General features: G+C 34.1%; 4 protein-coding genes across 4 annotated transcripts in view; 3 read left to right on the top strand and 1 right to left on the bottom strand.

Annotated features, from left to right (window-relative positions):
* Positions 1-3,323, top strand: part of LOC143177806 (protein obstructor-E) — a 5,026-nt gene extending 1,703 nt beyond the window's left edge. Inside the window, exons 2-3 of the mRNA XM_076375998.1 lie at positions 1,716-2,133; positions 3,296-3,323. Coding sequence (XP_076232113.1) covers positions 1,716-2,133; positions 3,296-3,323 — 446 coding nt within the window. The remainder of the gene's footprint in view (positions 1-1,715; positions 2,134-3,295) is intronic.
* A 4,663-nt stretch (positions 3,324-7,986) lies between these two features.
* Cpap3-d (cuticular protein analogous to peritrophins 3-D) lies at positions 7,987-16,371 on the top strand. Its single transcript, XM_076375995.1, has 5 exons — positions 7,987-8,118; positions 11,879-12,097; positions 13,872-14,139; positions 15,393-15,527; positions 15,610-16,371. Exons 1-5 carry the CDS (start codon positions 8,064-8,066, stop codon positions 15,623-15,625), a joined length of 693 nt encoding a protein of 230 aa, XP_076232110.1. The 5' UTR covers positions 7,987-8,063; the 3' UTR covers positions 15,626-16,371.
* An 886-nt stretch (positions 16,372-17,257) lies between these two features.
* LOC143177803 (protein obstructor-E) lies at positions 17,258-34,152 on the bottom strand. The gene is made up of 3 exons (XM_076375994.1): positions 34,068-34,152; positions 20,785-21,195; positions 17,258-18,660 (listed from the first exon to the last, which is right to left on the bottom strand). The coding sequence occupies exons 1-3, from the start codon at positions 34,117-34,119 to the stop codon at positions 18,350-18,352; spliced, it is 774 nt and encodes a 257-aa protein (XP_076232109.1). The 5' UTR covers positions 34,120-34,152; the 3' UTR covers positions 17,258-18,349.
* Positions 34,153-55,426: 21,274 nt separating this feature from the next.
* On the top strand, positions 55,427-59,667 carry LOC143178510 (uncharacterized). Its single transcript, XM_076377235.1, has 5 exons — positions 55,427-55,556; positions 57,180-57,578; positions 58,187-58,329; positions 59,010-59,548; positions 59,601-59,667. Exons 1-5 carry the CDS (start codon positions 55,427-55,429, stop codon positions 59,665-59,667), a joined length of 1,278 nt encoding a protein of 425 aa, XP_076233350.1.
* The last annotated feature ends 7,642 nt before the right edge of the window (positions 59,668-67,309 follow it).

Here is a 67,309-nt window from a genome sequence, read left to right as displayed (position 1 = left end):
CATACACTAATATCTTTGTTTAAGAAAAGAATTACAATCACTTCTTTAAATAAAAAATTAACTTAAAGTTTACTTGTCTAGTTGCAAGTAAACAATTAACTTTTTCATAGGTATTACATATAGCTACGTTAATTAAGCTCGATAGAGACCCAATTATCAATTAATACCGAATACTTCTCTTATCTAAAATAAGGTCACGCGTACCTAATCCTGCGCAGAAGATTAAACCTCCACATGGGTTGAAATCGTATATCAACATCTTGTTATGCAAATTATTAATTAACCACAGTTCCGATAATATCAATATCAATTACACTCGATTTCGGGAATGAACGCGCCAGATCTAATTTATAGGCACACTTTGCCTGAGGAAACGAGTCGAATTGCGACATGTGACGGTGGAAAGATCGCGCGATACCGAGAACTTTCTGAGGCGAATTTACGAGGCACCAAAGGTGAAAGTGACGTGTACCGATCGCGCACCTAAGAATATTCTGGTCACACAATATTCTATTTTTGAGGAATTCCGATCACGGACGTGAATCCCATTCCAAATGGTCAACACGATAGACTCGTTAACCGCTGGAACGTATCTTTTTTCCCCTACAATTGGGATTCCAGTATCCCTTTGACAGCGCAGCCGCGTCCCTGGATACAAATTCGCGATAAAAAATAACGATTAGATCGGGTTGCGCTGCCGACGATGTGATAAATTGGGGTAAACCGGTTTCTTTGTGGATTCTTGGCTAAATTCGTCCCCAGCCTCTCCTCGATTTTTGTTCACCGCTTTAACTGTTTCATTCGTTGCCATTTTTTTACTGTACGAATAAATCTGCATGATTATCTCTCTTATTTTTGCATAGTCGAAGATTCGGACAAAGGAAATGATTCAAGTTTGATGCTGCTTCGTTGCTGGTTCGTTTATCAGTGAAAGCTAGCGTTCAGGTTCCTTTAAAGCGTTTTGTATCCTTTTTAATTTCAGATGGATTGATTGTTTTTTATAGAATGGACTTGCTAGTAACTTAACTAATAAAAATTGTTAGGAAAAATGGAAATATCTGTGTTATTTAGTTTGTTTGTTTCAATGTTTGTCCTTTTGAGGGGATACGTAGAAGGAAACTCAAATACTGTTGAAGTGATTGTTTTGGTGCTTGTATGCAAAGGAATGCAATGGAATTTTTACTGTTTGAAAAAATTGATGAGCGTGTCTATTGGCGTAATAAAATTGTTTCAAGTGAAATGAGATAAAAATGGATCCTAAGTTATATTTTTTATAATAAATTTCAAATAATAGGAACTTGTAAATTTAAAAACTGATGACTTGCTGTAACTATTAGTCTCTTTAGAAGAATTTTGCACTATCTAATTACTATAGAAATTATAAAATCTTCTTCCATAATTATTACCAAGAAAAAATGATATTTCAACTATCAGAAAATCGAATTTTTATTTTTAACACCTTCTGTACTTATATTCAAAATACTTACATTTTTATCAGCGTTCTATGAATTAATTAAACAAGAAGACTTACTTTGGAGACATGTCTCCCATTATAAGCTCATAATCAATGAACTGTGGTATTCTATATTAATAAGAGAATTATGTTTTTTGTTACGACCCTACAACTCAAAAAAGTAGTCTTAAGATTCTTAACACCAAGTCACGAATTAACAAATTCTAAGTGTCACTAAAATCATCATCTACTCTTTCTTCAGAGGAACCACAGCCCTCCAAAGGATGTCCACGTGCCAATGGCTACTTCAAGCACGAGGACCCAAACGCCTGCGATCGTTTCGTCAACTGCATCGATGGGGTGGCCCAAACACTGCCCTGTCCACCTAGTCTGATTTACGAGGACAAAATGTCTAGCTGCGTGTGGCCAGCAGACGCCAGCAGGTTATGCGAACACGTGAAAAGGGATGTTCTGGATGATGGCTTCGTCTGTCCTGACGGCGACGTGGCTGGACCACTTGGCAGGATCCTGCCGCACCCCACGTACCCTCATCCTGAAGACTGCGCCAAGTTTTACATTTGCAAAAATGGCGTGGTGCCACAAAAGGGACAATGCGAACCTGGCACTGTGTACAGCGAGGACAGCTTCAAGTGTATGGAGCCTGAAAGTGTGCCTGGATGGTGAGTTTGAATGTAAACTACTGTACTATCTAATCATGGAGAAAAGTAATGTCTACTGAAAATATTTTACTGCTGTTTTGTACTACAGCAAAATTCAAATTCAAAATTCAAATTGTTCAAAATTATCCAAAGATGCATGAAACTTAATTTCACATTTTTCTGTTGTTACTGTCTTTCTCCATAGTTGAGCATTATAGACGACTTAGGTTTATACAGGGTGTTTGACAACAGGTGTGAGAAATTTTAAGAAGTGATTCTACATGTTGAAATAGAATGAAATTGCGTTTGAGGCTTCGTTATAGAGTTACTAATTACTGCAAAAATGTCTAAATTAGGGTTTCTCAACGAGGACCATATGATTCCTTAGGGGTCTTGGTACCGAATATCTTTCTTCCAAGATCTTCCAAGAAAAGGAAGATGCGAACAAGAAGAAGAATGGGGATAGCAAAAAAGAAAAGGGAAGAGGGGACTATAGGGGCGATTAATGTTTGGAAGAGAACCACAAGCCAGAAAAGATCGAGGAACCCAGTTCTAAAATTTATGTGAAACGTGTCTGGCTCGAGACTTATTCTACTGCCAATGTGGTCTAGCCTGGCCAGATTCAGCGAAGTCAGAATATGTCCTAAGTTAGACACATTTCAGTTGCTTCCTCAACAATTAATAACTTGGAAATGAATTCTAAAACAGAGTTTCATTTTACTTTAGCACGTAACATCATTTCTTAAAATTTCTAACACCTATCGTCGAACACCCTGGATACTAGCCCATAATTTCTTCACACAGTTCTGGGATTCATGACCAACATTAACATTTTCATAATATCATCAAGTTAGGGTGAACCTAGATTACAACATTGTTGGTAGTACTGATATATTTTTAATTATTCTATTGACTCAAAATGAGTTACAACTTCTTAATTATACTTTTAGTTCAGCATTGATGCAATATTTTCCTAAGATTTTGAAAAACTTATTCATTTGTCAATTTCTGTCACACATTTGATAAAGATTGTACACTTTTTACAGAGAACAGTTCAGCTATATAATACTGTCCAATTTCGTAAGAATAATTAAATTTATAAAGACACACACTAACTAATTCACGTTCTAACAAATAGAATCTTAGGATGAACACTGACTGTTTTGTTTTTTTCTTGTTACAGTGAAGATTACTACAAGAACAAGAACTAAATAAAGACAAGGTGCCAGTTACTCAGCGATACATCTCTGTAACGCTTAATCTCTTCTTTTTTACACTTAGGAACAATAAACTCGTGATAGACTTACATAAATGAGTGGCCTTTGCATAAACTTCCCATGATAATTATACCTTTCTCCTTATGTAAACGGATTACGCTCTGAAAATTTATAGCGTCGATAACTTTGTTGTGGCTTGCTGCGCTGAATGGAAAAATCTGAATTAGTAACCACAGTTCAGTACACTGGAAAGAAATTTGCAGCAGCGGTAGCTGAGGAATTCCATGGAAATTCTTTCCTCGTAGGTACATAAATTTATCAATGACACTCGACACTCTACTTCTTAATCAAAATTTACGAAATTTATTTTTTTGAAAATCTACAAAATTGTTTTTTCTTGATTCTCTTCTTTTTTCTTTTACTCACTGTACTTCAAGTTTTCACTTTGTATGCTACTTGTATTTCATTTTTCGTGTATCATTGACATCTATCTTGGTAACTCAAAATAATTTATGCAATGTAAACGATAACTTAATAAACAGTATCTATTAATAATGCATTTACTGTTTTGGAAAGTTAGATATTGTAAAATATGTAAATATGAGATCTATTTGAATTGTGAATGAGTCATCATGAATCACTTCGAACGAAGGTGTCGTTGAATGGAGAACAATAACGATTCATAATGACAATTTTTGTAAATTGATCTCGTTTGAATACAATAACCAGCGTACAATGATTCGTCGAGCTAGCAGACAATTTCACTCAATTCGCCTGATTGCAACCTTTCTCTTTACGTAATTTACGATGTGCTCGCTGAAACGTGCTCTCGCGACCCTGTCAGATTATTTGTGCTGCTGTTGGATTCATCTGACTGTTCTTTGATTTATTGTCTTACAATTTTTGTCACTTATCTGATATTTTTTATTACCAGTGAAAATTTTGTATTGTTTAAAACCTTGAGTCTCTTCATTTTAGAGTATTTGTAATATAATTTTTTAAAGGATAAACAATAATGTTTTAAAGTGAAAATACAGGAGATAAATTAAAAAGTATTATAAAGGAATTTTTTAAACTAACAGGAATGACAGAAAGGTAGATTCCTCCATGGTTTTCTTGTAAACAATTCTCTTTGGTTTCTACTCACGTCACTCAAATCCGGTTTTGTATCGTATTAATGACTTCATTAATTAGAGATCCTCTTACCTCTAACAACTCTTTCAGTGGTAAGTATCAACTCAAGGGTAAAATGAATTTTAAGGGAATTCAAAGTAGGAAATAAATAAATTAATTATGTATCTATCTACTTTACACTATTATAGTAGTTAGAAAGCAACATTGATCAGCATTAATAGTTATATATACTTTTAGTGAAGATTAAAAAAGACTTCAACACATAATACAAAAAGCTACAAATTACAAATTAACTAATTGAAAGTTCATTTAAAAGTTAACGTTTCCGTAAAATTAAAAATTCTTGATTAATAAAATTCCTGAGATGATCAAAAAAAGAATTTCTGTTTGCAAAAGTATTTAATTACAACATTATGAAGCATACTTCAGCTAGAATTTACTCAAAAATGTGTTGGTCAAAATGGCTCGAGGGTAAATTTATAAACTGGATTGTACACTATACAATTAAACGAAAATTGAAGATTTTTTACTTAGTACTATGGTCTCTATATTGAGAGATAAACGTAATTTTATTTTATGCAAATTTCTGATTATTTCTGGCTTTTGAGAGTTATAAAGCTCAAAGAAAGATTAAGCATTCGAAGACCCAAACTTTTTAACATTCTATCAAGAGAACGAAATGATCAAATCCATCGATCAAGGAGAGACATGACCGTGACGTATTTATTTTGTTCATCGACAATGCTGATATCGCGAGTACTGAGATCGCGGATTGGTATTCGCCTGCTTTCACTATCCATGTTGGGAGATCTGGTTCCCCCTTCGGCCACGAAGTAGCAATGAGTATTGCGTAAGGACAGTTAAGGTCCTGGACAGGCAACCTGTGCCTCATACATGTACCATATCGAAATGTATTCAGGTGAACACTTGTCCTGATATGTTTTTAGCATGTGACCTGGTGACATTAATTCAATTAAAAGGGACACTCACTTCAAAATTACTGAAACATCGATTTCTTCTTATTACTTTTAATTTTTTAGGAATGCTATAATTTGAGAAATAGTTCGATCAAAATTTAGATTGAAATTCAATGAACTTATGATTTTGGAAATGTTTGGAGCGACCTGGAGTCATTAAAAATTGCTTATGTAGACATTTTAAACAAGTGCATACCTTTTAATTGATCGACTTGAAATCAACTGACTCGATTGTCTGATCCAAAGTTAGTAGATATAAATGCGATTTTATCTTTTTATCATAATATAAAAACGATAAAAATGAATCCTGTCTCCCTTTAAAGTCCAACTTAGGTTTATTTTTAAATTAAATTTCATTAACTTTGTACAGACAGAAAGCCTTTTAAGTCAAGTTTAGGTCAGTAACATTAATCATTTTAAATCTTACACGTCATTCAGGACTCCAGAGTTCCTTTAACGTAACAAAAAAGAGTTGAAAAATGTTCAACATAAAAGATGTAAGATTGCTTTCATATAACAGTTACATATCTCTAGAACTCGCTTCAATAATGATTTGAGTAGGCATGTAATTATGTAAATGACGATTATCTAAGTAATTGTGGTCTGAAGAATTTACCTGAACACATCAGCTAGCCAATAAGTTCGAAAGGCGCATGAAAATGTTAACAAGAAGGAAACGCTTACCCACATTATAAAACATCATTTACCGGTTTTGCACGTAATGAAGAAGCATCATCGGGAATCTCATTTTCACGGACTTTAATCAGTTACGTCTACGAAGTGGTTTTGATGAACTATGATGAGAAAAATATTTTTTTTTGTCTCGTTATGTAATTCCCCTGCTACCATTCTAGAGAAGGCAACGAATCGTAAACTTTTCCAGTTTCCAAAATGTCAAGAAAGTTGCGCGACGAGAGGATTCTTCTCGTGATTGTGTTTACCAAGTTGCGCAAGTATTTTACAAGAAGTTACTTTTATAAATGTCAACGTATAAATCATTATCATTACGCATAAGTTAATTCATAAAGCATTAAGAAGTATTAAATAGTAATTTATGTCACTGAAAGTCGAAAAATCAATGTTTAAATTATGTTTTGACTTAAATAAATTTATTATTATTCGATAAAGTTTTGTATTTTACTGAATATAATTAGTTTCCTTGTTATTTTTCAGATTTCTTGAAATAAATAATATACACTATTGTATTTTGAAAATGAAATAGCAATAAGATAAAATATTGTCTTTTTTCGCAATAATGTACTAAATAATGTGATTTTAAGTAAGTTTAAGTTAGTTTATGAAGAAATTAATATTTCACGAACTTCCTAACTACTTTTCAAGCACTTTATGTAATATTACTACGTAATATGAAAAAGATGCTTCTCAATAAAGTGTTACTGTAAGACATTCTATTTTTAATACTCTAAATAAAAAATACATATTTAGGGATATTACAGATGATTTTTCTTTCCAGAGTATTTAAATTTAAAAATATATTTTTATGGAAGTAAGAGTGTTAATGTCTGTACTAAAAAGATTTTTGGTCTGTTCGTGACTGACACTTTCTACTTATTACGCTTTAAGAAAGCGTTGTTCTTTATAATTTATGGAACTGTAAATTTGATTATATGGATTATTGTTCACATTTACGTAATTAGTAGAATATTTATTAGTACGATGTTAAATTGATATTCAATAGTCAAATGTTCAATCAACAAAAGTTAATTGATATTCTATTACGTTGAGTCAGTATATTTCATCCACTATTAATTTATTGAACATTAAAGATTTTAGACTTCATATTTGTATTGTAAAGTTAAACAAAGTAAGATGTATTGTTATTCTTTATACAATAAATTTTTTGTTATATTTCTTCATAGTGCAATTTTATTTAATAAATCATCATTACCATTATTTAGTTATCGTCTATTCTAACTATCTTCTTTCTTTATCTGTCTAAAATAAAGTTCAAAACCACTTTGAAATGATTAGTATAAAGAATAATTCTAAACTCCATGTTCTATAAAACGACGCGACGGAGTATACTCCAGTTGCAAATCCCATTCCAAATATTGAAGTAGCTTTCTTACATTTTATTTTGCGTTCACCTAAGAACCACCTCAATTTTCTTACAGAATTTAAGTAAAAAGAAGAAATAGTTGACGATTCATTTGACTACCTTAGAATAATCATACACCTAAAATAACTCAAGGGACAAAATTTCAAGAAAACCCAAGTTCAAAGCCCACCCTCCCGTTTCTCCCAGAAAGCAAAATCCTCTCCCCTTTATTCTCGACCTTCAGCCCACTACCTCTCCCCCAACAACTCTCTCGCCCTCAGCCTCTAACCCCCCAACCATCGTCCCGCGATTCGATGTCCCTGATCCAGCGCGAGCAATCTTCATCCAAACATTGCGAGCCCTCGAAAGCGATGCACCGCTCGGCTCTATTCGCCGTTGAACCGAGGCCATACGATCGCGATGAGAAATCGCTGGGACCGATCTGGTGGGGTACCACGAGACCAAGTATCGAGCAAGTGAAGGGAGAAGCTCTCTGTCCCGAGGTCGATAACGAAGTGTCAGTAGTCAGAGTCGACCCGCGGAGGATCAGACCAAGCGAGCACTATGAGCCACCCGAGGAGCGTGACCCTATTGGCCCTGGCGGCTTTTCTGGCCAGCGGTAAGTTTTTTGCGCCAATCAGCACCCACCGTACGTACCCTCGCCATCGCCGATCGGTTCCGCGGGGGCACGATGCATCCAGCCTCCAGGACATGCAGCCCAGGGCCCCCACGATGCGTCTCCAAGGCGCATCGCCGTTCTCCGGGCTGCATCCTGGCAGGCGTGTTCCCTCGCACCTGGAGAGGTCCTTGTTCCCTCTGTTACGACACCTACGTGCCAGAATTTCAATAGCTTTCACCGTCCCGCCAACCGCCTCCTCACGCCATATGGTTACGTCGAAAGCGACCTATGATATAATGGCGGAGCCCGCTGTCTAGCGATTTGCGCCTTCCTCGTCTATTACTTAGAAATGCATCGAGTGTGTCGACGGTTACCATCTACCCGAGACGCATTATTCATGCAGGCGTGCTTCAAAAGCGGGACTCGATTCGTTTCACTGCTTCGACTTTGGGCTGTTCTTCGATTCTTCTGGAGTGCCTTCTGGAATTTGGCTTTGTTCTTTGTCGGTTGTTTCTGGTGTACTTGGTCTGTGGTGAGGGTTATGAGCTTTCTGGATTGAATTTGAGATCATGTGTCTGTCTTCGTTGTTTGTAACTGGGAAATAAAGGAAAACATATGATTGTAGGGGGATCGTATGTCAAAATATCGCTCATGTGCATTGACCTTAAAGAGTGGGTATTTATGGTCGCAGGTGATAATATTCTCGGTTATTATAAGAGGGCTCCACTGAATGTCGATATTTATGGCTTTCTTTACTCTGGTAGTTGTTATACTACCATTGATACAGACTTCGTGAGATTGGTACGTTGTTTTGGATGATTGAACATTGAATTGATTCTTCTTTTCTTTTTGTTGATAGTAATATAAGATACTAATGTAGATTGTAGGTCTATGTTTACGATTGCAATGTAAAACAACGTAAATTATATAGTTTCATTGGAAAACCATTAGTATTTCAATTTTCAAGAATTTACTGTATTTTGACTTTACTAGGATGACGAATAAGTTTTTATTCAGTTTACGCAGTAAATTTATTTATCCCGAAAAATATTGTTCGCTATACTTCAATTTTGAACCAATAAAATAGGAGAAATGTTATCTACTGATAAATATAAATAATAAATATATATTACTAGTGTAAAGAAATTATTTAATTAAACAAGATGATGTAAACTAAGCAACAGTTTACAATTCATTCTACCACGTCTTATCATATCGTATTCTAATCTTGAAAGAGGAAGAACATTTTCTTACTGTACTCTCTTTCTGTTAAAAATACAAATTCCGTGTCTTGAACCGCAATCAAGTCATAAATTAAAACTAGAAGCAAATATAAAGCACCAGTCGTGTTGCTTTACAGCCACAGACATGTCTGACGTGGTATTTCTCCTTCTACTGTTACTGGATTTGACCCTTTACTCCTCGCCCCCGATTCTAATGTTGACTCCTTTCAATCGTGACTGTTAGCCATATTAGAAATATTAAAATGTTCTATACAGGGTGAGTCACGCAATTCTATCACATGAATATTCTCGTAAACTATTTGTTGCTTGGAAAAAATGTTTCAAACGAAAATTATTTCGTGAGTATGCTCCTTTTTGCTATATTTCTCTCGGTACCAAACAATATTCGTTTGAAATATTTTTTCACGCAACAAATAATTTAAAAGACAGTTTAAACGATACACTTGCGTGACACCTTGTATAACGCATGTTTAATTCCAGCTGCAAGTAGTTTACGATTTTCCCTAAATTTTTGCAAATAATTTCCCAATGCCGCAAGGAAGGTTTTCGATTTAACGATGCACATCAGCACTGTCATTTTCTCTCGCACCTGTGGTCTGTCATGCGAATCCGAATCTCGACCTCAGCTGGATCGTCTGTTTACGACTCGAGATACAGTCTGTGCAGCCTTGATAGATTCCCATGATTGCTTCCTTTTTCACGGATGCGGATTTCCGCTGCGCACCAATTTTCTGTGGTTTTTAAGACAACCGCCATCACTGCTTTTATTCTTTTCTTTAGTTTCATAGCATTATCGTCGATTTCTTCTTTGGTTTAAGTTTTTATTGAAATGGTATGGTATTTCTAGTTTATGGATACAACGATAAACTTTTTCGTGTTTTTTAGTAGAGTGGGATACTATTTAAGTTTTTATTAGTTTCTTATTTTTCTTTGTTCTTATTTTTATTGTTGGTAGATGTGAATTAGTAAGTGAATTATCTTAAGTGAACACTGGTATAATATCGTGAGTTAAAATCTGAATAAATTCAGAAAGACTTATAATTAGATAGATGGATTTAGGAGGAAGAATTTTGAAGAATTTGTTATTTCGTAACTAGAATTAAATATACGCAATTTTATAATGGTGATATTTGATAGTGTTTCTCAATTGGATCTACGAGAAATGAAATTTTGACTTCTCTGATAATCCTTTCTAATAGTCTTATGTAAATGAATCTATTAATCTTTTATAATTTCTTGTCGATTAATGCTAATAAATGATTCAAATAACAGAACACAATTTATTTCTGATATTTCATCATGCCAGATGAAAATTTCTCCAAAGTTCGCTTAGCTTTGAGTGAGAGTACGCATTTGGGAGAAAGTCAGGGGACAATGTACAGTAAGACAGAAATACTTGTAGACATTGACCTATTTTATATTTTTCTTCGGCTCGCAATTTTTTCTAATTTTGTCAGTATTTTAATTTTGTTACTGTCTATTCCTACTTTAATTACTCTTAATATAATAACAAAGGTTCGATGTGAAATATACTTATGTAAAGCATTGCTCCTATGCTACAATAATGACACAATTAAAAAATTTCTACCCTTTTTGAATCATTTTGAGTGACAGATCCAGAAGAAATTCTTCTTGTACTAAATGTCGATATATTTCTATTTAAAAAACTCAGGGATTGCTTCTATCCTATTTCGATATATTATTTACTCAATATACATAAATTTCTCTTAATAATATTTTGTCTTATTATTGCTGAAAAGTCAGGTAGGCTAAGCGAATGAACACTTTTTGTACTTGCACTTGCAATCTATTTTCGTCGTGTGATTCGTTACCTGAGTAACAATTCTAAGCACATACAACAGTTACGACTTGCATGGTATGCAGTGTGAACGATAACGCGATTCATTTCACGGACGAATGTGTAAATCTTAAAATATTCTTTTTATTAATTCATTGAAACCAAACACATAAATAATAGAATCTGCAAACAATTTTGGTTGTCGTTTTTGCGCTTAGAATCATTATTCTAAGGATAACTGTTCAATTCTCATAAATGTCACATCAAGTAACCACCTTAAACATTATACGTTATGCGTTTGCAACTGTCAGTGTACAGGGCTTAAATGAAGAGTTATTCAAAATCTACTAAACACAGAATTGCAGCAAGTAAAAGTCACAAATAAAAAAAAATTTTACTTTTCAAAAATTTGAAAAGTAAAAATTTCATTATTAGAAAATCTGGAGATTCAAAAATTCGATAAGTTGAAAGTTTAAAGTTACTCATGTTGGAAAAATAGCGTTTCACTTTTTTTGGTTTCGATTGACTTTTGCCGAAAAGACACTTTTTCTGTGAATGTTCCATCAAAAAGATTCGATGGACTCTGAGGTCCATCTATAATTTCAAGATTATTTAAAAATAATTCTGACCTTGTTCTATTTTCCACCTCATCAATTAAATGACTCTGCACTCCAATGCAACCCTATTAATCAAGTCATATCTGTTTTATCTTTCACAGCTCAGGCAGCCACTCTGCTGGACGCACCACCTTGCCCAGACCCACATGGGGTGCACGCGTACCCCCATCCCGAGAACTGCAACGCCTTTTTTCTCTGCACGAATGGCACACTGACCCTCGAATATTGTGAGAATGGACTGCTTTTCGACGGCCATGGAGCCGTGCACGACCACTGCAACTATCACTGGGCCGTGCACTGTGGAGATCGCAAGGCTGACCGTAAGTATCCCGTTACTGTTCCCAATAAACGCAATGTAATAACGAGCTCGTGTGAGGCACGCGCGAAGGTTTATCTCTTCGCGGCGAGCGGCTTTGTCAGCGCGTGCACTTGACGCGTTCAACGATGAGACAGATCAGAATACAAGGGGAGCACGCGTGACTGTTTAGAGACGAGAGGTGAGAAGATAAGGAATGTTAATTCGAAGTGACGAATGAAGAAATTGCAAATTTTGTATCGAGTTTGTTCTTTGATTGATGATGCTCTGAGATGATGGATTGGTGAATAGTGTGAATTGTATGAGGGTTTTATAACTGTTGTGTTAGAAATTGATGGGGATGTTTGATTCAGGGGAATTTAGTGTAAAATTCTTTTCTGAGTATTTTTTTCTCTAGCTATCTGCAAATATGTGGACCACGTAAATATGAAGACTAACTTTTGCTGAGTAATATTATAGTTACTCTATAACCTGGTTTTACAATTATTATATATTTGTTATTTGTAATGTTTATTAATTAATAACATTTTTGTATATCTTCTCTTAGTTAAGAGAAAATAGTTAAAAATTGTTATAAGCATAGATGTAACATGAATTTCAAAGCAGACAACATTTCTCAGTTGTATAATGCAAAAATGTCTTACGTAATACACAGCATTAGCGAAACAAGTTTTAGTGAGGAGTACGCAGGTGTACATATTGTCTGCATAAGAAAGTAAAAGTTGCGTGACTAAAGGTTTTTGGTAACCCCTTTTCACCCAGTCACGTTAGTACCATTCATCACGAGGACTTGGCATTGAGCAAATCACCTCTGATTGCAATTTTAAACTTTCCTTTTCAATATTAATTTTCAGTTTAATCTTTTTAACTGAACTTCTTATTTCTATATAATTTATAATCTATTATTGGACTTTTTTAAAGATATAAAATTGGCTAAAAAAAAAAGTAAAGGGAAGATGCTAGTGTTTTGTAACAACGTAATTATTCATTAAGTTAAATAAATATATACATATTTACTTTCTTAGCTGGTAACAATTAATTAATGTGAACATTTTGCAGTAACTAAGTACTTTCCTTCATTTCTTTTAAATACATTTATATTAAAACAAATTATTAATTTATATGTATTTTGTAAGCTTAAAGAAATTTTTAATTATTTTAGAACCTTTAATATTGCTAACAGTACATGATGTTTATTAGATTTGTACAAATGTAAATAAACTTCATACTCGAGATAGTCTAACTTTGGTAATCAAAGAGGTGATTCTACATGCTAAAGTAAGATGATTATAAAAACTAGTGAAATCGACTTTGAGGCTTCGTTTTTGAGATATAAATTGTTGAAAGAACGCTTAAGAAGCACGTGAAATGTGTCTGAGTAGACATATTCCACTGTCTTATTCTACTAACATCGCTGCTCATGACTTGCCTAGTGCTCACGCTAGAAGTAGAAAAAGTCTCCAAGTCAGACACATTGCAAACGCACTTTGAGCGTACCTTTAGCAATTAATAATTTAATAATGAAGCCTCAATCCCAATTTCATTATTCTTTATTTTCGTTCTATTTTGACTCGTAGAATAGCTTTTGAAAATTTCCTATACCTATTGTCAAACCCTCCCTATAAAGTACTCAAAAAATATATCACAATTTCTTATTCAACAGAGAGACTAATCTTATAAAAAGAATAATTTAATTATAGAAGCTAATAATTTCTCAAAATAAGAACCTCTAAGTGAAATTAGCAAATTATGTTAATTAATTCAATAACTATTTTCAGTAACTCCGATCAGCAGCCCAGGGTGCGAGTACCAATTTGGCTTATACCCAGCCAGTGATGCATGCAGCACCACTTACATCAAGTGCATCCACGGACATCCCCATGAGGAACATTGTGACGCAGGATTAGCATACGACGAGAAGACTCACACGTGTGTTTGGCCTGACCAATTGATGCCCTATTGTAATCCAGAGGAAATCGTGGGCTTCAAGTGCCCTCATAAGGTCCCCTCTCACAGCGCTGCTGCCAAATTCTGGCCTTTCCCAAGGTACGTATTGAGAATAAATATTATTTCTTTAATTATTCCAATGACGTGACTGTTTGATGAATGTATTCAACTGATGTGCAAGAAGGAAGGTCTCTACGTGATTGCAAATATAATCGACAGGAAGTAATAGTTGTAATGGACTTTTTGTGTGCATATTATTCAAATAATTTGTAGATAACTATATATTTTATGTATTTAGAGAACTCTTTAAATAAATTCTAGGATCTTGAAGTTCGTTGAATAGATGTACACATCTATCTTTATCAAATTACTTTGTGTTCAGTTACTACTTCCAGATAATTTTTTATTATTATAAAATAGTATTATTCACATATAACAGTGCAAGCAAAATACTTTTGATTTTTTAACAATAAAAGTATTATTCTAATAATAATAATAATGAACAGTGCTCCTCTCAATAATTGGCATGTTTCTTCCTTTTTCTAAAAAAAGCCACGAATTTAATTTCTGTCTTGTTTAAAAATGGATCTCGTGCTATATTTTTATCGCCCTCTCTTTATGCATTTTGCAAAAAAATATCACATGGAAGCTGAATCTTCCATGATAAACAACATTGCTGGAGGAAGAGTCACTGGTAGAAACGTAGGTATGCGTACCTGGGTTTCAGTTAAAAGTAAAGGAAGCCGCGAATTCTTAAATATCAAGGGATACGAGTTTACCCAGTACGCAAATTAAAAACCGGTCTTCCTCTGAGATCAGAAGGGTAAAGCATGCACACCCGCTGAGAGATAACACGTGTTTCAGGGATACTCAGTTTCGTATTACCTGTGCTACAGTAATAAAACATTGCCTCTTTTCCTGTTTATATTATCGTAACATTAAGAGTCAAGTAGTAGTTTATTTTAGCATATTGCCTTAATTTAATACATGGTAGCTCTTAAGGTACCAATTAAGTAATCGAATACACTTTAAGTCATTTAAGTCAATGTGTCTATAATAACTCATTTCAAACTTCTGTAAGTAAAAGCAAAACTTTTGTAAAAATTTGTGTTATAATTCAGTGAATATTTAATTTTGAAATCTAGATTTTAAAATTATAGTTATTGCAAAATTGTACAACTGCAATCACTCAATACATGTGTATTCTCAATACACGAGAGATTAAGAGATTTTAGTAGAAACGATAGATACTTTATTAGCCGAAAATTAATACACATATATGAAATTTTTAATTAATTTAAATTTGTAAGATTTAGATATATTTTGAGTACTTAATTATTTTTACTTTTTAGATTCCCAGTACCTGGTGATTGTGGCAGACTGATTACCTGTGTCGATGGTCACCCACGTCTGCTCACCTGTGGCGATGGAAAACTTTTCGATTCTGTGACCTTGAGCTGTTTGGATCCTGACGAATTACCTCATTGGTATGTTAAAAATTAATTCTATTAATTCTGGATTTGCAACATTCTGAACAGAAACTATATGAAACAATCATTTCTTTTTCAGCGCCAATAATCTGTAAATTATGTAGGAAACTCAATGATCCCGAATTACAGTCGAAACATTCTTTCTATTATGAAATTCTGAAAAGTGGAAATCATCTTGAATGCTTATCAAAGCAACTCAGTGCTTGTTTTAAAAACTGTAAAATACGTTTATTGAGAAATTTTTTATTCTATCAGACTATGACCATTAAAATTAGTAAATGTCCATCCCTCGGATAGGTAGACTACAATAATTAAAAACTAGATATTTTATTCCAGTATCTAAGCAAATTCACAAATCACAAAATCTAGTGGTATTTAAGGAGAACAAATATTTAATGGTTAAAGCAACGATATGTACACAGACCATTCGAATAAAATGTGGACATGAGTACAAAAAAATATACAACGTACACTTTATTTCAACGTGTCTACATCGTACAAGTGTGAATGTTCCGATAGTTAAGTCTTACCATTAAAGCGAAGGTAAGGGGTGAAAATGGGTAAAAGAATATTTACACTTCGACTATAAAAGAATGATACAGAACAAATAGTGGAAGGTTTGCAACAACGATCCACATGATAACTATATACTGTTCAGTCGCTTCTGAGACAGAAAATTGATTTTTCAAATTTCCAAAGTCTTAGAGAATCCCAAGACTCCTAACAATTCCAAGAATTTTAAGAAATATAAAAATTCAAAGATTTCCAAGGTTTTAGTGAATCCCAAGATTTCTAAGACTTCTAATAATTCCAAGTATTCTAAGACTTGCAACATTTCCAAAATTTCCAAGACATGTATGATTCCTCAGATTTTCAACATCTCCAAAATATTCAAAATAGCTACAGTTATAAAGGCTACCTGAAGATTCATTAAAATTTTATTATGTCTCTAATTTAAATATTATGAAATAGTTAATATCGATTTTGTAAAATAATAGATTGTTATTATTTTTGAAAATAATATCACTTTACGATTTGCTAGCTTCATATTCACGCTACTTGCCAATTATGAGGCTTATTGTATCTCAAGTGATTTAGAATGCCTGAAAATCAGGTACATAGTAACGAAAAACGTAAATTGATTTCTCTCACTGTCAGCGACTAAACAGTAAAAAGACGAGATTGAGAAACGCGCTTTTAAGCTATTTAATTCTCTCAACTTAAAGTATATACGTGCACAAGACCTGTTGAAAGATCGGCCAAAACTAAACGAAAGGAAGGGGAAAACAAAGAAGAAAAAGAAGAATATTTACTCTTTTCGACTGACAAGTAACAACTATAACGAAGCAGTGAATACATATAAAACTGAATTTAACCCCTTCGTGCCCGCACCTAGATACAGTGAATATACAGGATTTATTCCCTACAATCTTGACTCAACTTCTATTATCTTTAACCTCTGACAAGACAAACTGGAGTTCATCAACCCATGAATTAATCTCAGAAACGTATACATATTCTACACTCTACAAATTCATTGCTAATCCCATGAGTTTATAACGAGCACAGACTGTACTTAATCTCCTTCAATGTACATCAGTTTGTTTCATCTTAACCATAATGAATAACTCCAAAATGAAACATTATTATGTTTATTTAAAATTCAATCTCACTGAATATGTTTACAAATAGCGTATCAATCTGAAGAACATATACCACTTCATATTTAAGTAGAAAATGATTAAATTCTCAGAGCAGTCTTTCGCCTTTGCACACCTTTCAGTCATACTAATTCGATCTATAATCTACGCGAGCTTGTTTTACGAAAATGTGCAATGAAGACGTTATACAATTATAATAACAATATAAGTGATTTGAAACTATTGTGTATCGAAAACGACACAGTGGACACGAAAGGGTTGACACTCTCCTTCCGCGAGACTCGTTCGACCAACGAGAACCATTTCATCGATTTTGCATCGATGAATTCGCTTATCTAATTTTCCATTCTCCTCTACCTCGATGCGTGGAAAGAGTGTTCCATCACGCTGGTCGCGGACGATCTCTGTAAAGCCAAGATTTATCCACAGTAATTAGTCGAAGAGTTTAACGTTTAATTGCCCAAATTGTGTATGAGTGATCTGTCTATCGTGATATACAGCAGAAGTAAAAGACAAGACCTCAGGAGTCCTCTCTCGATATAAGCTCATAGTCACCATCCTTCGAGTTCCTCGTGTCTGCCATTATTCTTTACTTTGACAAGTCAGAAGCAACCAACTGTCAAAAATTACCAACGCCTGCATAGTTTCAAAAGTATGTTTTCACGTGACAGTAAAAGCTGTGACTTTTATTGTCACAGCACTGTAAAACAATGTAACAGCATTAAGTTTCACTGTCATATCTAGCTTTCATGACAAAAGTCACGACACTCGCTGTCATGACAGTAAAACTCGCGATTTACTGTCTCATGAAATCGTACCTTAACACGTTCCATGCTCAAGTTTTGGAGTAGCGAAACAGTCAAAAAAGTTTTATCCTCTGGCGAGCACTTGACACTTGGTCAACAATTTTCCAAGGTCCCCAGCTCTCCTCGATGCATGTGTCAACGCAGCAGGAAACGTGTTAAATACGACACCCGTGCCTCATGATCTTCCCAATGGACCCATGAACTTATAGCAAGGTTTTAACCTATGCTGTATAAAAACGACCAACTAGCGCGTCAACTAACCACAGTTGAAACACTTCGACTAACCACTGTAGAGAGACCCTAGCTTTAAGGTCGAATGCTCGTACGGTTCACGGAGCAGCTTGTCGCGAGTTTAGTTTCTGGGGCGAGGTCGAAGAGGGATCGGGAGCGCGCCAGCTGGCAGAGGCGGAACGCCTGGCGGCAGATTCTCCTCCTCGGGCTCTTGCTCGTTACGACCTTCTGGAAGGTCACCCTCCAGATTCGGCGGGGTCGTGGGCACGTCGCAGTCCTCCGTGGGAGGGACCACGCACCTCAGCGACCTTCGGTCGAAGACCAGCATCGCTGGGCATCTCTGCAGCCGCGGGTAGCCGCCTTGACATTGCCAGTAGCGGTTGCAGGATTTGCCCAAAGGAACGTTCCCGTTCGCGTCGTCGTTGCAGAGAGCTGTCGGGGATGTTTCGTTACGATTTAGGGGCTACTGGGTAGATTGCAATTGCAAGCAGAAAGCATTGGACGTGGTTGGTGAAATTGTTTTGGTTGAATGAAGCAGGGAAAGGGTAGCGATTATTGTGTGCTGATTAATTAGTGTGCTCCCCCTTTTTAGGTTCCAATATAACGAGATGTAGCACTGTTGAAGCAAACATTTTTTAAGAAACTTTTATATTTTTAGTTAATTCATTTAATTGATTAAATTAATTAATTAATCTCAATGCAGTTGAAGGACAATAGTTTATGGAAATATCTTTGTCTCTTATTCCGAATACTTCCGAATATTTTTATTTCAAGTACTTACTTCAAGGCCTGGTTATTAAACAGCCTTGATCTTATTGAGTAATCTTCTACTACTGTATTGTTTTTATGATTAATCGTAGGCATGGCTGCTGTTAATGAATAAGGTGTTTAAAAAAACCCACAACCGAGCTCTATTTACATAAAAAATCCTAAAATTTCGGGACTTATTTTTTCTGAAAATATTAAAGAAATTTCTATCAAATTTTAAATGAATACTCATTGTTATATAAATTGAATAAACGCTTTTCATATACAGTTCTTGAAAAAAATAATAACATGATGCTTATTAGTTATACTTTGAACACACATAATTTTTCATTCTCTACTTTGAATCTTGAGAAATAAAAAAAATGTGTTATTTTATTAAATATCTTGCGTCCTCAAAAAATATTCAAAAATTGTTTCGAAGTATTAAATTTTCTGTCCTGAATATATGTACAATTCGAACATTCGCACAGTTAGTTACATTGTTCCTATGGTGTCCATGGTTTCACGGGCTGTCGCGATCAATGAGAGTTTCATTCGTCAAGTTGTCAAGCTACTTGGTTACAGTCACCGATGCGTGGGGCAGACGAAGGCGCGACGAGAACTCACTTTGAATGCTAATTAGTCGCTCGCCTCTTTCTCTTCGCGGAGGGCACTGACTTCCACCCGGGGGACGCTCGAAGGAGAGAAAAAAGGAGAGGCACAGCACACGTGCCCGTTCTGGTACACGGCCGTTTTCGAAAGTGAGAATGATCGCGAACATCGCTTCGGGATATGTGCGACGCGTTTTGCGAAACAGGCGAGGGAACAGATGTACCGATGAGAAGGAGACAAACAGTTTCGTGAACAGGATTTTAAGGCTTTCACGAGCTGCAATGCGAGATCCATTCAGCATAACTTCTCGCTCGCCTTGGAAATTTGTTAATATAGGACGTGAGATAAGCTGAAGCGTATTGCGCGGTGCCAGGTTGTTAACACTTTGGTAGCTGCACGCTTTGATGTAGGAGGCAACAATTCGTTTTCTGAGTTGAAACCTCTGTGGCTTTTTATAATTCTTGAAATACTGGCGTTGCCTATTTTATATAATATTTGTTAGGAATTTTAAGAATTTACACAATAAAAATCCTCAATATATAATGCTCAAATAGCTTTGAAAAAAATGTAACAATTACCTCTTTACAAGTACATGAATACACTGCAGAATGAATTAAAATTATTTAAAAAAATATTTCAAATCACTTGATCAATTCTTATTAAAATCAGATTAGATAATAAAGCTTTCCTTAATGAAAGTAATACATAGAATCATGATTGTAATTGTACGCTGTTCTATTACAAATAATGAAATAAACGAATTGTTTTGAAGATTATAAATAGATTGCAGGTTTTTATGCATTTATGACAAATTTAAAATGTATAAACAGTTATAGAATGCGTGTAATATTTAAAAACATAGGAAATAGGAAAAACAGAGTGTCCCTTATACTGTTTGTTTTTACTAACTTTATACTAAATTCCATTTCTTTAACTATGTAATTTCTATAACTATGAAAATATAGAAAAGCATAAAACCATACAGTCTAATCATAAATTTCTTTCTAGACACACCTGCTGCATCATTAGCTGTCTTAAATATACACAAAATGATGCACCAGGTGCATCATCAGTCCCAAATAAAATAAAAAATCATCTACAAATAAATACCACCAGCACCAAATATCAAATGCAATTAACACCCATGCTACAGAGAATCAGCACTGCAGTTAAGCACAAAAAATAGCGTTTACTCACGATGCTTCTGGCACCCTTCAACATTCTCTGGCCAGTCGCAGGATCTGGCTCTTTCGTTGTACAACAGCCCACCGATGCAAAGTTGCTCGGTGGCTGTGCCATTCCAGCAGGTCCAATACCTTGTGCAAGATGTCTCGTGGCCGAAGATACCGTACAGCCAGTCACAGTGCTCTGCTGGAATCGGCGGGTTGGCTTGCCTTTTACCGTCACAGTAGTTTGCTCTCCAAGGGTAGTCGCAGCCTTCTGTTACACCGCGATGCTTCCCAGCGAAAACGAGACCGTTTGGACAGTCGAACAGTTCTGGACGACCGTTTACGCATTCCCAATAACGATCGCAATACTCTATGTCACCTACTACTCTTGACTTCGTTTGGCAGGGGTCTTCCTGCTGTTGCTTCTGGGCGTACGATCCTGCGACAGTAAAAGGAGACGTTAGTGGAAGCTTTTGAGAGCTCTGAACACGATTTTTTTTTAAGGTTTATTGATTACTGGGGTTACTAGGGACAGAGTATTATAAGTTTAACAAGAATAATAAGTAGACTGCAGAAGTTTGTGTATTTATGAGTGGCTTAAGTTTTCAACATAATACAGAATAATGATAATGAGATATCTATTTTTCAGAAACTTGTAATTTTAACTGTTCTCTTAAATACAGTTATACATCAATTCCTGATAGTTTTAATATATAATATATATAATATAAAACAAGAATAATAAGTAGGCTGCAGAAGTTTGTGTATTTATGAGTGGCTTAAGTTTCCAACATAATACAGAATAATGATAATGAGATATCTATTTTTTCAGAAACTTGTAATTTTAACTGTTCTCTTAAATACAGTTACACATCAATTCCTGATAGTTTTAATATCACTCAATTCCTGTCGATAATGTGTACACAATTTACTATCCAACCAACACTGCGATATAAAATAAAGAAGCACATTAACTTAAAACGAACAATGGAGAGAAAGTACAACTGCCAAGAAAAATATATTCCGCTTAAAATAACAGCGTCAACAGAACAAAAGTAACAAAAGCAATTACGTTCCAAATAAGCGTACCAGGGTATATAACTTCTTTCTCAACTAGGAAATCGCTGCCAAGAAATGCAACAGTGTTAGTTCGCAGAATGTAAAGACAATCGTAAAACAGATCTCGTTTACCCGCGGAATTAGTCTTAGAACTCGATTTCTCGAAAGAGAATGGCAACGAACAAACCGCTGAATAATGCCAATTACAGAAGCAAGAGAAGGTTCGCGAACCGAACACCCTTCGTTCCTTTTGACGGATATCGATGGTTAAAGATTCCTTTCGCGTGTCAATTTTTTTGCAGGCAAGCAGGAAATTACGCGTAACTCCATTGAGAAGGCCAAACTTGAGAAGACAGCCGCAACCAAATATCAAATTGCGCGACAACATGCTCCCTCTCTTCTTTCGATTCAGGAACATGTTCCAGCCGGCCGTGAGGCATAGTAACACGATTTCTTGTTCGATCCGATCGAACGATCGTGACTCATCGTTCCTTGGCACATCGATCGCATGGGACGAATCATGATCCTGCTTTTCTTTGGGACATCACCGTCTAAATTAGCAACGCTTCCTCGGAGAAAGTTGGAACTGTTGAAATTATGGAACACACGATTTGGGAGGATTTATGATTTGGTTTGATCAATGGACTGATTATGTAGATTTCTGAATAAAAGAAGTTTTATGGTGTTGGTTTATTTAGAATTTTCTTTTGACGGAAATTCGGTTGAATACGATTGTTAATAGAAAATTGTGGATGGATGTATAGGCTGAGATGTTTGAAACATTAAAAATGATTTTTTAAGAATTGTTGAAGATATAGACAGGCATTTTTTCATATTTTGAAAGTCAGTGAAATTTTGAGGTAATGTAGAATGGAAGAGATAGAGAAGAGTGATAAATGGACTTTCGATTCTTTTACATAATAGCTTAATAATTTTTATAAATCTGAGTTGTCCTTTTGAAAAAATGTTTATTTGAATTATTTCTCATATACTTGCAGTCTAGTCTAAACACAAATATTAAATTATTCAATTCAAAACTTGGAATACTATGTGTGATACTACCCTTGCAGCACCAGCTCGACTAATCAAAATTCACGTTTCAGTTTTTACTACAATTATATTTAATTAAAAAATTTTTCTTCACTCAAAGCTATCACTTATATCGTCTTATATATTCTTAATACACTGTGTGCCAAAAATAAGCTAAGAATGTTTTTTAATGAGCGACAAGTGTACCTGTTACATGTTAAAGAATTTTGTCTTTCGTTTCTGCACTTTAACGAATGCATCTCATGTCTCTGTATTATAGCATTATTATGCATTCCATAGACACAGTGCACTAATGCTTGGTACGTGTTGTAGAATGCAATCCCTCGTGTGATACTTTCTCACATGCCAATTGAAATTAGAAAGGTGCTAATGTTCCTCATCATCATAGTATAACCGTGAGAAACTAGATATAATCATTAAAATAAAGAATACGAGGTTGGAATATGAAAGTTTTATTACAGAAATATGTTAATAAGTTAATAAAAATTATGCTATGGTAACTAACTGTTTTATAGTATACTGTTTTTCAATGACCCACTGTGTATATAAGAATAATTATTCTTGAAACGAATAGCGATTTAGATATTGTTAAGATATTTAGATATTGTTACAACATAGAGATTTTCATGTGTGATTGCATTATATTTGACTTTATTGTCTGCATTGCTTTAATTTGATACATTTTTGTATCTTCTGAAAATCAAGATCTGAAAAATACATGAAAGTGGAAAATGAAAAATTGATGATTCGAAAGTTTGCTAGTTTGTTTGATAAGAAGTTTTAATGAGTGACTCTACATGTCAAACTAAAACAAAAGAAGACGTCAAGAAATATGTCTAAAATTTACAGGAAATGTGTCTGATTTGAGACTTATTCTACTGTGAGTATGTAATAGTCAGGTCAGACATAGCGAAATCAGTAGAATAAGTCCTAAATCAGACAGAATGAAGTCAGAAGAATAGATCTCAAGTTAGACACGACAAAATCAGTAGAATAAGACTCGAGTCAGACACAGTGAAACCGAATAATTTCTGAGTCAGACACATTTCGAGAGTATTTTAGGTGTCTTTTCAACGATTAATAACTTGTAAACAAAGCCTCAAAGCAATTTTTTTTATCTTCATTTTCATCTTATTTTAGCGTGTATAATCAGTCTTTCAAATTTCTGACATCTATCATTGAACATCCTACATAAGAGAGAGATATAGTAAAAGATATTACAATTTTGATGAAATAAAGAAGACAATTATAATGAACTATAAAAAATAATTAAATTTAACATCGTATCAATTACCTAAATCACAGTCACTATATACAGTGTGCTGAACTCTGTCTAGTTCCCTATTGGTATTATGCATGGTATTAGGTGGTATAGAATTACAAGCAGCATTGTCACGATGTTATCGACACTTATCCTAATTATACTAAGGGGATAATTTAACGTGGTGTGAAGGAAACCTATCAATTCGATTGAATAACTGGTTAGTGACGACTCATATAACAGATAAATCTACCTTAGTATTTACTAACATGTTCAGATAATCGTATTATGATGATACTTACAACTATAATGAGACTAATTACAAGAAAAAGTAAGATGTGTTACGTTATAAGTAGACTGCAGATCTTTATGTATTTATGAGAAATTTAAACTTGCAAAAAAGGAGTTCATATAATATGAAAAAATGTAGAAACTATCAAAAGATAAGTACGTTTTATAATATTTTAAAGATGAAACTACTCTTGAATGAAACCTGTCAACTTGCTCCAAATGACTTGCATTCAAGTAACTTAACTGATCTAAAACGTGCCTTGGCAACATAGAAACTTGAAGAAATGTTTCGAATCAAACAAAATAACACGTTCACGTGAGTTAAGTTGCCTCACTTGCATCCAAATTGTTTGAATTGAAGTAACTTGACTAATCTAAACAAGGTTTAATCAACCTCACAGTGATTGGCCAGCGTCACGGAACCAATTCACTTCAGGACTCTCCCCATGTCCCGATGTCCCGTAGCGCCATATCGAAACCATAGGATCGTTTAACCATGGGAGGTTACACGTATCCCGTCGTAATATCTCCGCGTTCCGCTAATGGGAGTAATTCGGTCCCCATTCGGAATGGCCAGGCAGAAAAGTAAATAGTAAAGTAAGGTGGGAAGCCAGCTCATAGCCCGCTCCCAAGAGAGCACGCTTCGGTCGCAAGTGAAAGTGCCTAGCCTTGACTTGCAACCTTCAGGGCACCTCTTTCCTCCATACCATGCTCCATAAAATGTAAGATTCGATCCAACGCTATCTAACGTCGTTCCCTAATCCTTCTTCGAGGATCGCGATTACCTAAACGACGACTTCCCTAAAAGAATGTTGGGGGACAGCGGTAACGTCTGTTCTCGCCTTGTTGTGCTTAATGATGCCGTATCAGTTTCTCAGAAATCGAGAACCGACTGGTGTTATTTCACTTTACGGAGGAATGTGAAATGAGGGAAAAAATAAAGGATTCATTTGGTTTTAGGAAGTCTAGTAAAAAAAATGTTAGGAGGTGATGGTCGCTTAGCGAATTGACTAAATGAATCCTGTAGATGTATATTATTAGACATCAGACTCGAAGATCTACAGAGTCTTTTTCGTTCGGTTGGAATCTGGAAGGAGGACGATGGACCTGGAGTAGATTCTTGAATGTCAAGGATGTTTCGATTCTGACAGTATTAATATTTTATAAAAAAGGTCTTCGCTATTTTCAGATTGTGAGTGATAGTTGCTATTTACAGAAATCTAGATTGTAAAGAATACTTCTTCTGACGAGGAAGAGATATTGTTCATTGATTGGTCATTTTATTTTTCGATATTGTTTAGACTGTTTTGCCATTTTTCAGCCCATTTACAAATTTAGAATTTAAAGAATTCTCCATATTTAGGATTCATGATACTATTCATCTGTTTTTGAGTGTCTATAATACCAAAGTTTTAACACACAAGTTCTTTTCTTTCATTCATTGCAATTTACTATCAACTCTTTATTGTCATGTGAATTGAAGGTTTTAGCTTTAATAAAAATTTTCCACAATTTCCAGAAAATATATTCCTACTTTCACTATACACAATATCTCATAAATATTCCCAGCTATTTCTGTATTGCACAGCAAATATTCCATGGCAGAACAGGAAAAGGATGCAATGCTATACTCTATTACCACAAAAATTAGATGCTTTCTCATTAACCAATGAAAGATAATATCTTTTTGTTGATATCATTTTTCTTTAGTGGCTGTGGTCTCTCTCTCTCTGAGTGTCTTATTGCTAATGAAACGATTAACTCGAACGGATTGCGTCGTTGTATTCGGGCGTTCACATGGAACAGCATTCTATCGAGCATTCTAGACTTCTGAAAGGCAACGAAGCGGTCCATTTTGAAAGGTACAGGATAGTTATAGGCGAACCAGAGCCGCTTTTCTTCAGGTATGCAATCCCCGTTACTCGTCGACGAATCTCGCTGCGTTACATTAGCACGATAAACGCCAGCCAGCACACTCGTCGAACCAGATTCGATAGATAAGGGAAAGAAAGCGAGACGCCAGAACTCGTGCTAACTTTTGCTTATCAGCTATTTCATCTATTTCTTCTGACGTAATTCTGCGACTGTAAGGCAAAACCACCTAGGACACATTTTCAAGAGGTTCGAGTTAAGGCTTGAATTGAGATCTAGAATATAGAATTTATATTTTCAGAGAGAAGAAAGAGCATTAAAAGAAGCTTTTCACTCAAAAGTATTATGGAGTGCTTTGAGCTTCGGGGTAAAAATGTAAATAGCCTAACTGTGTTAATTAGAGTTTCACGTTATGTCTTCAAATCATGACATATAATTTTTGCAATGATTGAAAAGTTATGTTCGAACTTGCACACGCAATGCATCATTATTATCGTTGCATCATTTCCTTTAAACTGGCTTAAAAAAGCTCAATGGATGTCAGTTATACAGGAGTATGTTGCTTAAAAATATCTGTAGAGGCTTTGTTCGAAATTAAGTACCATGTAATTTCGAGCTATAAAGAGTGTTGATGGAGAAACTGGAACAAGATTACTGCATCCAAAATAGTCGTAAATTCGAACGAAGGTTTTCAAAATTACACTCCATTTAATATCAAGGATACGAAATTGCAAATGCAATGAAGGACATGATCATTTTACGTAATACAGTACCTGAATGGATATAAAAAAGGCTTAGAGCATATAGAAATATCGAGGTACCCATTTAAGCGATTTGAAAATAAAATCTAGAATTTTCGGTGGAGTTAGAATAATCAAATTTCGCTTGCTAACAACAATCAAGATTGTAAGTATCGAGATTTTATTACATAAAACTTTCTAAAGCTTCGAGTTCTATTTGATTTCCACTTGCAAATGTTTTCTGCATAAATCGTTTAATTAACATGTGAAGAACCTAAATCCCTTTATCTAATTGATTTCGTGAGCAAACCTAAACATAGGTAAGTATATACATACATAATAAAATTCCTAATCCCTGATAATTAAAGGCTTTACGTCCATAAACCTCAAACGAAAATGCAAAAGAAAGAAAAAATCAAATCAGAATGGAACGTGAGGTAAATTACAAATCAATGCCTACTCTAGGCTACCATTTTCCTGCTGTTGCGCGCGTTGAAGTCACCAAGGCATCGTTGCTCGCCAACTTTGTAGGTGGACACATCCCTGGTTAGGCGGCTTGGTTATGTAAGAGAGACTCTTATTAGCAGTGTCGTGGCAGCGGGATACTTTCCCTTCCTTTACGACTCCTTGTAAAGGAGTAAGTGTTCCTAGTAGGTCAACAGTTGACTTCTAACAATAAGAATCAAAGGCGAGAGCGTTTCTACCGTGAAACCCTTAATTGTTTACGTTCTATAGATAACAGACGCGTTTTAGTATGAATCGTTAAGCTTCCCTTCCTGTCAGCCATCTCCATCGCCAGCGTTACCTTTCGATCCTCAACTCGTTGGAAAATCACTGCTTAATCAGCGGAAAAAGTAATGCGCGTTTTTACGAGAACGCGTTTCTTCGAGACGCCCCATTTATTTCTCATCGTGTCTCATTAAAAAACATCTTGGTCATTTTTCTTAGCAAGACCTTCACTTTTTTTTTGCGATTTCTGTGAAGCGTCGTATAGCATGCCTTGTATAGGATAAAATAGTACTTATAATCGGATTTTATTATTTTATGACTTTTGAAATGTGTAGTGAATATTATAAGCAATTAATATCTAAATATACTTTATTTCATTTTTAGTAACCCTAATTATAAATACTTATAGATATTGATTAGAAATTAGTCGCTAAGATATATTTTTGAATTTGCTAGTAGATTTAGGAAGAAGTATGTCGAAATTACTTTTAAGCCAAATTTTACATTTACAAAAAAATGCTTATGAAAAAGTTTACAAATGTGAAATTTGGCTTAAAAGCATTATCGATATACTTTTTTTTATTTAGTGTAATTAAGCAATATGAAATACTAACTATTTTAAATATTCTGTTAACATTAAAACTAGTGTCAATGATTAAGTAAATTATTATTTAAAATTTTATTGCTTGTATTTTAGTATTAAATATTTTTAAATTTGGGTATTTCGAGGTTCATTATTCCTAAAAATAAATTTTTACCTTGCTAATTTTCTAAGTTTTATTGCAAATAGTCATGATTATGTAAGTTCTTCATTTCTCAAAGATTAAATAGAGATTTTTCTCGCGAAAAGCAAATACTTTTCAGAGTCTTTACAAGCTAAGTAGAATGTAGGATAGTAAGGTGTCGTCCCACAATCAAATAGAAACGGATTACTCATGCATAACTCTTCTAACATATAAACGGGTGTGTTTATCATTGGCATGGCGTTATATCGCACAAGCTGGATTAAGAGAAAGGTCGATCTTTATACTTTTCTATGTGAGATATCTGAATCCTGCACGTCAGCATAATACGCTTTCCCAATAAATACCCTATTATTACCACTGCAACTTTCTCGTTTTCTACAATTCGAAACTGTATAATAATTAAATGAATTGTTCTATTTCGCATAATTGAATGAACTCCTAATTAAAAAGTGATACAATTCGAAGATTTTTGTACATAAGTCACACTTTAGTACATTCTCTGTTTAGTACGTATTAAAACCAACATTTTTCATTGTCAATGAGATTATATCAAGAGATACAATTTTTAGTTTCATTCCTCTACTAGTAGCTTACTTTTGCTTTGTCACAAATGAGAATAGAAATCATTTGCCCTAAATAATTCAAAATTTCAGGGAACATAACTTGTGTTTCACAAGAGAATACAACATCAAGGAATCTAATTTAAGTTTCTCTCATTTTTAATGAACCCTTTACCAGGATTTATACAAAAATCAATTTTTTAAAAATCATTTTATTCATCAACTGTTATTAATTCAATTCTTCGAAACGAAAGAATTTTCCCTTTTTAACTAAAAAAGTCTACCAGAAAAAAATGTAAACGAATTGTCAATCCAAGACAGATTCAACTTGTCTCATTACATCTAAAAAGCGTAATAATTTCGAATAAAAATTTTTATCAGGCGTCGAAAGTGGCAGAGCGACAAAATTCACCGAACAAGTAGTCGTTACACCCTGTTTGCGCTCCTTCCTGAACCTATAGAAATAAATGAACATCGGCGTCCTTCCCGGGACCGGTAGAGAGCTAAGCGAGCTACTCGATAGTCGCAAGCCCCACCTTCTCGCGTTCCTTCCGTAAAGTGCAACGTTCCACGTCAAAAGTCCACACGTGTAATAAACGTGCCACGACCGAGACGTCGTTTACGAGATACGTGCCACTTCCTTTTCCTTTCCTCCCTCCTGCTATTCCTTTTACCAGTTCTCCAGGTTTCTTGGCTTTATGCATTGCCTACTAGCTCCAATTTCTAACACCAGGGCCGCATTTATACTTTTGGAGGCCCTAGAGGGGCATCGTTACGAGATCTCAAAGAGCAAGTCTGTTTCAGTTAATCAAATTCATAGGCATTTTGTTTAAGTTTGTTGAAAATAAAAGTCGACATTTTTGTGATAACTCATTTTGATGAAATCAAAATAACAGAATATTAGATTCTGTTTAAATTTAAGATTCAAGTTTAAATTTAAAAAAAGGATGTAATTGAATTGCTTATTTAAAATAAATATTCCTATCGTATTAAGAGACTAGGCTGCTTTCTATATTGGGTTTTGTAAGGAGTAAGGTTTTAAAACGTGTCCCATAGAAAATGTGGTCACAGCTTGCCCCTAATATCATTTATGATAAATGTGACCCCGTCTAATATACACTTTTATGTTTATTTACTAAATTGCATTTAGAAAGTAGATTATATTGCTCAATAAAAAGTGTCGTAATTGTCTTTTTTCTGTCTACTAACGAGTCGGTATAAACTAAGAATTTTAATTGCATCAAAGCTTTCGTGTTTATTAATCTTTGGGTCACACTAATATCACTAGAAATTATATAACATAGTAGTTGCTATGTTAATCAGTTTCCTTTATGATAGCCTAGTGCCTTGTCTATTCTAAAGAAAATTATTTCTGGAATTGTTACTGAATTTAATTACTCTATCAGTAAACTAGAATATTTTATCAATATAGTTCCAGTGTTCACTGGCGAGTTTATAACGTGGAGTAACTTTGTAAGACCAACTCATACTCACGATATCCCACCTTGATGTTATCAAAAATTGTGTTTGAGAGTGCACATAAATAAAATTCTTAAAAAATTCCTAAATAAAAATCATAGAGAATGGAACAACGAGATTCCAAACAGGAAGTACTGTACTTCACTCGCAAACAAGTTTCTAACAATCAAAGTATTAATAGGTCTCACTAATGCTTCTTACAGCAATAAATTTCTTTGAATGAAATTTTTATTCCCAACTCACTCAAGAGCAATCAGAAATAATATAATTAGTTGCTACCAGGCATCCTTCTTTTCTACAACAATTTCGTGTTTTTCCAACATGAAATAACCCTGATGGAACGCTTCCCCTATGCATTCTCTTCTTTTCCTCGCTAATCATCGTTAATAGCAGCGTTTTTCTGCGCATTATATCAGAGCTTCCGGTTCCAGATCGTTCGAAACGCGCGCGTCGCGCATGCTCCATGAAACACGCTGGTTCGGTTTGCTGCAGGGAATCTTGGACGCGGAATTCCGGCTGGAAGGAAAGCGTTCGCGGAAATGAGCGGGAATAAATGAAGTAATTCGAAAATAGCGTTGGACACCGGTTATCTAAAATAATTTCTATTATAAAACTGCGCGCCACTGGTAGAAAGTAGAATCTCTTACGTAAAGCAGCGGATCGAAGCGGGATCGATGCAGGGGAACTGACTGCTTTGAGATGCGTGGAATCGTGTTCTGCACAGTGTGTTATACACAGCGTGGCAAGAAAGTGATGAGATAAAGAATTTTTTCGTTATGAACTTGTTGCTTCTGGGAAATATTCTTTCAGCTTTCGCTTGCAATTAGACAAAAGTGGGTTACCAATCAATTCTATTTGCTATTAGCTAATTTTATAATGGAGGAACAGTATTTTTTTACCTTTAGCATTCTGTATGAAGTGTTTTTCTGATAAATTCCATAAGATTTAATGCACTTATCGCTAGGTTTATATAATCGCCAAAGGATGTTAAATATTTCTCTGATCTAACAGCTCTTGCGTAACATTTCTCCAAACATTAGATACATCAAAGATTTAATTTTAGTTTCTACTTTGGAGGAAAGACAGCTGAAAGCAAGTCAGCGAAATGAAGATAACTCTTCTAACTAAATATCCTTATAACAATGTTACCCTATTAAATTTATGATAGCTCATAAGAACAAGACCCACAAAACACGTTCACCATAGAAGAAACTTTGTTACTTTGTCCCTGTTGCTTACATAAATTGAATCTCGTTATGTTCTTGCTCCGAGCCACTGAGAATGCTCATTCGAGTATCGTCGAAAGCAAAAGTCACGGTTATGAATATCTTATCGAAGCTCCAGCTGATAAACAGGGTTCGAAGCTAAGTGAAAGCATAACTGTTCACAGAAATCGAAAGGTGCTTTTGCTTTCCTCGCATCTGCAGAGGATTTCTCGTTTCTTTCGGGTGCCGAGCGTGAATTGAATTCACTTTCGAAGCTGGTTAGCGCTTTTTAAACGCTTGTGGCAATGCGTTCGTATCAAAGCCAGGGCAAAAACTTTCTTTCACCGCGATGGAAAGGATCAAAAAATTGATCGACCGCCTGCGATCCGCGGATGCAAAATAAGGGAGCGAGAGAAAGAGAGAGAGAGCGATCTATCTGTTGAGCTACTTTCATATTTTCACTCCCGAGACGCGGGAGAAAGTTCTCGAGATGTGTGAAACCCGGTGAATGCCCGTCATTGTCTTACGAAGACATGTGTAATAATCGAGGGGGTAGGGGCATTCCTCGAAGTTACGAAGACTGTTTAACGATAGTGGAGATTGTGTAACGAAAAAAAGGAGACATAGATAGACTCAAATCTTATTATTGATCTCTGATGTTTGTTTTATATTTGACGAAAGTATGTTTGATTCATACCATAGAAACGTTTAAGAGAATCCTATAATATTTGTATACCTTCTTTGATCTGATATTTTATCTATTTCATGAATTTAGACATTTAATTGACTTGTTAAGGCACTGTGTTATAAAGGTTTGTGACCTTTCTATTTCAAAAGTAAAATTCTTTCTGAAAATAGTAGAAAAGTGGAGAAAGCTTATTAAACAGACACGCAACTATGTAACAAATAAAATAAATTAAAGTAGAAAGTATTTTATGTTAAATTTGATAAAAGATTTTGCAGATGATAAAATGATATGGTAAGTCCAATGAATCGATACTAATGAATTTTCTTAAAAAATAATCTGCTTAAACAGTATTCCATTTTTTTGTAATACAGAAAAATATTCAATTCTTTTTCTTATAAGTATTTTCACGAGCGTGATTCTTAGTATAATTTAATAATATTTATTAGAATGAACATTATAGCATAATTTAATCTCCTGATTTGATCGTATGATAAGATATTTAATTTTCTTATTGAAAAATTCAATGATAAATATGAACAAATAATAATTAATTATATCTCCATGAATAATAATTGAATTTAAATTACTACTCTGAAAATACACGTGTCAGTAACTTTCAATACTTCTAAACAGATTAATCTAATTATTCCTAATAACTACTCATGCTCACTATGATGAATGGATACTTAACAAGAAACCAAGAATTTAGTAGAAAACTAAATCTTATTTCTCAATAGATGAAAACCATAATTGAAATATAATTGTAATTAACCTCTAAAAGTAAAATATTATGTCTTCATAACAAATTTCCTAACAATAAATGCACTATGAATGAAATTATCTCTCATCTCCACCAAAAACCTCCTCTAAACAATCGCGATTGACATCAAGTTAATCAAAGTGAAAACAAATTACGAAGCGCCTATCCCGCCAAATAATTACGAAACAATTAGTCGGATTATCCTGACACAAATCACCCTCGATTTCACGGTGGACACGAGTCAGGATTGCTAATTAAAGTGCTGTTGGTAAGCGCGAGAGCGTCGGGCGGATCGTCCGCGAAAGTAGGCCGACGCGCACTTTTCAGATCCAGCGGCTGCAAGAAACGCGTTCGTCTGATCACAGAAAGTCCGTTTTCACTTGCACTGACCGTGTGACCGCGCTGAAACTGCCTCTGCTTCGAAACTAATCGATGGAAACTGGGAGCCCAGCAGGAAACGCTCCTGGCAACATCAATATTAGCATCACCCCTAGTTTGCATTAATCCCTATAACCAAGTGTCCAGCAAGGACCATCGACGACCATCGACAGCACTAGAACGTTTATTACTCGCGCGGTCTTCAAATACAGCGAACGATAAAACCATTGACTTTACGCAAACGAGGGAAGCCTGAGGTCCCTCTAAGTGTTCAATAAAACAGAGTCGCGATCCACGTCGAGCAACGCGAAATTAACGCGTAGGGAAGTGTCCAGAGGAAGACGTGGATGCAGCAACCGAGTCGAGGGCGGTTAATCGAGGAAGATACGAGGAACGTGGAGGAGAGACGAAGATGGGAACGCGAAGGGGAGGCAAAGCGTAATAAGATGCGCCGAGCGAAGAGGGGAAATAAAAGCAAGAGGAGAGAACTCACCGTAAGCAGCCAGGAGCAGCAGGAGAAACGGGAGAGCCTTTGATGATACCATTCTGAGTTCTGCCGTGTGCGGCCTTGGGCCAGGATCAATTCGATCGATTCGAATCTATTCGAATTTCAATCCGACGGTTGGAACCATCCACAGATGGGTCGTTGAGCGTGGAGTGACTGTTATAAGAACCGAAGAAGCTCGGCTGATGAGTTTTCGTGTCGAGACTGGTCACTGGGAGAGGCGTTTGGCTTCGTGTCTTATATGAGCTCCCCACTCTTCCGGCAGGTCCGATCTCTGCCGCATAGGAAGGCCTCCCTGGAGAACACACCTGGTTTCTTCTATTGAGGACTCCGATGCCTTGGGTGCTTCGTATCCTCGACGATGACACCGGCACATCGCGTTGAAATCTCTCGAGCATCCAGGGACGAACGCTCCTTGATGATCCTTGCTGACACTTGGGATGCTAGCGTCCTTCGTTCTGTTTCCGTGACATTTCTCTGGTATGAAAAGGCTGGATGGCGAGAGAATGTGGTATTTGTGAATGAATTGTTTTTCTATTCTGCTCGACTGTTTTTTAGATGCTCGATTCTTCCTTTTTGTGTTATGAGGACTGTCTGTTTCGTTTATTTTGCTTTTGTTTTAGCTTCTTTTATTTTTTATTATCAATTTTTGTTTTGTTTTAGCTTCTTTTATTTTTTATTATCAATTTTTGTTTTGTTCTAGCTTCTTTTATTTTTTATTATTAATTTTTGTTTTGTTTTAGTTTTTATGTGTTTGTTTCTTTTTTATATACTTTTTCGTTTTATTATCCTTAAAAAAGGATGTGCTTGAAGATACTGTCGTCTATTAGCGAAGTAGAGACATGTTGAAAATAGTGGGGACTGAAGGAGGAGTTTTTTATGGAAACTGATGCTCCAATATGTGATTGAGACCATGAAAAACGAAAATATAATTTGTAAGGATTAATATTATTAAATTTCTTCTGAATTTCGAATGAATACTATGTCTCTTATTATAATGTTTCTTTCGTTATACGTTTAGCTTCATTTATAATTATCCTTTTCTGATAAGAATTCTGAGTTACTCCTAATACCTCAGCTTTATCCTTTTAAAGTGCTTAGGTATGATTAGATCATTCTAATTTCAAAATTTTGTTTAAAATAGAATCATGTAAAAATTGATTTATTAATATGATAAATACAAAAATTTACCATATATAAAACAGTCTTTCTTGATTTTTATGTGTTTACAGAAAATTTAAATGTGTAAAAAAGTACAAAACGCTCGGTATATACAAAAATATACAAAATATTAAAAGCAAAGTAGGCATCTCAATATTTAAAGAATAATATAAGTTTTTACTCAAATTCTGTTTTTCAAAATATGTTTCTAAAAATTTGATTTTGCATAAAAATCCACAGTTTACTTATCACTTTGTAGTATTATTTTGAAAGTAGGTACTTAAACAAATACAAAAAAGGAACTAAAAAATATTTAATTAACAATCAGAGAAAAATAACTTTCTTAATGCAAACGAATAATCTACAATTACTTAAATACGATAATTTATTATTAAAATAATCTCGTTTAAATTTTATTCTGTATTATGGCTAAGAGCAACGCACAGGCTCAGGTGAGTTAATTTTCCTTGGCACTTCGATTCCCTCGAACTCATCCGAGCACGTAACCTCCAGTCAAAACAGGGACCCAGATCGCTCGTTTTGATCCTATTGTATATGATTTAACAACAGAGTAATTGAATTTATCGCGCGATACTTCACGCTCGGATACTTCGTAACGATGCCAAGCAAATTGCGTTGACTCTATCATCGCACGCGATCGTGTTTCACTTCTGTTTTCTTTCCCTTTTATGGGGTCGAATATGCAGAAATCCTTCCTGCTTTCTATGTCATCTCCCGCAGCCTTTTCTATCATGCATCGTGACGTTCATTTATCTGATGGCACATTTCATTAATGGAACTATTAATTAGCTTCGTTCGTGAACTAGACTTACGAAACACCTTGCATCCCTTTTTCTTCGCGAGACTTTCGTTTTCTTTTTGTCCCCAGTGCTTGTTATTACTTTGAGGACTATTTCAATATTCATATGTATACGTGTGTAGATAGTCGGAGGTACGTAATTTCTGATTACTAATCGTAGATGAGGTAAACACTTGCTAGTTGCATTGAGGACACTGACAAGGGAATTAGCTGAAGGGTAAATAATATGCTGTATTCTACGCGCAAAAATAACTCGAAAATACAGAATGCAATTTTTGACATCTTGCTTCGTTTTCGAGAAAATTAACCTTGAAGTTTAGCTGAGGACAAGAGCACTGAAGTGCAGTTTTAAGCATTTGAGGATAAATGGGGAAAGGAGAACTTTAGCTTACAGTAGATAAAGTCAATGGTCAGACAAGACTACAAGTGCTTCTCTATGTACCATATACGCTTCAAACATCCAAAATTGTGTTTAATACAAACATTCAGAAGTGTAAAGTCCATTTTTGTCCACTTTCTGTTTTTTATGTCATTTGATAACTAAAAAAGAGTATTGTTACATGTTCGAGGTCAAAAGATAAGACTATTTACATAAAGGGTGTACAAGGAAATAATTTGACAAGTCTATGTAAAACAACAGAATAATTTGATAATTTAATAATTGAATATTCTCTAATAATTTTATTGAACAACGTAGGCTGCATAGATTGCATTATTTATTTTTATTATTTTCTAGTATCTTGTTTCAAACATTAAAATTTAGGAAATGTGAATTATCAAGTTCTTCCCTTATGCTTTTCATAATCAAATATAAATTACTTAGGTATGTACTCCCCTGAATTTAGGTCTGAGTCAGAATGGAAACCACGTCCACCGTTCTCGAATTAAAATATTAATATCTAGTGTTATAAAGGTACGTATCAATTTACCACCAATTAGTTTTGCTAATAAAGTTTAATCTTCGAACAATTAAATTTAAGAAATAAATAATATTCTTCCATACTTAGGCAGCACATCCCACCATCCCCAAACCCTCTTCCCCTCCACCCAGCACAAGAACAACGAAGGAGCATTCACCCAGCGGATATCAGTATAATCTTCGATCTAATATCTCCCAGATTTGACGTTATGCAAGATTAAGAGCAGCGCGCTGCGCAGCTAACGATGCGGATCGTTTTTCATTCTTTCGAAACAGCGGGGGTGGGAGTTTGATATAAAACAGAGATTACACTAAAGGGGAATCGGTATCTCGTCGGTGAAATCCCGCGGATGATCTTTCGTCTTGGATCGAAGGGAATGTTCTCTTCTCGCGAATCTCAAAACGCTAAAAATAAAGAGTCCAAGCCTCGACAAGCCGAGATCGCTGTCTTTTTTGATCGACTTCATTTTTTTCGACCGATTTTTTGACTGTTCTCTTTTCTTATGTGAGGATTCAACGTCGTGTCGATATCTACGTCCTCAGCGAGGAAATTTTGTACGTGGAACATTTAGATTTTATTAAATATTTGTATTCTTTATAAAGTGGCTACAGAAAATATTGATACGCTAGGTTGAAACATTGTCAATTTTTTAGTTAATGCAACTTCATGAAAAGAAGACATACACTAACCCTCTTGGAGTCAATTTAAAAGGCGAATTTACTGTTTCCACGCCACTTGAATTCAACTATCTTGATCTGGACGTGCCTAGACGAAATACAAACTTGAAGAAATGTTTCAAGTTAAGTAAAACAACAGGTTCACATTGGTCAAGCTGCTTTAAATCACTTACATCCAAGCTGCTTGAATTCCAGTAACTTGACCAATCTGAACGAGGCCTAACATCCAACTACTTGATCACAAATAGCTTGAATTCAAGTAACTAGACTAATTTGCACGAGACTTAGAGCAGTATTCGACTTCATTCCATATTTCCCCTCTTTGGATTCCAAAATTTCTTTTTTGTGTAAAGGTTTAACGTTGCATCAAGGTTTAGGCCATTAGCAGCAGTTTTATTCATATTTTATCAAATGAATTGAGTTTCAAATGTTCTACATGGCGATTCTATTTGTTTAGAAACGCAGTGCGATATTTGTCGCGTTCCAGCGGTCGCGAAAGAAGGCCTTCACGGTTTCTTTCACCCAACTCGAGCCACTTCACGCGATGAGTTGGTGAAAATAGTGGTGAAACACTCCTGATTACTAGATGAGATTTGTTGACGGAGCCTCTTCGTCCTTTTCTCGGCACAATCACTGTTGCTGTTCTTGTGCCTGAGCGGATCACGCCGCAGGATATAACGTGGAGGAAGTCGACAGCGATTTGATAACAGGTACAAGAGTATTTATGGTACAAGAGCCATTTACGGTTGTTAACACGCGTGTTTTCTTGCGAGTCTTGCGACTGGCGGGTTCGCTTGCCCTTGTCTGCTTGTGCAATTATTGTGGTACTGATAGGTCAAATATTTGAGTAGCCTTAAGTTATAAATCTGAGAAAACAAGCAAAAAATGAGATGAGTACGATAATTTGAGATGTGAAAGGTGTTGTGTTATTTGTTTGTTTTTTTAATACACTGACTGACGATTTAATCTTTTCAGATCTGGTGCACATCAGTGTACACTGCTTTACTACTTCAATATTTGAGTTAAAATGTTAAAGCTGTGACTGTAATCGAACTGATGGCTAATAACTGACTGTAATAATGAAGTCTTCTGAATATTGAATTTCCAGGTTTTCTCGAAGCTTAGTTATTTAGAACTTGGAATATAATTTTTCTTGCACAATATAAATCAACGTAAAAATGTGCAAGGAGTGAGGATCTGGAACAGTTCTGTGGTATTTTTATAAGAACACAAAAATTAGAATAAAGAAGTTTACAAATTAGTATCCGATTAGGAAGATTAAGAAGGGATTTTATTGATTCATTTCAGGAGTATTTTAATTCGTACTATATGTTTATGTATGTATAAGATAAGTGTTATTAGTATATGCCTAAGTACTTAATGTGGCAGTCAAGTGTCAAAAGAGATGACTGGGAAGACACGGACCAGGAATCGAAAATGAATATTTAATGGGATCAGTGTCATCGAAGGTGTGACCAAAGATGTCGATACGTAGCGTAATCTGACCTGACAAATCCACTGAAGATATTAGTACGGCTTAAGGTTTAACTATGTATATCGAATGGGTTTCAACAAGTTTATCAATCACTGTTCTATCTATATTTATAAAAGAATATCTTAATAATACAATGAGAGATATTGGATTGAAAACATTCCATTGAAGCAAGAGCATTGAAGTTACGAAGAATAATAATTAAAGAGAAAGGTGGACAGCGATGAACAGGATGTTTCGTAATAAATCTAGTATGATCTATATTTTTTTATATTAATTTTATGGCACGATAATAATCTGAATTTTTATATTTAAGCAATTTATAATTACTATAGATTGTAAAATTCAAAAATTTCAAAAAAAGAATTTTACTCATATTAGCAGAAATGATGTCTTTTTAAGTAATTATATAATATACCTCTTCTATTTTTATTTTGCATTTGAAGAGTCGAAGTCAACATTGAGGGAATAAAAAATAATTAAAAAGTAAATATGGAATGAAATGTCATTACTGAGTGAGTAAATTTCTAAATGATTGTAGATATAATTTTCTCATCTTTGCACAGAAAGTATTACGCCATGCTATATAGTAATTTAATAAATACTTTATGAGACTACTAAATCTACTTATACTACAACAATATTACTCAATAATGCCTGTTTCATTTAGTCGTATGCTTTTTCTCAACAAAAGTGTACATTTTCAAATAGCAATAATAAACATTCTACAATTTGGTTTAGCCAAAATAATAACTTCGAAATTAGATTCTCGAAACTATGACAGATTTTTGCATTTACAGGAGTGCATTGTGTAACCAAGTTAATCACAAATACACAACGTTTAGTATTTATTATTAATTCCATTCGAATGAATAATGGAGCAGTTTCTCCTCCCCCTTAATTCCGTCTCTGCCTACTCTTCCGTTCCTTTCACTTGCTTCCTAGTGATCCTGTGAGAATTTTGCAAAACTGGAGAACAATGCTTCACAGTAATGCACGCGCCTTTAAATATTTGCACAAAAACTTCATAGAATTCGCGTATCTTCGAAGAAACGCTATTGCAGAGCAGAGAAATGCGCATCACTTTCGTTGATGTTCAGAAAGTGCCTGACAGAAGAAAGGTAATAATTTATTGAGAAGGTATTCTACTTCAGAGACATGGAAAGAGAAATATTTTCTAAATTTCATGAAGAAAAAATATCGAATAAATTATTTAACACTTATTTATATTCCTACTTTTAATTATCGAGGAATACTGGATACAACAGCTATGCAAATTCTACAAACGAAACACTTTAGAATGAATTATTAAATAGTGTTTGTAGGTGTTTACAAATCACTAAGAGATTCTTAAAAATTATTTATAAAGATGTGTTTCAATTCTATAAAGAAAAAATTACTGAATGAATTATTTAATAGCTGTCTCTCTATATGTATTTCATAAATATTAAGGAACTGTATAAAAAGAGTTTTGTTAAAAGTAGTCAGTAATCGTCAATGATTGATGTTATTAGAAATATACAATCCTTCGTTAGTAATGTTTAGAAAATGATACGATAATTAAACTAATGCAAATTAAAGAAAAGATAATAATTGTTTTTGCCATCTTCGCTACCACTAATCAGATAAAATCCTTTATAGAACTTCCATCTGCATGGAATCAACTGTATGTTTCACTATGAGTCTTCATAGTTTCTCCAAAGTAGATCATTAATTGCGTGCATAATTGAATACTTCTTGTGAATACGTGAAACACTACAGTAAACAAACATGAATACTAACGAGAGCCTTAATTCATGTTTTAATGTTTTAATGAACAAATAATTGCATTTGCAGAAATGTTTTTCAAGTATTAATAGATCCAAGGATTTTCTAATTGAGAAATTACTGGGCCAGTAGTAGCAGCATATAGGAATCTCCATATTGGTACTCAAGCATTAATAATTAACATTTCAGCTGTTAATTAACTGATGTTCATGAATATTCAAAGACGTTCATGTGTTAAAAATAAGTGACAGTTAAACGCTATCAATATTGTCAACTAATTGCTCTAAAGTGTTGTTATTTAATTTATTTAATAAAAAAGATAGAACAGAAGCCAGTATAGAAGACTACAATTGTATTTATCAAACAAAAATATTCATACTTCTCAAGCTTAACACAATAAAAAAATTAAATCAAGTTAATATTCATACTTCTTTTAAACGAAATGTAGAGAAATACATATTTATACAATTTATATCCAAAGAATTATATGACAAAATTCAGCAAAATATTTATACAAATTCTTTCTATAATAATCCTACAATAATGAACGAAAGTAAAAGGATACCTCGTTAAGTAAACTTATGACTTCTCTGAAAATTCACGACTGTCAGTGCGCTAAAAGCAACAGTGACAAGGTATCCTAAAATCTCACACGTAAGTGATAACATCACCAAGGATGCCTAGTGCTTTCTCATAAAACCGAATGCTTCAATCGGGAGATTTGCATGGAAAGAGAGAAAAAAGAGGAAAGGATTTCGTAAGGAGTCAAATATACTTCCCGGAAGAAGGAACGCCTGAAGCTCGACGACTAGAACTTAACAAGGATTTTCACCTTGTTCCGTTGTGCAAGAAAATAAGAGGAACTGAGGAGGCCTTGTTGCCAGATAAAGATTATCACGATGCTCGGTGAGAATGGTCACAAGAGGAAACGAGACACATAAGAATGAAACAATGGGCGCTGAGTTTCGAAAGTCTCTTTCAGTGAACGAGAGTTTGATACCCCTTCGCTCCCCTCGATCTCACCCTCGATTTAGGATCCAACTGTTAATTGTTAAAATTCTTAATTGAACGTAGTTGATTTATTTTGCTCGTGTTTCAAAAAGAGAAAGCATAATGGAACGACGAAATTATGGTAAATATTTAATTCTGAATTCTCATTATTTTATTATGCTCTTTATAAACGAATAAGTAGCTACTAATACCCAATCAATTATATGCGAAAATTTAATAACGAGAGTTGTGACAGATCATAATTTAATGGACATTAAATGAAGAAAGGAATGAGAATTTAAAGATCATTAACTTTTGTAATTAGTGTCATTTTTATTCGTTTAGGAATTTATTCAATTGAACAAACACTTTATTGATTTTGGTTTCGAGACAAATAAAATAGAAATTATTAGTACTATCATTTAAGTTTATCTGCTTAATGTTTTATTTAGATTATTGTTAGTAATAAAGATTAATCTACAATTGATTTATATTTATATGATATTTTGCATAAAATATAGATTTCATGATACTAAATAAAAGAATATTGATATTAAATTCAAGTAACTACAATATATACGAAATACGTTGTATGCAGATGTGCTATATTGTATTAATTTATAAAATTTCATTAATTTAAGCAATCCTTATTAATTTTGAAGAAATTAATTCATTTAGAATAAATTTCACTGTAGTACTTCAAATAAAAGAGAAACTAAAAACAAAAAATATAAAAGTTATATAAATTAAATTTCCTTTATAGATGTAAGATGTAAATTTAAATTTTCGAAATATTCATTTTTTGAGAATCATGGAAATGCATGTTATTCTTAACATTACTGTTCATGAATGTGCGCCTGAAACATAGGCAACAGTGAAACAGCAATGTAAAACTGGTCATGGATTAATAGAAAGTACTTTCATCACGTTTTGTTTAATTTCTCATTTAATTACTCCAATGTAATATATTTGTTAAACATGTATGCAAAATGCAATTTGATAACATTCTTCTATCTTTAAAAAAAAAAGTTTTTAAAAATAAAAAAAGTTTAATTAAAAGTATAATTCTTATACTAACATCCAATGTGGCATTAAATAGTTATCTTTGGTTTCTTATCTTTTCTACGAGTATATTCAAATACATTTTCTATTAATTTTTACTAATTCATTTTTTATTATATTCCAATAAACACTGCAATAAAAAAAGAAAATAAAACTTCTTCTCTAAATGATAAATAACTTATCACCACTCTCTGAATAGAATAAAAAATGTTCTATAGTTTTTTTTTAACTGAAATCACTCATCAGTCAAGTATCCAATTTTCGTTTACCCTAATTCAGTTTTCAGTTGCTGACCAACTCGTGGATTTATTTCTAACGAAAAAAATCGTTAGAAATAGGATAAATTTGAGAGCCTCTGGGGGAGTCCGAAGTGCAGAAAGTGTTTGAGTCTCTGGGTTGCTATGACCCGGAGAGCAAGGACCTTTGGTCCTTGACGAGTTCGAGTCCACCATTTCTTCTCTTCTCTTATTTTCTGTTTCTACCTTTTATTTTTCTCCGTGGCGGACCCTCCTGCGGTACGTCTCCAACCCTTTGGTCCTTTAGCTCTTTTTTAATTGTTTTATCTCTGCTCCATCTTTCCTCCCGCCAAAACGCATGCGCTTCATTAGATCGTCTAAACGAGACACATGGGAAAATCCCAGCTTATATCAACGATTCTTAAACATTTGAATATGCTGTGAGGAACGTTGTGAAATACCTATTTGCCATGACACTAGAGGATGCTCTGGTTTGTGTCAAAGTAATTAATTAATCTTTACTATTGAAATGAAAAATGGGAAGGTATAACACCTGGCAGTTGTGGAAGGCAGTCATAGAAGAACATGAATGGTATATGAATGTTTAAGCAGCCAAACTGATTAATTCAATTTGCTGTAGTTTTTTACTGTACTGTTAAATTCATTAAGCTAATCACTTCTGTTTCTAAAAGTACTGTAGAATGATAGTTTCGAAAATAAATTTGTTTTAATATTCAAACACTGAATTGCCATTAGTCATTTCGAATTTTATTGAATGTAAATTTTAATGAGTTAATTTCTGTATGACTTTTATCTCTTAATTGACATGGTGGTAATATGATAATAAAATAAGCCAAGAGAATTGTAATTCTATTATAGAAAATTATTAATAGTAGTATATAAAAGATTTACAACTTTTTAAATTATTAATTTCTGTAACCTACGTATGAATATCTTTTATGTCAAATACTAAAAATTGAGTTAGTAAATATCGTGACCTGTGAATCAATCATCAACTAATGGCTAAAAAAGATTGGTATTAAATTGTAGTTATATATGTACATAAATTAAGTACGAACTAAATTACTTGCTTCTTTAAAAATAAGATATAGTATCACACCCAATTGCTCAAGAATAAATCAGTAATAAAAAATTTCCATTTTATTAAGCAATCTACTAAAACTGTCTCAACGACACAATAAATCGTACAAACTGTGTAGTTCCCTAAAAGGTCTTTAAACTCTAATCTATCAATGATTTTTTAATCTCTACTCCTAATTTATTGGAAGTTTCTCTATCGAATCAAGGTAGTAAACAAGTTGGAAGAAAAATACATATCGATTGAATTCTCGTCGAGTCCACAGATTACGTAATACGTAGAGACAGTAACGGTACAGATGTGCGTGATGATAATCACAAAACCATGGAACAAGGCACAAACACGATTAAAACGAAGCAGAATCGGTACAAGGAATAAGTCAACGTATGCAGTCATCTGCAGCAAGGATCTTTGACCCTCTATGTACTTCTCTACGAACATCTTGGATGAAACCACAGCGAAGTACAGCCTGCAGTACAGCGGAGGAATGTAACCCTCTGTAGGGGGAGTTTGTTTTCTTAGAATCGATGCACTTCTCGAGAATTTTGCACGCGCCTTGCTTACACGAGCATGTTGTGATTCTTTTGTGAATAGCCAGTGAACTGATTGATGCGAACGTTTATACGAGTTGATTAATGAATTCTAAAATAATATACTGATGAAAAATATAATGAAAATAAGCAGAAAGAAAAATAATTTTTATTATGTGTTAGTCGATATTCGATTAGATTTTTTATCTTTGGAAATTGTCTTTATTTATTTGGTTTAGGAAAGAATAAAATGACAATTTTAAGTTGATATCTAGAATTTAAGAAACTACATAATAGATCAATAATGAAAATAAGTACCTAGGTATTTGTTTTATCACATACGTGTAGAAATTTAAGAAAAAGTGTTGTTTAAAATAACAAATTACAGTAAATATTAGCATGTTACAAACTTATCATTTTTAAAACTGTTCACACATTTTGCTTCATTTTCATATTTTATTAGACTAAAATATATTAGTAAAGCAGAAATTGAGGAATTTTTCAAAGTTGTTACTGGTAACGATATGTGAAAAATTATACTTTTTTACTAAAAAAAAAACCCAATAAAATTTCTAATCAATCTAACAATTTATTTCATTAAATTACCAATATTTTTAATTTCTATAGAATGAGAGTAAGTTTCACACAGAATAGGAGGAATGATCTCCAAAAATTAATTCTACAATTACCAATAAGAAACGTCAGATATTTTAAAACACTCTATTCAAATTAAATAATTTCTATCCTAACCTGAAAATAATTTCGTATGAAGAAATGAAAATTCTCCAATAACTAAAGGTAACATGAAGCAATAAGAAAAAGTAAGCGAAAAGCTCATATTAACAAACTTCCTCGAAGTTCCTTCTCCATCATCAAGCATCAACAAAGAACAAGAAAAACATTTACGATTCTTCGAAGAAGGCAAAGGCTTCATTTCCACGTGCATCGGCTTGGACAACCATAAAGTCATCCCCGTTGTTGCGTATTTGAAAGAAGAGTCCCTCGTCAACAACTTGCGAAAACATCCCCGTAAAGCTTAACAGCAAAATAAACCTCGACTACCTGTAGCCACAGCAATGATAAATCCAATTCACGCAAAATTTATCGTATGGATGCGTCTTTTTTATTATATCTATATTTATTGATGCTGTGCCTTGTGGATCCTACGTATACGCTCAATATAAATTCCAACCCCTTCTTTTGCCTTATTCAATTTGACAGCATTGTGGCCAGTCGTTATTCATACGAGAGGATAGGTACGTATATAGATTGCTAATAAAAAAGGGGACATTTGCTTAATGCATTCATGCTTCGAAACCGACCCCGCACGTATTTTTGCGATATATACCTATCAGCTCACATTCGTGACACATTTCGTTAAATTGAACGTGTGGCGAAGTTTGTTAGCAAATAATGTGGCTCACAAAAATTCGAGGTACAGTGAATGTGTTGAAACCACTGTGCAATGTGTAATAGAACATTTGACGAATACAATATAACACTTAACATGAGCTATCATGTTCAATGTTTTGGGTATGCATGGACCAATAAACGTATTTTAAATTACCTCTGGAACCATGGAAGCAAAATAAAAATTCTTTGAGTAATTTAACATTCTTTTCATATCGAACAAATATTATATCAGATCGTTTACAGAATGACAAATGTTAAGCTGATCGAATATTCTGAATAAATGCTATGATATTAAAGTTCATTTTCAGTTTATAACAAATATATATATAACAACGTGTAACATAAGATTTTTCTACCCGGCCAAAAATTAAATATCTGTTTCCTATATTACACATTACTGCAATCAGTGTAAGATACGTGAAAATAATTAAAAAGAAATACTAAAAAATAAAACCAATATTATTATTTTATACCTTCCTGAATAATTACAATTTATTTCATTCATTTCACTGACAGTCACTTAGATAATGTAATAACGAGGCTTGCCATTCTATAGACGTTCTAGACAATAGTAGTTTACATTAAGGCATTTACTATCTATATAATATCTATTTAATATAAATATAATATACTTAAAAAATGAGTCACAAACTTATGTGTAACTAACAGATGAAAGCTCATCCATAATCATATACAGTGAACTCTTTTTACTCTTCTCATATGTGTCATTAATCCTAAAATACCCCAAATCTTTATTACCACCCAGCATAAAAAATAACGTCAATGCCCCTTTGAGTGTCTAGCTCTCCACCTTTCTCTGGCCCTTCGCGAATGCCTAAAATGCTTTCGACGCGTTCGAGGAGGATGCTAAGATCGATGAAAATGCACAACCTGTGCCCAGATACCGCAATGCTCGTTCGAATTCATCGGAGCGAGTTTGGCTGAAGTGTAGGCCGAAAAGAGACTGAAATAGATGGGCCACCCTCTTCGAGCTGCTCGTTTCGTCTCGAGAGATTGTTCGGTACTTTCTTTGCGAAAAGAGGTGAATAAATTGCGGGAAGAGATACGAGCACTTAGCGTAATCGACGTCGCGTCGATGACTTCCTGAACTTATAGTAATCGTGGTTGTACAAGGATTGGATCGCGAAGGAAACCTGCAATCACGAACTGCAATTTCGGAAGCTCTTAGAGCTTTGAATTTCCTGCACTTCAAACGTGAAACTGATTTGCATAGGAATTCAGTCTTCTCTTTCAGTTCGAAGGCTACAATTTTGAAAATAATCAAAATGAGTAGATCAAATGAATTTTTTTCATACATACTGAATTTTCTAAGATTTAATTTTACTTTAGGTGGAGAATATAAATGTTTATAAATCTTTCCTTTCCTTTCGAAAGTTTTTATAATTGAAATACATATATAATAATACAAATACAAGTAGTAAAAAATACTATATTAATTTTTAATTAAATCGTCCAATTTTGAATGAGAAACAATTTCTTGTTAAAAATATATTCCCTTTTTAAATATTCGCTGGTATAAGTATAAATTAATTTTTAAATCCATTTTGAATAATATTAAATGAACATCATATAAAATTATATTTCTTATATTCGTTTTAAGTAAACACAGTTGTCAGCTTAAAGATAGTTCCTACTACTAAAATGTCAGTCACTATCAACTACTTTAAAGTGCATAAAATCAATACAACTATAGTAGAACCCTCACTGTACGTATTTCTATACAACCTGTCCCAACCAGTAATTATGCTCAACATAGGAATTTTAAGTAATACCTGCCAAACTACCATGTCGACTAGATCAGTTCAAGTTTTCACGTAAGCTCCAGCTCTTGTTTTTCAATGAAAGTTGTACAGAATCGTCAAAGCGTAATTTTACTTTCTCTCAAGCTTCTGTCGCGCTGCTGCCAATTAGAGAGGGGGAAAAATCGTTTGCATTAGTTTTCGGTTAAAGCGTGAAGCACACGTACCCACGTTATAACTAATGAACTGGTAGAAAGTGGTCTGACTATACCTGTTTTACCTCTCTCATCGAACAGAAGCATTTCTCAACTCTAGGAAGATCACTGTGCGCCAGTATGAAACGAATTATGTATGCTGTGTTTCATCCATCGCGGAACAACTCTCTTCGTGATTTACATGCACTGCTAACCAAGAGTTCGAAAGCAGTTGCTAATATTTGTCCAAACTGCATGGCAAAGTTTCTTTGGTTTCGAAGTTAATGCTTTCGATACTAACTGCAATGTTCTTTATTTCAGTATAATTGAAGGAATAGGTATAATGAAATAGATAGATACTTATAATGAACATTAACATGATTTGTAAAAACCGAGAAAATATAGTGTCAAATTATATGCAGCGTTTACTCCAAATAACATGGGCTACTTTATTTTATGTTAAAGAATTTTTTCATTATTATTCTACGTTTAATTAGTTAAGCAAATCCTAATTCAATTTGGAAGTAAACAATTATTAATTATTCTGGTAAATGAGCTAGGAGATAATTATCTACTTGTAATAAAATCAGAATTTAGTATGACATATTAAGATAGTTATGCCATAAAGAAATGTTATAAAGAAATCACCTAGACTCAGATAATTAAAGAAGAATAGTATTGAAAAATTTATGTAACACAATATGTGAAATGCTAGTAGATATATTAACTCCATGATAATTTAATTAAGAGCGTAAATATTTCTCGAAACTGTGGGAACAATATACTCAACACTTTTTATTAACAGTAATATTTAGAGCATGTAATACTGCAGCAAATACTGCGATTTCAAAACGTGATTCTGTGAACTACCATAAAAACCAGACAATGTTATAAAAGCATTGGCGCAATGTACACATTCTCGTACGTATTTGATGAAAGTCCATACATAGATACCATTTTTATGGTACGATTGAAATCATTAATAAAATGTGCTGCTGATAAAAGAAGAACTATACCTAATTTTATGATACCTATGATAGTAGCTTAGAAATTGTTAACATCATTTGCAACACTAACAGTACAAATCAAGGTTTAATTTTCTCGTTATAATCTCGTCGGTACTCTTCTCATTTCTCTAAATTAAATACTCCCCTGAATATTTTCTCGTGAACTATAATCTTGCCTGTTATCTCTAACTTCTTTAGAGTTTTTTTTTAACACAATATGAATGCATAAATTAATTCCAAAAATGTGCATGTTATATTACGTGTATAAATTCAATGTCTCTTTTGAAACAAAAAATTATAATCAACAAATTCTGTACACATGTACTACTTTAATTCATAATTACCTTTTCATTCACTTCGACGATGAATAAAGACGTAAAATCACTGAAAGGGGAACTTAAAGGCGTTAATAAGATCTAAGGGATGACTTGGTAGGGCAATTCGTCCTTCATGCCTCATCTTTCGAATTAAAATGTCCCACAATGGGTGCAGGCAGGACTCGTTTGAGTGGACGCTGCGTCGTCACGCTGGGGAACGTTTAAATATGCCTGCACGAAAGATATCGTGGTCCTAATCGGACCTAAGTGGTGGATCGTGTAGGTCACATTAAATTTATTGACCTATTCGGCACTCCGTTTGAGTAATCCTTTATCACGCTTCGGGGTTCGGGCGACCAGTCACTGAAATTAATTGTACCAAAGAACACGCCTACTCCTTTTTGTCTCTCCATTTATTTCACTCTAGATTCGAATTTGTTTCTCTGATCGAAACTACTACTGGTCTTATTATAGTTGATTAGAGGGAAAGTGGGCGCTGAGTAAATGTTATTTCTTCACTATTTCGAGGAATATATTATTCAATAAATTAAACTGTTTCTTTAATAATTCTAAACTAGGAGTTGTATTTTTGATTCTTTTTTATTTTTATTTATTACTTAAATTTGATTTTTGTTCCCGTAACATTATTTAATTTTATCCATTTCCTTGTTATTTGTCATATTTCTATTTGTAAATCGTTTTTAATATAAGTTCCTATTGTCATGTGAGTATCTATTCGAAAACGTGACAAATGATTTGAATTAATTACAAAGCTTCAAATTATGAAATCGTAGAGTATTATATTCTATTTTTATTCTAATCATTCTTCCTACGTCCTATTTCATCGTAGTCGCCTTGCGTGACATGTTCTTCCAAAAGCAGAATCTCATAATTCTACCAGTTTCTTGTTTCTTTTTCTCTGCGCATCGTGCTACAGGTTTCTTCCAATTGTCCAGTCTCTAGGTGTTCTCTGCGGTCTGCCCGCTTTGAGCGAAAAGTCGGTCGAAAAAAGAGCAACATGTGAGAAGGGATAACACGGCAGAAGAGAATATTTGGGCGAAACAAAATGAAAACGATTAGGGAGATTAATGCGAGCGACCAGAATATATGTCAGATTATAGTTCGCTGTCACTTTTAATATTATTTATGCGATTCTCCGTTCTGATAGTGAATGGGTATTGAAAAGTGACTTTTCAAATACAAGTTGCTTCTTTTTAGAAATGCAATTGATAATACAATATACGTATATAATTCTAACAAATGGATTTCCTTCTTAGAAAATTTCCAGGTACTGATTTATCATCATCAATGATATGTTTTTAGAATTTTTTCCAGGTGGCCTTGAAAGTTAAACTATCTATAACTAAAAATAATTCGTAATATTTCTTTGAACCAGTTTTGTATAAAAATTAGATTTTAAGGACTTGAGAATTTAATGCTTTTGGCAGGAAACGAGAATTATAAATAGATCATTGGAAATTCATTATTAATAACTATGTGCACATCAACTCATTAGTTTATACCTTTGTCTTTAAGGTCCTAAAATACCTTTAATAAAACGATACAAAACTTTTTCAGTACAATCAATTCAAATTGATTTTCAGAACTTTTAAATATGAATATTTTTTCTCTCTTTAAAAAAGTAATTGTAGGCAATACCAATAACATTTCTTTTCTTAGTGGGACTTTTGGTAATACTTACAATTTTGGAAAATTCTCAAGAAGAATGTTTTTTTTAATAATACATACTAAAAAATAACTGTACTTTACTAGAAAACAATTTTTCAAAATAAATATCAAATTATCCAGAAAACTGCTTTCCATAAATAGATTTATATACACCCATACATTTGTGTATATTTTATATCTAATATCTATAATCTTTTCATAATTAATTCTCGTTACACGAAAAACATGAAATTAAAATCAAATCTATTCGACTAATTCATCGATGGATGCATATTCAGCAGCGACTAAAAAAAAACATATTACACGGACACCGATTATTTCATTAGCATAAACAGGTATTATACGAAAGTTTTCCTCAAACGCTTCGTCTTCTCGGACATCTTTGTGATCCTGCCTGAGGATCTCGACCAGACTCCAGGAGAGTCCGCTGGAATCGGAAATTCGAATCACGGACGCCTACGGTGTTTCGTAATCTTTTTTTTCAGAGCCGTTCTCGTATATGGTAGGCTTATAATTATTCGGATACAGGAAGCCTTTTAAAAGTGATACAAAGTATAACTTGAACAATTTAAACCTGCTTTTAGACATTCTTACATACTCGTTACAAATGTACATAAATTATTAGGTCTTTCCATAAATAACGCGGCTTCTTGTTTTACAAATCTATTAAAAAATTAAAAACTCTTCGAAGAGGCTCAAAAATGATTTAATAGAGAATGGTGGTAGAATGCAATATTCGACAGAGTTGTAATTAAAAATAAAAGCACACATAAATTTCTTTACACATGAAATGATATTTAGAAGCATTATTCATGATATAACTTAATAATTATTCTACCTGTCCAATGGTCTGTTTGACTTCATTAACAAATTTAAATGCTGAAGGGTAATTCATAAATAATAGAATCCAGAATGTTGTACATATCTTCGTAAGGAAGACTTTTACGTAGAATTTATTTGTCATATTTTTGCAACTGTTTAGGAAACACACCTTTGACCGTAGGATGTGCAGGGTAGAATAAAACTATGGACCGTAAGCGAGTCTAACGACTAATGAATTCTCGTCACGGCTGCCTACGGTGTTTCACATTTTATCTCTGCGTGACGGTGTTTGCAGATCTTCTCGAAACGCGATTCTGGGACTACCATAGGATGTTCTTCCTAAACAGATACAGTAATGTCTAAATTAAGAATTTGTTTCATATTACATACAGATGCTCTATTTTTTGATTGCCTAGTACACTTACTATTTCCTTTGTATCTTTTAATATTATTTATTACATATGTACGTATGTAAAAATAGTAATATCACAGACTCACATTTGATATATCTACTAGATATCAAATAGTAATAAAATATGTAGTACCTATATAAATCCACTGATGAGTTGCATTTTGTATAGTAATATATTTGTTCTTGGTTTATTTTTTTATTTTAAATAGACTTTTAGAGCTTCAGAGATATCTCGATCATTCTTTTTCTTAATTCTCTAATCTTCAAAGAATTAGTGCAAAAGTCCCCACAGTTCTTAAAGTACTCCAACGTACATGCAAATCATTAAATCTTTTTTCATGTTTGTTTATTATTATTTAATCCATGTATATAATTATTTTACAAATAAATTCCCATTGAAGCAAGTTATGCTTATCGAGAAAGGAGACTGCAAAGTGATCTACCTAATCATCTTTGCCCTTACTAGATGAGGTTTCTCTTAGAGAACGTCAATTTATGAAACCCATTTTATTAAGCCACTCATGTTGCGATTATTTCGTACAACAAGCCAGTGAATTGCTTTAAGTTAATCACAAACCATTTAAGACCTGATGAAAAATCTGATAAAAATATATTGATAACTTACTATTATCGTGTGGTTGCCACTTTTCAAATGGGAACGAGGCAAGAGGCAATACTATCTTATAGATGTAGTATTACGGATTTATGTGGTTACTCTATTATATTTTTCAGTTTACAGGTAATGAATCATTTATACATAAATTTTCTTTTTATGGAGCATTCATTATTTATTTTTTATATGAACAATACATATATATTAAAAATTCAAAATAATTTCATTTCTGACATGGAAATACCTTTTAGTTTTATTTAAATAATAATTAACAAATTTATAAATTGATGAATGATTATTTGAAACTAGTTCCTTAGCTTTGTCTAAAATAAAATATTGTTGTATTTATTACTGATTTATCAGCATTTATCAATGTTGAACTCTATTAACCACTACTTTCTTTACTTTTTAATTACATATTTAATCAGAATACATATTTAGTAAGCAAAATGCATTAGAAAAGTAAATTAATCGTTTTCAAATGCTGTTCCAAAATACATAGCTAAAATAAATTAAATAACCGAAATTCTGATAATCGACGTTCTACTGAATCAGTGTCCCACTGCCAGTAACCAAGCTAAAACCAGATTAATCAAATTAGCACTCGCGCAAGTAACTAACCATCCCTTCAGCCCCAAAAGTACGTTCAAGAACACATTCTGGCAGTTTAACTGTTTCAACAGCCAGTAAAATGTAAATCGTCGCACGCACGGAAAACCAAGCGCTGAGGTCACGCGTGACTCATGAATGTACGCGGTATTCTTGCCAAAAATCGTTGAGACCGAGGGCCCGCCGTCCAGCCAGATATCTGGATTTCAGGATTACGAGAATTCGCTCGCGCTGTTTCTTTTTCCTTCGCTCCTGGCCAAGGATTCTTCCTGATTGCCATACAATAAAAAAGCCGATGATCCCCGCCACTGGCCCCGGTAACGCAACCTGTACCGTAAAAATTCCCATAAAATTCACGCAACATCCTGGGGGAGACGCAAGGGGAGAACAAGTTGCGAACTGAGACATTCAAGGACCCACCATGCCCGAATATCAAAGTGCATTTCGGTAATGAGTCCTCTCAAACTGCAATCTCCAGAGTGCGTCTACCCCTGCATTCCAGATTTCAATGGTAGACCTTCCGAGGATCGGGCTTTTTGCCCTATCAGGATGCGCGAAGATTTTAGTTGAATTTATGAATTCATAAAGACGATTGGGAGTCTTTTATGGAATAAGGAAAGTTCTTGTGTTTAGTGCATATGCTTGTTAGAAATTGGTTGCTTTTGGAATACAGTGCAGATTGAAATAGTTAATACGTGTTAGCGTCAATAATTTCAGAGGCGTTATTTATACTGAAGATTGGTAAAGAGGAGTTGTTCAGAATCAAAGACTGAAAGGAACGAAGAACAAACATTTCAAACTCTCTTCAATACTTTATTATGTCGATAGTACTGCTTGGACAAAGATACATCCTGGAAATTATAACCCATTTCTCAGGTCTCATTGAATCTCCTAAGACTCCTAAAAGTATCAAGACTCCCAAGACCCCTAAACTTCAAAACACGTTCGAAGTGATTCGAATGTTTCGTCACATGTACAGATTCGAAGGGACTCAAATCGTTTCAATCGCCATCACTGAATGCTGGTACAGTGTCCTGGCGCCAGTTCAGCGACCACTGCGAGCCTAACTCAAGCCTGCACCTTCCTCGCATAAAGATGCTGCCACAGACGCTCACCGAAATAGCCATAATAAAGTTGAATGCACAGCGACTGACGCTCGCTATGATACCGTTACGAAACACTGTTCAAAAGCCTCTGCTGTCCAAGTATGTACATCCTGGCGAGACCTTGACATCCTACGCGGTCGAGCACAGCCACCACCACCATCCGCGGGGTCCTCTTCGCGGCGAGCGTGCGATACCTCGCGGCCAAGCGGCCGATCATCGGGGAAGTACGCGGCGGTTCTGACCGGTCATTCTAAATCTCGTCCAATAAGAAAGCGGGTGCCGCGAACCGCGCAATGAATCGCGTCCTTGCGGCGTCTTCGACCCCACTGACAGGCCAGTGGAGGGGAATTTGAGGAGCAAGAAGAGTGGTGCAGAAGCGTGCACTTCCTGAGCACGAGGCTGCCGCAGGGTCCTGCGCCCGTGTAATTGGGGTCCTGCGAAGCTACTCCCTACGAAGCAGAATGGTGGGGGATGCCCTATGTAAGCCCTCGAACCGACCAGGTCCAGACCATCCAGCATCAGGACATCGTACAACGACTGGGATACCAGGATCTGCGGTCATACCCGAAGGAATATCGCGGATTCAGTGTTGGACCTCCTCGAGGGTACGCGTCCCTCGGAATATCGTCGATCTCGTGGTCGAAGATCACGATGAAGCTCTGCTTAGCATCCTTGCTCCTTGTGCTCGGCCTCTGCGACGCGGCCAGAAGAAGAGCGACCGCTGCGTCGACGACGGCTACCTTCGAGGGCAGGCAGTTGGGGCATCGCGATCGAACTCAAGGTTAGTGTTTTGGTAGTACAATGGGATTCTGATTGACTTTCGACTGTTCGTGATCTCTTTTATTCATGGGTTGGGTTATTTGGTGTATTAGTGATGAGGGTGGGAGGGTTGTGCATAGAGGAGCGAGAGTACAATGGAGCATCCATTGCAGGAGCATCGCTGCAAGAGTAGCGTTTCGATTGGAAGGGTAAAAGTATAGTAGAATCTTGAGTATAGTAGTAAGAATGCGGGAGGACATTGAGTATAAGAGGAGTTACAGTGAGATTTCGATTACAGTGGTAAGGGTAGAGAACAATCTCGAGTACAGTAATAAGGGTACAGGAAGAACTGCAATCTTGATTTAATAATAGTTCATAGAAAATGAAAAATTGACTGTAAAGGAAGTACTTTAATTATGAATCTAATGTTAGTGAAATTCATGAAGACTGTACTGCATTTTTCAGTGATTGTAAAGTTAGCTTCATTGTGGAATATTAGAATTTTATAAAATTCTACAGTACGTTTCAAATGGAAATTTCTTTCATACAATATGGTTCATAGGTCGCTTTGCATGAATTTTTACTTCAGATTCTAGAAATTCATTTCTTGAACATTTTTTTTAACTAAGTTACTAATTGATGGTTTCGTGAGTAAATTTGTGACAAAAATAGTGGATATAAATTCGTTATTTTAGAATAATGGCGCACTGATTTTGAAAGTAGCTTATTCATAAAAATTCTTAAAGAATGAATTCAAAATCTAAAACAAATGCTCGAGGATATATAATAGGAAAAGAAGTTATTCAATTTTCAAATAATAAAGCATCTTATCAGGTACCCTGTATTTTTATATTGACTATTGTATAACAGTAAAAATCAAAAAGCAATAACGGGGAAAAGTTAGTGGAATCCAGAAGTACATAAATAGTTGAGAGATGAATTGGGCAGATGAGTATGGACCTAAATAGTAACCTTGAAATGAGAGAAACCTTTCCTTTTGCGCATCGCTTCACTGTTAGTCATTCTTGTGCGTAGTACTAAATAACTCATCAATCCATAAGATGCTACACATTTTTTAGGTATTATATTCTGAGCAATAGAATCAAATAAAAATTTAATTGGTTTATATCTACTGGTGTTTTTACACATACAACTATATTTTTCCAATATTTCCAATGAAGTTCAATGAAGGAGATCTTAATTTTTCATAAACACTTTTATTTAGGGTCTCAAATATTTGATATAATAACAATAGGACTACTGCAACTTTTATTGAGACTGAATCATGATGCAAAAAGTTAGTCACCAGAAGGATACTGCAATTTTGAATCTCATGTGTCGGTTAATCAAGGTTCTATTCTCTTCTAAAAAATATAGAATAGCAGATTAATAAAAAGATTAGGAAAAGATTAAGAAAAATTTCACTATAATAATTTTGGAATAAATTTCAAAAATCAAGTCAGGAGTAAAGAATTACTAGAATCCTACATCAGGGGTCAATAATTAAATTGTGAGTAAATTCTGTGCTCTGCATTATGTGTGCCAGTTTCTGTTAAATGGAAGATTATCTTCACAGAACCTCAATAAAGTATACTGTGCTAGAATTAATAAGATCAGTTTACGGTTATTCTATTTTTTGCCACAGAAAATGCATGGGACCTCCTAGAGCTGCAGAAACTAGACAGCCATGGGGACTTGTGGAACAAAAATCCAACTTCACCCGCGAATGAAACGAAGTTAGAAGACTCAAACATAAGCGCGAGACAGGGTTATCCAGGACTTCCTGGCGGTGGAGACTCGAACGAGTTGCCAGGTCCTATATCGACCACTTCTAAACCATCATCACCTATTACTTTACCTCCTGGATGCAACGCTATACGAGGACAGTTTCCAAGTCCGAAGAATTGTGCTAACTATCTAAATTGTTGGGATGATGTGGTTGTCGAGCAATCCTGCCCCGATGGACTACTGTTTAACGCAAATAGCCAGGTTTGCGACTTCAGTTACAATGTGAACTGTGGGGATCGACCTTTGCCTCCATCAAGTAAGCAAATTGTTTTGTCAGTGAATTAATAGACAGACACAGTTAGTTGTCTCTAAGAACCCCAAGCCACTGGACACATCGATTTAGTTTCTAACTAGAAGAACAATAAAGATGTTAACTAATTCGCTGAACTAGAATCATTAAATTCATCTATAGATTTCTTTCGTTATGACTATACACCATATACATTATAGTTTGAAATTATTTTGCACAATTGAATCTTGCTTTTATAGTGTCATTCATATCGTTGGTAAAATCAAATTGTGCTACCAGTAAAGTCCTGGCAATCGTCCTAAGCAATAAAATATAATAAAATATAATAATAAAATCGTACTAGCAATGAATCCGAACTCTATAGAGAAGAAATTGCATTTTAACACAAAAAGGGATTATTATTGACTTATACTACTTAATCAATTTATGAAAAAGGAAAAACTGACGTGTAACATTTCGCTGACACTTTTGACCCTACTTTGGATTTCCTACGGCTAACGTATAAAAATAAATTTTAGTAGCTTAAAAAATAATTCATTTCTATTTAGAAATAATGTTATTAAAAATGATAACTGATGTACAATTTTTAGTATTATTATTTTTTGGTTTAACAGGACCATCACTGCCTTCCGGATCGAAATTATGCCCAGAGCCGAATGGTCGGTACAGAAGTGCCACGAACTGCTCGGAATTCTACGTGTGCGTTTACAGAAAGCCCATCAAGTTCAGTTGCCCCCGCGGCTTGGTCTACAATGACGTAAGTATCTTATAAGTTAAGCTGTTCCTAGAGCACTCGTGGAATTTTAAATCGCGAAATGACAGTATGTGTCAAGCGTGAGAATCTCTTTCACGTGAACTCCTGCTCTCCCACGGTCACGGTCAAAGGCCGCTTCGGAGACTTCCGCGTCGTTGCTTGAAACCAAATTCGATGTTGACTTGCTTGGCACTGGACTGATTCTGATATCATACATGAGTCACTTCTTCTGTACTGTATTCCAATTATTAAAGAGAATATCGTTGAATTAATAGCTTCAGAGAACTTGTTCCAAAAATTGCTTTTGGAAAATACTGCCGAGTTTTTTAACAGGAAGTCAGCCTATTATTAAAATTAATTTGGAATGTGTTCCAAAATTATTAGTTATCGTCAACTTTAAATATTCTGATAGTAATTTCCTATTAACACAATTCAAGAAACTTCTATGTTTCTTGTATTACGCTATCTTCAGAAATCTTAATTTCAGTTTCCCTATTATACCTATATTTTTATTTTAAAACTACAAACTTCGTTCAGAATAATTTACTCATTCAATTTACTTTTTCAAAATAATTTTCTCGCTATTTCAAGTAGATTTGGTGGGAACAGTTCTAACACTTTATGCAAAATACTCTGTGTATGTATATGTATCTTCTACTAATTTATTCTTTATTATTTACCAGGAATTGGGCGTCTGCGATTATCTATACAATGTCGACTGCAAAGGTGCAGCAACACCAAAGCCTCCGCCAATAACAATCGGCCCAATAATAACTGAACCGCCTACTACTCAGCCACAGCCTCAACCTCAACCCCAACCACAGCCACCCTACCCACAACCACAACCGGCTCCTCCATCCTATGGAACGCAGCCTCTTTATCCCAGCAACCCTTGGCTGGGCAAGGCCCATCCTGACGCTGAGACTTGGCATCAGGAACCTTTGCTGCCACAGTCAGACAGTGAGAAACAAGAAGAAGAAGAGCTACTCGAGGAGCCATCGCAGCAGCCAGAACAGTTCCCAAATCCTTGGAACCTGCTGCAGAATATTCCAGCGAGCCTCGTTGCCGTGCCATGTGAAAATGGGAAGATTCACAGGCTAAATGACGCGTGCACGAATGTGGTAGTTTGTAGGAATGGTCGGCCGCAGTTGGTTCAGTGTCCCGTGGGGCTTTCATACGATAAACCGTCGGACTCTTGTCAACTGATCTCTATTGCCAAATGGTAAGTATCTTTTAGAAGGGAATTTTTTTTTAATATTGATCTTGAAATACAGTCAATTCTTGTTTGAGAGTATTTGTGACGAGGATCGTGGGTTCTCGTCTGATAAATATTTGCCTTGAAGTATTTTAGTGGTTAATAAATTTAAGATGTTATGTAGCTATTAGTATTTGAGACGTTTTTCAATAAGAACGTAAAGAATATTTAACAAATTGAACTTTTTCTTTTTGTTTCAGCTAATTCACAAGTCACTTAGAACTTACGCTTTGTACTAAACACGCTCATCATTTTAACGTAAATAAAGCATCGTTTTTTCTTAAGATATGTTTATATTATTCTCCCCTTTCATTATGATTCACAGAAATTATTTAAAAAATTAAATTATGAAACAGATTTAATTCATGCGCAGCAAGAAGCTGTAATAATTATTGTATAAGTTATGTTTAAATAATGAAGAAAATATTTTTCAGACGTATTATAATAAAATATTAGCTATATTAGCTATTTATAAATCATATTTTATATTATTTCTGTTTTATAATTTAATTCTGTAACATGATACGAGATCAAGAATGCAAAGAGCCTTGAAATACGAAATCGAAATGAAATAAGAAAACGAAAGATATTATATATAGTATTCTTTAATGTTTTTAGAAAAAATATTGAATCTGATACTGATGAAATTTTATGAAAAATAAAAATGAAGATGGAACAACGAAAAAACATCCTGATATCAATATTAAATTTCATAGAATAAGTACCTAGTTGTTAAGATAATATTTGATACACTAATATTTTAATTTGTACAAGTATTTTAAAAGCTCAATCTTTTTTCGCAATTTGAAATCGTATATTGCATTTTAAATGCAGTAATATTATAAAATCCTATTAATATTATAACAAAATACCTTTTAGAACAATTTGCCTGATACTTTCTATTAGTAACAATAGATACAATTTATAGTTTTAAGAGTATTCTCAATGTATGTACACGTATGACACGCGTGGAATGTATCACGCTTGATATTTACTGTATAATACCCGAACATTCAAATGACCCACCTTAAATACCTTCACTTTATCTCTGCATTGTATGTTTTTATCTTTATCTTCCTCACTTTTCCTTTTTCATATTTATTGTCCAAGTCATACAATATAAAACAAGGTTACTAAATTGTCTAACGTGTGCATATAATGCAAGAACAAATCTTACCAAAAATTGCATAAGAAAATGTGAAAGAAACTTGTTCAACATAGATAGTATGTAAAATTCTTAAATTTTTTAGAATGTATAGATAATAGATACAATTTAAAAAATGGCTACTCCTTCATTTTGACATTATTATATATACAATTATTTTAGTAAATAATAAAGGAATCCATTTTCAGCAAAGAAGGGAAATAGTTTATCAGAAAATTCATGTGTCCTTTGGATGGTAACAGAGAATTCGAAGAGTGTACAGAGATCGTTCCATTCACTATTACAAGAGTGCAGCACTGTGCTACTATGTTCCTCAAAAGCAAAAAGTAATAATGGGAAATGGAAAGCCAAAATATATGAAGAAAAAAACAATAAATATATTCACATTCATAAAGCACGACATTTTGAACCAAAAGAGTAATATTAATTACATACAATTTTAATTGAAGTATGGTAGACAATATCAATTTAAAAAAAAACAATGCCCAGTATTCATATTCACTACTGAATTGGTAAATCAAATTTAGTGGCACTTTAATTCACAATTAAAAAATTTAGATTCATTCTAAACGAAATGCCTAAGCATTAAAGTTCATTTCAATGAATTTGTAATTAAATCTTTGCTAATGAACAAGAATTCTCAAAGTATATGTAACATTTTTTTACAATTGAAGAATAGATCTTTCTCTAAAAATTTTTAATCCCAATATATGACAAGTATTAAGATAATCTTTCACCTGTACAATAGAACGTCATTACTTTCTATAGCTTTTCACGTAATCTCTCCTTCAACTCTTCTTTATCCTTGAATAACATCCTTGCAAGAAGCGTTGACATCAACTTCCTGCCGCTTACGAAGCGAACATCGTTTTTTAATACCTTTTTCTATCATCCTTCCTAATTGGAATGCTACGGTTGATCAATCATTTGCTTGAAAAAGGGATAAGAAGCCAAAAAAGCACGGCCCAACAGAAACAGTTTCGAAAGTGTTCAAAAATGAAAAGAATGATAGTCTAATGGTACGTTTCACTTGGCTCTATCGTAAAATTTCGAAATTACATAACAAATGTTCCATTGGCGCTGCCATCTTATGAAAGGTAACGTATGTTGTAAGGTTTTTCCTTGATAATATACGTTAGGTATACATAAATAATTCTGTTAACGTAATTACGATAATGTCTAATGAAGTTTATCCATTTTCACAATTTTTCAAACAATTTTAAACTAATTATACTGTTTGAAGTATGCAAACACTTCATTTAGGAATTTTTTATTTAGTATAATTCTCGCCCGAATGTAATTTTTTTCATGATTAGATATTTCCTGAATCTTCTCTTTTTAAAGTGACGTTTAAAATTAATTATGCAACTTAATGTCTGAAAACATCGTAAACATTTTATTTAAAGACCTACCAAGTCCACAATGTTCAAATTAATTTTCTTGAGAAAGATTTACAATTTGCAATATTTTGCCCTAATAATTTGATGACTAAATGTTTGATCTAGCCACAGGGGAACAGAATTGTCAGTCCGTACCTGGATGGAACAGAACACACTGACAGTAAAGAGATACCACTTTCCCGGCTTTCTTGGTGCCACGCCCGACTACCGTGCTTTTGTGCGAACTTGAACGAAACGCGTACTCTCGATGCATACTAATCAACGAAAAACAGTTTAAAATTCCCATCAGATCGCGAGCGACCAACGGAACCAACTTTAACCAACCTTCATAGTGCTCATTAAGTAGGAACCCAGAATACAGATGGGGACATATTGCAAACGTTGCTTAGGTTCGACAAAATCGATCGTCCAGAACTAGTATAAATCTAATCAAAGAATAATACAAGGATATACTCACAACCTTAACTAATAAAATTTTCAAGATTTATCGTACCACATTACATGTTTCTTCATTCTATCGTAAGTCATAAAGTATTAAAGTAGAAGCTAGGCTTATAAGGTTCAATTATGTCCCTTTCACTGATAACAGATAAAAAGAGATATAGAAATTTGAAAATTGGGAAATATTTAGGTAAATAGAACTGTTATGGAAATGAATTTTAAGTAGGCAAGGAAAAGATGGTACGAGATAGTATTTTATGGTTGTTTTGTCGCGGAAGACTGAAGCAGCATCTACTCGAGAAAGGATAGTGCTGACTAGGCTCAAGATTCTAAACGGCCTCGACCTTTCCGGAAAAGCTTTCGACTTGCGGCTAATGAGCCTTGAATTAGTCACCGAAGATTTACAGATGGATATTCTAAATGTTTCGATGCAATTGGAAATGCAATGATGGAAACTGTGAATCTTTAGAGAACTCTGTGTCTACGTCTGATATGTCTAGTTAGACGTATGATTAGAAAATTATAGATAATCGCTACAAAATTTCATCAGCCACGTTCTCCTCTTAATGAAGATCCAGAGAAAAACATTCTCTTGGTGGGAAAATGCAAGAATTAGTATAGTGATATTTATGGAGTCTATGAAATCATAATTTATTTGCTTAGAAATATTCACTTGATTTGGTAACTATAATATGAGTAAGTGAAATATAGTATTTCTTCATGATAAGTTTAATAATACTTAATAATACTTAATTTCTTCGAATTATTATTTAATTATTCTTTCTCGTTGGTAACCTTACAGTTGAGTAAATTAAATAAGTTGTGAAAGCAAGAATTGAATATTTATGAACTGTTAGAAATAAACCGATTACACTCTATAAACGTATTACTGTTAATAATTAATAGTTATTTAAATAAGTATTGGTAACAGGTTTTAAATGTACCTATCATTACAATGATGTCATCAAGTTGAGAAAGATCTCTGAAATGTAAATATCTCCTAGACATTGGTTCTGACATTAGGAAGAAATATCACTAATTGATTTACTACGTTTTCGATGCATACTTTCTCGTAATTTAATATTGTTATGTAAGAAATTAAACAGTAGTCTATGAATATTACTCGATATTATATATTTTGGAATAGTTTTTAAATTACTAAAGAAAACAAATACTTCAAGCAAAATTTTAGAAATTTAAAGAAGAAAAATAGAAATATTAAATTGATTTAAAAATTATCAAATGAATTTATTATTAAAATGAATTTATTGTCGATTTTTTTCAATTTATAAAGCTATATACGTTATAGCATTAGAAAATTATTAAAAATAACTTTCTAACTTTTACTAGTTGCCTCGCCTGGAAAAGCCAAACCCAGATGTCAGATGACCAAGGTGTGACTGATAACTATCATCTGCCTTCACCATTTTATTATCTTAAGTACATCTAGAAGAAGAAGAAAAATTACTCCTAACACACCTCTACAATTAGGAGTGAATAACATTGCCTAAGCTCTTTTGACATTTTCCCTCTGAAACTTGGATAACTACACTTATAGAGAACAATATTTTTTATTGTAAAGCTTGTCATTATCTTCATCATTTATCGAAACTCTCTCATTTCTATTCTATTCTATTCTTCTTTTGTAAATATTAGTTTATATTATTATAACAAACGTTTAAATGATTCTCCATCGTACTTTAAACAATTTATCTACTCATTTTTTTTAACTATTCAAAAGAAGAATGAAGTAATATAATAGTTACAAAATGCTGTTATGCAGTAAAGTAATTAAGAAAACTTTAAATTGCAATAACTTCTAAATTAATAGTTTTAAAATATAAGTTCCATCCTCCATCTTTCAAATCTCTTTTACTGAACTTTAACTTATAAGGAACATCACTTTAGTGTCCTCTTCCGATTTTGATGAAACTTGGTAGGGTAAGAGACCCTATTACTGTGCTTTATACATACAGATTTTGTATGTGTATACTTTTGTATACTTTGCATACAAAATCTATAAACAGCACACTAATAGGTTCAGACACAGTAATAGAGTAACTAACTAAATATTCATGTTTAGATGGTGAAAACCACCCACAAAGTTGGGATGGAAAATACATTTTCCTAAATATCTCAAAAACTAATGCAGGTAAAAAAGAATGACAAATGTACAAAGTACATAACTTTTTATAAGCAATAAGATGGCGTAAACGAAATTTGAAATATTTACAGAAATCTATTTTCCACCCCGACTTGGGGGGTGCTTTTCACCCCCTAAAACACGAATATCAGCAGCTAAAAAGAATACATGCTTAATATTTTTCGATGCTCTACTTGTGTACCAAGCTTCATAAAAATCAGAAGATGACACTAAAGTGATGTTCCTTGTTAGCTCTCTTTCTACACGAATATAATATATTTGAATATTAAAGAGTTTGGATACCAGAGCATTCAGACCAGTAGACTCCTGGTCTACTGTAATAGTAAGCTAGATAACGGAGGTTCTACTGTATTTTAATATCACGTAATTACCGTTGAAGCAGAACAGGGAAGTAGATAGCCTCTGTTACGTCACAGAACTTATCCGCGCGCCATAAATTTCATACTAATATTCCCGGTTCGAAATCGGTAAAACTTGAAAACGAATTTGCATTACGTGTGCCGACTGGCGATTCATGAATTCAGCCACACCAGACACACGTTTCGCTCGCATACCTTCGCGAGAGAACACGATTGACGTGTCTCCGCGCGTTTCTATCGTCACCATGGCGAATACTTGCGAGGAACGAACCAAACTTTAGCCACCAGGTACGTTCTAGCGAACCGATTTCGAAGAGAAATCTTTTGTTTCGCCAGAGGAAGGTAGGCCACGCAAATGTGAACGTTCAACAGATCGAGCACGTGTGATCTAATTCATTAGGACTTTTAAATTCACCGAATGGTCCAGATTGTCTGAGACAGCCGTGTATCACACCTACAGAACATTGTCGACTACATTAATCCAGTGAGCTGAATATTATATAAATGTAGGCGCGGGATGAAGGTGAACCATATGAAAGTTGACAGTAAAAGCAACTTGTACTCCTATGGCTGGTGATAGCCTTTCTTGATATCGTAATAGGTTTCTTGCTAGGCAACAGCTTTTGATTTAAGTTAGATGCCTGCAAACTGTAGTTAAAGATACTGGTAGAGCATATTAAGACGTCTTAGAGCACAATTTGATGTTTTCTTTAGAAAAGCATGGATTTGAAGAAACTATAATTATGAACTGAAAAATGCAGTACAGAATTTTACATTTGACACGTGTGTTTTAATGAATTCTTAACAGCTTATAAAACTCATCAAAATAAGTATATTAATACCCCCTTTCAAATATACAAAGCGTATCTACTAATAATTAATACAGAAATATTCTGTCTCCTTAATTACACAACATATTATTGCCTAATAATAATTATATAACTTACGATTGTACAATTTTGTGGAACAGTAGTGAATGCATAACATTTTTAAATATGCATCATACATATTCAGAAACATATTACATTGGAAATCATCTACCCACAGTTAGACATAAAAATTTACATACATTCTGCAAACTGTAATATTTTAGAAAGTACTTATAAAGTCAAATATAAAAATCTTTCGTCGTTGTAATGTATTAAGCAGCATGAAAATAAACAAGAAGTAAGAAATTTAAGTTTCAATCTCACGTGTAAAATTTCACTCAAAATTAATGGCTCTACTCGTCGTTAACATCCCAGGTGAAAGAAATTAATATTCCATTGATAATTACGCACTCATTCTGCATAATACATAATTAGTAGTTCGTATACAGAATGTACGATCTACTGGTGTCAAATTGCAGAGCATCAAAGTGGCACGCTACATTAATTAAGTTCTGATTTTGAATATTAAAATGAACGATTAACAACGTACGGTCTATTTAATCGAAGATGTAAAGCTCTATTTAATCCGATATCCTTCGCTTGTGACCTACTGAAATAAATGTTTACTCAATTAATGCCTATTGTAATCAGCTGTACTGTGTAAAGGTAAGCGAAATTAATTTTTTTAGTTAACTGAGGGATCTAAATCTCTCACACAAATTTCTTTATTTTTAAAAAAATACAAATAAAAAGTGATATATACTACAATTCAATTCAACCAGTAACCATTCAAAAATAGTCAGAAAAATGTTTAGTGTTTACGAAGGAAGACAGTACTTCAGCAAATAAAATCTAAAGATGCAAAAGCAGCTTCTTTTATTAACTTCATATTTACAAGTCAGTGAAAATCGCTTTCGAGACGGAAGACCCAAAAAGAGCGAAAGTAATAAGTAGGTTGCGGAATTTTATGCATTTATAATAAATTTCAGTACACAAACAAGTGCAGAATCCACAGAATCTGCAAAAATATAGGAAGTTCAGTATACTTTACAATATTTGTAAGATGAATCATATCTTTAATTATGTCCCACTTCTCTAGTTGTTATTTATGAAAATAGGAATTTGCATAAAAGTCTGCAGTCTAGTAATAAACAACAAATTGAATTTCCTTGATCAAAATCCAAAAGAAAAAGCCTGTTCGAATAATTTAACGCTATCATTCCAGGATTCGATTGCGCACCCTTCAAGGAACACATTGCTTCAGGGCCGAGTTCCCGCGAAACCGTGTAGGCGTACTAACTGCATTTCTCGCGGGTGACACATCGGAAAT

The sequence above is a fragment of the Calliopsis andreniformis genome, chromosome 4 (genome assembly GCF_051401765.1).
Source record: "Calliopsis andreniformis isolate RMS-2024a chromosome 4, iyCalAndr_principal, whole genome shotgun sequence".
NCBI lineage: Eukaryota > Metazoa > Arthropoda > Insecta > Hymenoptera > Andrenidae > Calliopsis > Calliopsis andreniformis.
The sequence above is the reverse complement of the archived record's forward strand: the minus strand, read 5'-3'. Positions and strand labels throughout refer to the sequence as shown.

What these genes read in the sequence shown, in the direction of transcription:
- Cpap3-d (XM_076375995.1), top strand. Translation starts at nt 8,064, where the DNA reads ATGAGCCACCCGAGGAGCGTGACCCTATTGGCCCTGGCGGCTTTTCTG. An exon ending in GGCGGCTTTTCTGGCCAGCG is followed by an intron (nt 8,119 to 11,878) that starts GTAAGTTTTTTG and finishes TATCTTTCACAG; the next exon opens with CTCAGGCAGCCACTCTGCTG. An exon ending in TGGAGATCGCAAGGCTGACC is followed by an intron (nt 12,098 to 13,871) that starts GTAAGTATCCCG and finishes AACTATTTTCAG; the next exon opens with TAACTCCGATCAGCAGCCCA.
- LOC143177803 (XM_076375994.1), bottom strand. Translation starts at nt 34,119, where the DNA reads ATGGTATCATCAAAGGCTCTCCCGTTTCTCCTGCTGCTCCTGGCTGCT. An exon ending in GCTGCTCCTGGCTGCTTACG is followed by an intron (nt 21,196 to 34,067) that starts GTGAGTTCTCTC and finishes TTACTGTCGCAG; the next exon opens with GATCGTACGCCCAGAAGCAA. An exon ending in TGAAGGGTGCCAGAAGCATC is followed by an intron (nt 18,661 to 20,784) that starts GTGAGTAAACGC and finishes CATCCCCGACAG; the next exon opens with CTCTCTGCAACGACGACGCG.
- LOC143178510 (XM_076377235.1), top strand. Translation starts at nt 55,427, where the DNA reads ATGAAGCTCTGCTTAGCATCCTTGCTCCTTGTGCTCGGCCTCTGCGAC. An exon ending in GCGGCTTGGTCTACAATGAC is followed by an intron (nt 58,330 to 59,009) that starts GTAAGTATCTTA and finishes ATTATTTACCAG; the next exon opens with GAATTGGGCGTCTGCGATTA. An exon ending in CTGATCTCTATTGCCAAATG is followed by an intron (nt 59,549 to 59,600) that starts GTAAGTATCTTT and finishes CTTGAAATACAG; the next exon opens with TCAATTCTTGTTTGAGAGTA.